Here is a 70,194-nt window from a genome sequence, read left to right on the forward strand (position 1 = left end):
CAATACAAAAAGGTCCTCTCCAAGGTACATTATAGTCACATTGTCAGAAGTCAAAGAGAAATAGAAACTTCTAGAAACAGCAAAAGTATTGAGTAATATATAAAGGAATGTCAATAAGACTAACAGTAGATTTTTCATCAGAAACTTTGCAGTCCGGGAGAGAATGGCATGATATGTTCAAAGTGCTGAAGGAAAAAAACCTGGCCAGCAAGAATATTATAGCCAGCAAATCTGTCCTTCAGAAATGAAGGAGAAATAGTCTTTTCTAGACAAGCAAACCTTGATCATCATACTAGCTCAGCCCTACAAGAAATGCTTAAGGGAGTCCTACATCTAGAAGTGAAAGGATCTTAACCACCATGATAAAATCTCACAAAAGAATAAAAATCACTAGGAAATCAGGGCTTGGTGATTTATTGAATGTGGGACGAGCAAAAGAAAGGGTGGAACAAAGGACTATGGCTGGACTACTGCCCTGGCCAAAGTGGCTGGTTCTGAGAAGGAGCACAGGGGAATGAGGAAGAAAGGACTGAGAGGGGAAGGATCATGTTGACATGTTAATATGAGCTGCCCATGGGGGGTGGAAATGTCCAGGAGGAAGTTAGATGGTGGATGCACACGTCTGAAGCTTTAAGGAGAGAAAACCTTCCTAGAATTCTCTTTACTTATCAGAAAAGACCCCAAAGCTAACAACACTTTGTAATCTCATGAGAAATGGCCAAAAGAATTAGAGCTTGACCCCAATTGTGGCTTTCCTCACAGGACTTCTCCCCGTTGGTTCCAGCAGTTTCCATGGTCCCAGGCCAGGGCTGGGACCCTGCACAGCCCCCTGGCGAAATAAGGCTGGGAAAGAACAATCACTTTGTGGGAAACTTGGAGGTTCAGGGGACTGCTGTTTGAAGGTGGTGGAGGGTGATAGAGTTAACTCAACACTGTGATCATGTGACTGGGTTGTAATGTGACTATGGGGAAACCACCCAACCTCTCTGGTCCATGGTTTCCCCATCTGTGCTGCAGGGCGGCTGGCTTGCAGGATAGTTCCTAAGAAGCATCCTCCTCATCAGCTCTCTAACTCTAAGCTTTAACTTTGATTAGACTTTTGCTGGAATTTCTCTGGCCCTGCCAGGGTGACAGAGTCAGGGGAGATTTTGAAGAACAAATCAGTCCAGACAACTGTGACATCTTTTATTTTCTAGATGGCATTGTTAGATATGGGGCTTTAATAAGTTGATCTGATATCTGGGGTCCACCAGGCCAGCTCTCTGAATGGCATTTTTCACTGTGTTACTTGATTTTTCTTTAATTGAATGTGGATCAGAATATAGATAAGGGAGCTGGATGCAGGAAGAAACCTTCAAAGGCAGGGGTTTTGCAGTCAGGGAACTATACTCTCCAAGAGATGGGAGGGTAGGGCATGTCGGGGAGGACCTGCATTCATGCCAAGCTGCAGTGTCACCTTTATTAATGATGACGGAGAGGGAGTCAGCAGGCAGCTAGTGTGGACTGCAGAGGATGGTAACCGGGAGGTGTTACTACTTTTCTAAAGGACAGGGAAGTGGGACAAATGGGAATTTTAAGAGGCGAGAGGTGAACAGAGGGAGGAGAGAAAGGCAAAAAAAAAAAATTGAGTATGATGTCATCTGGAAAATTGCAAACAAATGAATCAATGAAGTATCATTCCCAAAGCAGGGAGGCTTCCAGAGAAGGAGCCAGCCTGGCGGGGAGCTGGGGTCTGAAAGGAAGCACAAGCTGGGTTGGCTATGCAGTGCCCTAGCCAGAGATAAGCCACAGCCGGCACGTGAGCCCCAGGAATGGACTTCCACTTTCTTCTGTCTCTTTCTGCCCAGAGCCCCCCCTTTTTTTCCCTTGAAAGACATCAGACGGAATGCTGTATCCAAAAGGGCTTTACAAGAGCTCATTAATGTGAACCATTGGAGTTAGCTTTTTAAACAGTTATCTCTGATTTCAGCTTCATAGGATTTTTCTCATCATGGGGATCAGCTTCATAAAAGCCAGAGCATGATGATTCTGCCAATTTTTGCTGTTAACAGATGAAATAGTACTCCCTTTATAAAAATGAGGTGCAATGATTTCGGGTAGCTTTCTTTCCAGGCATTCACGGCCATCCTCATCATGATCATTTTCAGTGTTCCAAGCTGTCCTCCTGAGGCCAGCGTGGTGGTTCACTGCTGCTTCTACTGGGCCCAGTCCAGGTTTTCCCAGCTTCCCTCACTGGGACCAGCACAGGTGTTCACAGCTTTCTTCATTGGGCCCAGGCCATGGGTTCATAGCCATCTTCATCAGAGAAAGCCAAGGTGTTCACAGCCGTCCTTTCCATGTCCAGCTGAAGTTGCCCTCACTTGGGCCCAGCCCAGGTGTTAATAGTCATCCTCAGTGGGATTAGCCCAGTTGTTCACAGCATCTTTCTCGGGGTGAGTTTAGGTGTTTAGAGCCATTGATCTTGGGCCCCGCCAGCTGTTCGTAGGCATCCTCATGGGGGCAGGCCCAAGCGCTCACAGTGGCTCTCACTGAAACCAGGGCAGGTGTTTTTGGCTGTCTTCATTGGGCCCAGCCTAGACATTCACAGCTGTGCTCATGGTGACCAGCCAAAGTGTTTACAGCTTTCTTCATGGCAGTCATCCCTGGTGCCACAGCTGTCATTATTGGTTTAGCCCAAGTGTTCTCATCTGTTCTCTTTGGACCCAGGCCAGGTGTTCACAGCTGTCCTCACTGGCCCAGCCCAGGTTTTCATAGCTGGCCTCACTTGGCCCAGCTCAGGGGTTCACAGCTGTTTTCTTTGGGCTGAGCCCAAACACTCCAAGCTGTCCTTATAGGGCCCAGCCAAGTCGTTCACAGCTGTCCTCATTGGCTGCTAGCCCAGGTGTTAGTACTTGTCCTCACTGGGCCCAGGCTAGGTGTTCACAGCCATCCCCATCCAGGTCAGCCCAGGTGTTCACAGCCTCCCTTGTTTGTATGAGCTTAGCTCTTTATAGCAACAGTTTTTTATAGCTATCAATATCAAGGCAAGCCCAGGAATTCACGCTTCCTCTCAATGACACAAAGCCCAGGGTAAGAGCCGTTTTCATTGGCCCCAGGCCACTTGTGCATGGCCGTCTTCATTATGTCCAGCCCAGGGCTTCCCAGCTGTTTTCATCCAGGCCTGCGCCGGTGTTCACAGTGGTCCTCATCTAAGCCAGCCAAGGAGTTCTCTGTCATCCACGTGACAGCCAGCCCAGATGTCCACAACTGTCCTCATCGAGGCCGGCTAGTTTGTTCACACGTGTGCTAATTGGTTCCAGCCACCCTCATAGAGGCCATCCCAGGTAATGACAGCCATCCACACTGGACCCAGCCCAGGTGTCCACACCTGTCCCCATTGGGCCTAGCCCTGGTGTTCATGGCTTTTCTCACAGGACTTCTTCCCGTTGGTTCCAGCAGTTTCCATGGTCCCAGGCCAGGGCTTCCCAGATGTCCCCCACAGGGACAGCCCATCTGTTCACTGTTGTCTTAATTAGGCCGGTGCAGATGTTCATGGCTGTCCTCATTTGGCTCAGCCAAAACGAACAGAAAGGTCCTCCTGAGCGCACACCAGGTGTTTCTAGCTATCTACATTGGGGTCGGCCCAGGTGTTGATGGCCATACATTCTGGGCCCATCCCAGTTATTCCAGGCTGTCCCCTTGGCCCCAGCCCAGGTGTTCACAGCCATCCTCATTGGCCCCAGCCCAGGTGTTCACAGCCATCCTCATTGGTCCCGGCACAGGTATTCACAGCCATCCTCATTGGTCCCAGCACAGGTGTTCACAGCTATCCTCCTTGACCCCAGGCCAGATGTTCACATTCAGTCTCACTGGGCCCAGCCCAGGTATGCAATGCTTTAATTACTGGGAATAGCTCATGCTTTCACACCTTTCTTCACTGGTGACTACCAAATTTGTCAAAGCTGTCGTTGGCCAAGCCCCATTGTACACAGTCATCCGCATTGAGGAGAGCACAAGTGTTCACAGCTATCCTCATTGGACTGAGCCCAGTTGTTCGTTGCAGTCGTTACTTGGGGAAGTCCAGGTTTTCTCTCATGTCCTAATTGGGGACCAGCCCAGAAGTTAATAGCCCTTTTTATTTGGGCCAGCCCAAGCATTCACAGCTATTCTTGTCATGATCAGTCCATCTGTTCAAAGCTGTCCTCCTGGGCCCAGCCTAGCAGCAGTTTTCACTGGGCCCAGGCCATGTGTTCATAGCTGTCGTCTTCTGAGAACACCCAAGTTTTCACCGACATCCTCATTTGTGTCCAGCTGAAGTCGTCCCCGGGGCAGGGGTGGGGGGCCCAGCCCAGGTGTTAATCATCCTCAGTGGGATTAGCCCAGTTGTTGCCAGCGGTCTTCATTGGGGTGAGTCCAGGTGTCTGTCAAGAGCCATCCATACTGGGGTCAGTGAGGTGTTTGTTCATAGCCGTCCTCACGAGGGCAAGCCCAGACTTTCAAAGGGGCCTTCATTGGCCCCAGGCTAGCTGTTCACTGATGTCTTCATTGGGCCCAGCCTAGACATTGTTAGCTGTGCTCATGGAGGCAGCCAACATGTTTTCAGCAGTCTTCATTGCACTCAGCCGTGGTGACACAGCTGTCCTTATTGGCTCACCCCAAGTGTTCTCAGCTGTTCTCTTTGGACCCAGGCCAGGTGTTCACAGCTGTCCTCACTGGCCCAGCCTAGGTTTTCATAGCTGTCCTCACTAGGCTCAGCTAAGGTTTTCACAGCTGTTTACTTTGGGCCTAGCCCAAATACTCCAAGCTCTCCTCTTAGGGCTTAGCCAAGGCATTCACAGCTGTCCCAATTGGTAGCTAGCCCAGGTGTTAATACTTGTCCTCACTGGGCCCAGACCAGTGTTCACAGACATCCTCATTAAGCCAATCCAGGTGTTCAATGCTGAGCTCAATGGGCCCTGCCTAGCTCTTCATAGCTGTCCTCACTGGGCCCAGGCCAGATGTTCACAGCCGTCCTCATCAAGGTCAGGCCAGGGGTTCACAGCCGTCCTCATTCATATGAGCTGTTTTTCATAGCAGTCAATATCAGAGCAGCCCAGGTGTTCACCCATTTCCTTGATGGCATCAAGCTTAGGGATTAAGAGCCATTTTTATTGGCCCCAGACCACCTGTTCATAGCTGTCTTCATTGTGCCCAGCCCAGGCGTTCACAGCTGTCTTCATCCAGGCCTGCACAGGTTTTCACAGTCGTCCTCATCTAAGCCAGTCAAGGAGTTCTCTGTCATCCGCATGACAGCGAGCTCAGATGTCCATAGCAGTCCTCATCGAGGCCAGCAAATCTGTTTATACCCATGCTAATTGGGGCCAACCACCCTCAAGAGGCCATCCCAGGTACTGACAGCCATCCTCACTGGGGCCAGCCCATGTGTCCACAGCTGTCCTCAGTGGGCCTAGCCCAGGTGTTCAAAGCTTTCCTCATTGGACTTAATCCAGGTGTTCTCAGCAGTTCCCATGGTCCCAGGCCAGGTGTTAACCTGTGTCCTCAATGGGGATAGGCTAGGTGTTCACAGCTGTTTTAATGGGGCCAGGTGCAGATATCCACAGCTGTCCTCATTGGATGCAGCCAAAATGGCACAGCTGTCCTCCTGAGCCCAGCCCAGGTCTTTATAGCTGTCCACACTGGGGTCAGCCCAGGTGTTCGTAGCCATATGTTTTGGGCCCAGCACAGTTAATCCGAGCTGTTCTCCTAGGGCCCAGCCCGGGTATTCATAGGCATCCTCATTTGTCCCAGAACAGGTGTTTGCAGCAGTAGGCCAGATGTTCACATCCAATCTCACTGGGCCCAGCCCAGGTATGCAAAGCTGCCTTTACTGGGAGCAGCCTATGCTTTCACAGCCGTACTCGCTGGTGCCAGCCACATTTTTCAAAGCTGTCATTTGGCTGAACCATGGTATACATAGCCATCCCCATTGCCCACAGCTCAGGTATCCATAGTCATCCTCACTGGGGCCAGCTCAGGTGTTCCCAACTATCCTTATTTGTCTCAGCACAGGTGTTCACGGCCGTTCCCATTGGCTGAGCTCAGTTGTTCATTGCTGTCATTACGTGGGCATGACCAGGTATTCACGGCTGTTCTAACTGGGTGCGAGCTCAGGAGTTAATAGTGCTCCTCATCTGGGCCAGCCCAGGCATCCACAGCCGTCCTCATGATGATGGTCAGTGTCCGTGTTCAAAGCTGTCCTGTGGCCAGCCCGGGCGCTCACTGTGGCCAGCCTGGGCGCTCACTGTGGCCAGCCTGGGCGTTCACTGTGGCCAGCCTGGGTGTTCACTGCTGCTTTTACTGGACCCGGCCCAGGTTTTCCCAGCTTCCCTCACTGGGGCCAGTGCGGGTGTTCACAGCTTTCCTCATTGGGCCCAGGCCAGGGGTTCATAGCCATCTTTGTCAGAAGCAAAGGTGTTCATACCCAGGCCAGGGGTTCATAGCCATCTTCGTCAGAAGCCAAGGTGTTCACAGCCATCCTTTCCAGGTCCAGCTGAAGTCGCCCCCGCTTGGGCCCAGCCCAGGCGTTAATAGTGGTCCTCAGTGGGATTAGCCCAGCTGTTCACACCGTCTTTGTCGGGGTGAGTTTAGATGTTGACAGCCATTCATCTTGGGCCCAGCCAGGTGTTTATAGCCATCTTCATTGTGGCAAGCCCAAACGCTCACAATGGCTTTCGTTGACCCCACACCAGGTGTTCTTGGCTGTTTTCATTGGGCCCAGCCTAGCCATTCACAGCTGTGCTAGTGGAGACCAGCCAAGGTGTTTACATCTGTTTTCGTGGCAATCAGCCCCGATGCCACAGCTGTTCTTACTGGCTTAGCCCAAGTGTTCTCAACTGTTCTCATTGGACCCAGGCCAGGTGTTCACAGCTGCACTCACTGGGCCATGCCTACGTTTTCATAGCTGCCTTCACAGGACCCAGGTTAGGTGTTCACATCTGTCCACACTGTGTCCAGCCCAGGTATTTAAAGTTTTCCTCGTGGGGCCCAGCCAAGGCGTTCACAGTCAGTAGCAAGCTCAGGTGTTAACGCTTGTCCTTCTCAGCCTAGACCAGTGTTCACAGCCATCCTCATCGGGTCAATCCAGGTGTTCTAAGCTGTTCTCTCTGGGTGCAGGCCAGGTGTTCACAACCTTCCTCATTGGGGAAAACCCAGTTGTTAAATTTTTTTTAGTGGGTGCAGCTCAGTGCTCACAGCCGTTTGCATCTGACCCGTCTCAGGTGTTCATAGCTGTCTTCATTGGGACCAGCCCCGCTGCTAACAGCTTCCCTCATCTCAGCCTCCCCAGTTGTCCATAGCCATCTTCTTTGTTTCTAGCCAAGTTCTTCACAGCTGTCCTCACTAGGCACAGCCCACTTAATCACAGCCATCCTCCTGAGGGCCAGCCAGTGTGTTCACCCCATGCTCACTGGGCCAGCCAAGATACTATAGCTACCTTTATCCAAGCCAATCCCCGTGTTTATAGCTGTCCTCTTTCGGCCCCCTCAGGTTTTCACAGCTGTCAACATTGGGTCTGGCCCAGTTGTTCACAGCCATTCTCATTTGGGTGATCTAAGGTGTTCATAACAATCAATAAGGCAGCCAGCCCAGGTGTTCTGGCTGGTTGTTCATGGGGGACCTGCCCAGGGCTTAAGAGCTGTTTTCCTTGAGCTCAACCGACCTTTTCGTAGCTGTCTTCATTGTGCACAGCCCAGGTGTTCACAGCTGTCCTCATGGGTCCTGTACAGTTATTCCCTGTGGTTCTCATGTAAGTCAGCTAAGATGTTCTGTCACTCACATTAGAGCCAGGTCCAATGTTCATAGCAGTCCTCATGGAGGTCTGCCGATTTGTTCACATCCATGCTAATTGAGGCCAGCCATTTGGACTGAAAAGCTTTCCCAAAGCTTTGCACTAATTCAAATGTCAATCTCACCCAGAGCCCCCTCTTGCATACCCAGCATAATGTTTGGCCAAATGTCTGTCCTCTGTGGGCCCGTCAGACGGACATGTGAAATTAACCTCAATGCAGGCTCTGAGGTTCCAGGCCCAGGCGGCCGGCATCCTCCAGCTTCCACTGATGTGTCCTGGGGGTTGCTGGGGACATGCTCTGCCTGGCTGCCTTGAGCTGTGACCTTGGTCTTTTCCAGGCTTTGGACTTGAACCTAAGCACAGGCTCTGTGGGTCTTGAGTGCCCAGCCTTCAGACTGGGATGAACTCCATCAGCTCTTTCGGGGTTCCAGCTGGCCAGTTGCAGATCTGGGGACTGCTTCATCTCCAGGGGATGTCATGCCCTGATGCCTTACTGAGCATCCCTAGTAGAATAAAATCAACATTCAGGGGTAGGGGGTCAACCTCAACCATCAACCACATTTACTGCCAAACCTGTAGGTTTTAAAAAATTCATTTCTTAATTTGCATAGAATAAAACACTCTTTTAGCTTATACTGTGGGTTTTGATAAATGCATAATTTGAGAACAGTTTGGCAGCTTCTTAGAGAGTTATATACACTTTCTCTATACAACCTAGCGATCGCACCCCTAGGCATTGGAACCCAAGAGAAATGAAACGTATGTTTTGGGATTCTGGCTTAACAAGACCTTTTCAAGGGGCCCTGGATTATTCAACTGGGAAAGGAATCTGTAAGAGTCATCTAGTCCAGGTGATTCAAAGGGTACCTGTGGAGTCTCTTTCGGGGCCATGAAGTGGGGCTGGGGGAAGCCCGGAGCTCTGGGGATCCTACCGTAACCCACCTGTTAACTTGTGAAAGACGCCTTCTGACCAATGATCACAAGATAAAAAACTTGGAAAGGCTCAAGAGAGTCTACATTACCCAAATAGATGTCAGCTACCCAGGAAGTTTACATGGTCCTAATTAGACCCTCCAAGGGAGGACAGCACAAGAGTGTGGACCCGGCGGTGGGCGTGAAGCTCTCCCCTGCTCCCTGCCCCTCATTACATTTCTTCCTCGCTCACTCCCCATGCAGGCGGCTCCAGGACTTGGCTTGTTGTCTGTCTCCCCTAAGAAGAACACAGCTTCTTGAGGGCAGGGCATTCTCTGTTACTGCAGGCTGTGTCCCCACCACCTGTCCTGTGGCAGCATCGGCATAGCTCAGAGCAGGTGCTGAATAAATGCTCGTGAACTTTGGAAACTTGTCACCATGCAGGATGAGAAAGGGCCATCCTCTCCCAGAGACGTGCATTTTCCTGTGTCACGGGGCCATGCGGTGATACACAGAAGTCTGGCTTCTGCAGGAGCAGGGAATCAACTTAAATGCCCATAATAACTGACTGGATCAAGAAAATGTAGTTCGTATGCTCCATGGAATACTATGCGGCTATAAAAAAGAAGAACACATCTTATTCAGAAACATGGACAGACCTGGAGACCACTATCCTAAGTGAACTAACTCAGGAACAGAAAAGCAAATACTGCACATTGTCACCTGTAAGTGGGAGCTAAATGATGAGAACACATGGACACAAAGAAGGGAACACCAGACACTGGGGCCTACTTGAGGGTGGGGGGTGGGAGGGGGAGAGGAGCAGAAGAGAGAACTATTGGGGGCCGGGCTCAGTACCTGGGTGATGAAATAATCTCCGTAACAAACCCCCATGACATGAGTTTACCTATGTGATAAACCTCTACATGCACCCCTGAACCTAAGATAAAAGTTAAAAAAAAGGTTTTGTGCTAAGAAAAAGCTTATTTTTTCATTCCCCTCCAGCTGTTAACTCACGGGGAGGCCCTCTTTCAGGGAGGCACAGAGGAAAATTAAGGGCTTCCTAGTGACAAGGCAGTTTGTCAGAAAGTCATGAGTGAGCACGGCAGGGCTGTGCAGGAAGTGTGTGTTGGACAGTATGACACACTGGCTTCTCACTCTGCTGCCTCTGATCAATAACACGTTTCCAGAAAGCCTTGTTTTCATGTATACAATGGAGTATAATTACTGCAAAGGTCCACTGAGACTTTTTTTTTTTTTGAGCCGGAGTCTCGCTCTGTCGCCCAGGCTGGAGTGCGGTGGCGCGATCTCGGCTCACTGCAAGCTCCGCGTCCCGGGTTCGCGCCATTCTCCTGCCTCAGCCTCCCGAGTAGCTGGGACCACAGGCGCCCGCCACCGCGCCCGGCTAATTTTTTGTATTTTTAGTAGAGACAGGGTTTCACTGTGTTAGCCAGGATGGTCGCGATCTCCTGACCTCGTGATCCGCCCGCCTCGGCCTCCCACGGTGCTGGGATTACAGGCGTGAGCCACCACGCCCGGCCAAACCAACTTTTTTTTAAAAAGGAAGATTTCGTTTAAAAGAAACCACCCTGAAGGGTGGAGTGTGGAACTGAGCTTCCGTGACGGTCTTGAGTTTTCCAGGCCCTCTGTGGGTGTCGCCGTTGCCGTGATAGTCTCACACACGCGGGGGTGTGGATCTCGTTCGTTTTCATGTAGAAAACGAGAGCGAAACTGCAGAGAAAAGAAACGTCGGGTGCATCACGGCCTGACCACGGATTCCTGTTTCCTGCAACAAGGGGAGTCTCCACTGTGGCCGGTCTGGAAACCGGAAAGGAGAGCGAAGTCACGATGCTGCTTTTCCACGCTTCGCTGGAGGTTTCTGTGTCCCCGCAGAGCTCGGGAAACAGCCAACGTGGTCGCGCTTTCGGGGGCGGGAGACACGCGAGCAACAGGCCCCTTGCAGAGGGCGAAGGAGCGTGGAACCCGGAATCACGGTTCACTCGGCCCGAGTGTGACTCCCGTGTGGACGGGCCTGTCCGCCTCGCGCTCTGTTGCTCAACGCGGGGCCGTGTCGTCTGTGAACCACGTGGATGGAAAACGGACAATCACCCGCGTCTCGGCTCATTGCTCTCATTCCTTGGGAGGCGGAATTCGTCCGAATTGCTCCGGGATGAAGTGACCCGGGCCGGCGATCCGGAGGGCTGGTGAGCTGGTGGGCGCCCCGCAAGCAGACGCGGCTGTGGGCCGAGCTCTCGGCCTGCACCGGGCACCCCACGTTTTCCCGGAGTGCGAGGTCCCGCTGGCCCTGGAGGCGGAAGACCGCTTTCCTCTCTGCTTTCCTCTCTGCTTTCCTCTCTGTCTCTTGCTCCCTTTCTCCCTCTGTCTTTCCCTCCCTCCCTCCCTCCCTCCCCGCTCCCCACTTTCTCCTTTCCAATGTCCCTCTATCCATCCGTCCTTTTCTCGCTCCATTCCTCCCTTTCTCTCTGTCTCTGTTCCTCTCCCCATCTCTATTTTTCAACATTATATGATCCCATTGTGTGTATCTGTGTGTTAACATTTTTTTAGCAATAAAATTCACTTTCATTATGTACATTGTTATTTAGACACATTATTTATGTATGTGCATTTGTTTAATAGACATGATTTATTTCAGCGTTATTCTACAGCAGAGTGTAAGCATAACTCATAAGCAGGGTCAACCCAAAAATTGTGTGACTCGCGTTACTGTGATTCTTTTATACTGCAGTGCTCGAGAATAAAATCTCTGTATCTCCAATTCATATCTGTATATTACCATTGAATTGGCCCCATTTCCTGTAGTGATAGAACACTATTCCCGCACTATGACAAGAGCTGTGGGCTGTGGGGAGGTCAGGGATAGGATGACACGGAAGTGACAATAAGACATTCTCTTTTTCACATTTTTATTAAATACAAATTCCATATGAAAGAAATTTAAAATTCCAAACAACATTGTTTATTTCATTACATAAAATGAAAATTATAAAGCAACCAAACAATTAATACACTTAGATAATGAAATAGTGTATGATCTCAGTACAAAATACAAGTAGAATATACGTCAAATATAACAAAATACACTGTATTGTAGTACGTGATGAAATCTCCATATCCTGCAATATAGTACAATCAATTGAAATGTATAAAATATAATAAAATATAAATTTAGGATGTTTAAAATGAAATGAAACATGAGGCAGGTCAATAAATAAGTACAATCATTTACCATTTACTATATCTTGACTTAAATTTTATGTAGAAATATTAAAAGTAAACAGCTTGCATAGTAATTTTACTATAATTATATCAAACAAAATATATAGACATTTTCCCACAGGGAGTGCTATTAATGGTTTGTGGATATTAGTACTCCATGGGTTCAGGCTGGAAGAGTGAGAGCCTACAACCTTTTCTGGATTAAAAGAGAAGCAATTTCTTGGTAAGGCGGCTCATGCCTGTAATCCCAGCACGTTGGGAGGCGGAGGCTGGCAGATCACCTGAGTTCGAGGCCAACCTGGCCAAAGTGACAAAACTCTGTCTCTACTAACAATACAGGAAAAAAAAAATTAGCCAGGCATAGCAGTACATGCCTGTAGTCCCAGCTGCTTGGGAGGCTGAGGCATGAGAATTGTTTGAACCCAGGAAGCAGAGGTTGCAGTGAGCTAAGATTGTGCCACTGCACTCCAGCCTGGGTAACATAGCAAGACTGTCTCAAAAAAAAAAACAAAAAAGGAGCACATAATTTTATATTTACTTTTCTACAATCTAAAATATGCAAATTCACGATTACATTCTAATGTTTTTCTGATTATATAGAAATGCATGACTGTCATCAGACATCCAAAAGGCATCAAATGTCTAACATGAAATATAAAATTTGTCTATAGTCTTAGCGGTCTGCAAAATTCAGGGCTCTCACCATTCTGAGTATACCGCTCAAGTTTCTTTCCTATGACTTCTTCAGGTTCTGTCATTTATTAACACAGTGTGTCTAAAATTGTCACTGCTGGTCATCTGGAAGAATCTGAGAAGAAGCAGATCCTTGTTCTCATTCCCAGAGCTGCATCTCTGCTGAATAGGGTCAGGGTGCTCACAGCTTAGCCTCATCTGATCCACTGACAGTCTCAGTTATCTCCTGCCCAGGGAAGGGATGGGCTTCTCTATCCAGGGCTGATTCCCCAGGACCTGGCAGTGTGGCTGGGACAAGCCAGCTCTCAGCAGGGAAGACATAAGCTGCCTGGGTGGCCATGGAATACAAGGTCTGCACCTGGGCACACAGAGGCCCCCGGAGCCGAGTGAGCAGTGTCAGCTGCTCACAGGTAAGTGGAGAATGGATCTGCTGTGCCCACACCTGGGCTAGGTCTTGATAAACAGCCTCTGACATAGCTCGCACAGAGGTCACCAAGCTTTTTCGAATTGACGGTGTTTGGACTCCTAGGGCCCGAGACCTATGCCGCTTGCTGCGCCCAGTGCAAGCCCTGGAACGTCCCCTATGGTGGGCATCACAGGTCTCCTGGATTTCACTGTTGTGCACAGGAGTGGAGGATCTTGATTTTTTATTCAATGACAAGCTGCACTCCTTTTCTGGACAGTTCCCTGCAAAGAAAGCATGTGAGAGACTCACCAGAGCAGTCCCCACAGACCCTGATTTCCAGAACCCCCTGTACACCCAGGTGAACCCCACTTGTCTCTCCCACTCCTTCCTGACCATCTCAGCACTGGAATGAAGTGAGGCTGAACCCCTTGTGAGTCCCCAAATATTCTCAGAGTGCTAAGATCTCAAAAATTTACTCGTCAATAAGTAACTCCCTTTCCGCTCAAGCCTCGTATAAAAGTTTCCTGATTATTTGCCTTTTGGGGCAAACCAAAAACAAAAAAACCACCACCAACAACAACAAACACCAAGATTCTACCTGCTGTGTCTTGGCAGCTGTCCTTGGAACTCATTTTTCTTTTCCTGCAGTTTTCCCGATATGAGCTGGACTCTGGTTCTGTGAACACAATGAGAGTTTGAGAAAGTGCCTCCAACTGAACACCCTGAAATTCCTAGTCCATCCTGGACACACAGGAGCTGAGGTTACCACCAAACCCCAGCTCTCTTCTGTTCTCCAGTGTCCAGGATCTGTACGGCCCTGGCTGCCAAGGAGCTCCCAGTTTCCTTGCCAGGGGAGCCTGTGTTGCTTCCCTGTCCCTTCTCACCTTGAAAGAGTCAAATCTTACCTGATCCAGCAGTGCTGTTCCCGGCCTTGAGCTTGGTTTCCTCAGAATTCTCCTTGTTTGGATTGGGCTCCGATCCTGCTGCAAGAGAAGGTTTAGGTGACTCACCTCTCCCTAGGCAGAGTCCCACAGTCTATCTCTGATGCATTTTTGCGGATCAGTCTTTCATGTGAAGCTCTTCTGCCAGTGTCACGAGTGAACACATTTCTCAAGTCCCCTGAGGGCACTAAGCCATTTCCCATCCCCAAATCTCAAAATAAAACCCTGCTAAAGACACAGCTCAGTATCCCTGATTCCAACCCTCCTTCCAGACTCCATAGGAGCAGCCCAAGGCCTTACCTTGCCTTTGTATGTGCTTCTCACTGGAATGGGAGAAGGCGGTCTTGCCTTTTTCTTTGAATGGTTTCTTCTCATCTGAGCCCTTTTCTGTAAAGGAGATCTGTTGGAAAGGGGGCTGGTCAGTGGAGCACTGGATGGAGGAGCAGTGGAGATCGGGGTCTTCATTTCCCTTTCCCATGTTGAAGCTCAAGTGAAAGGTGCGCTCTCTCTCACGTCCAAAGGCAGAGTGTGGGTTAGTCTGCTAGACCTGCCTTTTATACGTCCCTCGGCTGGGCGTGGCTTACTCTTATTGGCTGAAGAGTTTTCTCATTCCTGCCGCTTCTTAGAGCCTCAATCAGAAGTTTCTTGCTGTAGTTCTACTGGGGACCTAGACACAGTTAAAGGGAGACATTTTCAGGATCCTGTCATGGTGTCCAGAAAACAAAGAACCGGGAGCACAGGGACCGGAAAATCGGGGAAGCATTTCTTCCTATTTCTGTCCCAGTTCCTACCTGGAAGGATTTATGATCCTGTTCACCTTTCAAGATGCACAATTAAACATGCCTATATTGTCATATGTTATATATTTTGCACAGAAAGAGAATTTATTATACATAGTGTTAACATTGTATGCATAGATATTATAATTTCTTAAATGCTTGGAAACAACAAATGTCAAATTATGGTTGATTGTATTAGATCCACACATATATGATGAAATAAAAATGCAGAGAAAAAATAAATACCAAATGAAATGGCCCTTCCTACCTTAAAAATGGGGAAGATAATTAGATCAAATGCAATAAAATTGAATTGATTAGGTTGAGTCAGTGCTAACCTAATTAGCCCCTGATTCCTGAGGTAGCAAAAAGTCTCGGTGGAAAAACTTTCCCCCATTCTCACCCTTCCTCAGTCATCCTGGGAGCGCCATTGTGTTCTGTGGGCTTTATTCAGCCCTCCCTAGTGAAAATGGACTTGGTCTCAAACAGGTAACCCAACTGATCACAAGACAAACAGCCTAGATTCTGAACATCAGCTCCTGTCTTCACACTGCGGACACCACCTGAATCCCGTCAAAGCCCACATTGTTTCTCAACATCCACCAGCAAGACGTATTCCAGGGCAGCCTCTCAAAACTGCCTCAGTGAGACGGGACAAGGTGTGGTGGAGCTCCAGGTTCAGAACAGCTGCCTCATCCCTTCCTACTGCGGCGGAGTCTGTCTCTGCTGGTCAGAGCCCTCCAACTAGCCTAGTCTATGTCCAAGCAAGTGTCCCCTAAAAGGACCTTCTTGTCTCCCCCTCTGCTGAGGAAAGCATGCAGGAACGAGACCTTCTATGTTAAGGAGTACTCAGCCTCCAGTCCCAGATGACTTGATTGACTGATGAACTGATTCCTTGAGGAGGAGAAAGACACAGGGAAGAGACTGTGTTGGGTGAGTCTGTGTTTTCCCAGCTGTGCTGCCTGTGCAAATAGTGGAACGAAAAAAGAATTAGTGGTAGACAGACACTGCCTAGTGAAATTGTCTGAAAGTAAATGGAACTTATCATAATATGATATCGTTATATATTATAATATTATGATATGAAATTTGACATCTAAATAAATTTTGATATATTATGAAATAATATATAAAATTTGGTCAGGTAATTTCATAAATTTTGTAACAACATTAACCTATAAACTCAATAGAAAGCTAGGAAAATTGTCTGCTCTTGTGTAAATGACTGCGTTTTGGATAACTCTGTAAAAGCTGTGAAGAGGGGTCTGCTACTTACGTGATAGTAAGTACTTGATAAGACATCGACTTGCACATCTTTGCTGTTTTTAACCAATGCTCTCTCAAGATATGAGAATATTTTACTCTAAGAAAGTATTTTCCTAGATATCGTAATAGGAATTTTGTTAATTTTAGTTAATAAATTATTATAACATTTAGTGATTATTAATAATTTATGTCATTGTTAAAATATATTCCTACAGAGAACATATTACCCATGTGTTTTTATTTGTCCTTTAATCTCAGGTAAATTTTTTAAATTTTTATTTATTAAATTCTATTTATTTTAGACAAAAGAGACCTTGTAACTGCCATATGATGTACTTTCTTAGAAAGAGAAATTCTCAGGCAAAACTTAGGACTGGCTGGGCATGGTGGCTTATGCCTGTAATCCCAGCACTTTGCGAGGCCAAGGCGGGTGGATCACCTTAGGTCAGGAGTTCAAGGCTAGCCTAGCCAACATAAGGAAGCCCCATCTGCACTAAAAATACAAAAAAAAAAATTAGCTGAATGTGGTGGCTCATGCCTGTAATCCCAGCTAGTTGGGAGGCAGGAGGATTGCTTGAACCCGGGAGGCAGAAGTTTTGGTGAGCCGAGATCAATCCACTGCACTCCAGCTGGGCGACAGAGCAAAACTCCATCTCAAAAAAAGAAAAAACTCAGCCTTATTTTTATCAAAATCTAGATTTTAAATGACATTTCTAGGTGTCCCCTTTCAATAAAAATCCAAACCAAAACAAACAAAAAGTTTCTAGGTAATTCATATGAATATTAATAACTGTTAAATTGGGTACTTTTATTTTTAAGAGAGGGATTGTTTATATGGATGTGTTGATGTATCAAACATGTACAGTTAAAATTGTACCTTTTTTTGACAGAGCCTCACTCTGTCCCTCTGGAAGGAGTGCAGTGGTGCAATCACAGCTCACTGCAGCCTTGACCTCCCAGACTCCAGTGATCCTCCCAAGTCAGCCTCTCAAATAGCTGTGACTAGAAGTGTGCACCACTATGCCCAACTAACTTTTAAAAAATTGTTGTAGAGATGAGGTCTCACTCTCTTGCCCCAGTGAGGCCTTGTTATGTTGCCTAGGCTGGTCTCAAACTCCTGAGCTCTGGCTTCCAAAGTGATGAGGTTACGAATGTGAGCCACCATGCCCAGCCAAGATTAGACCTTTCAATGAGTGCACATCTTACCTCAAAAAAAAAAAAAAAAAAAGAAAAGAAACTTATTAAAAGATAAAGTCTGAGTTAAAAATGGGTTCACACTAATGATTTTTAATTTGGTACTTCTATTGTTAAAAGAGGGATTGCTTATATGGGTGTGTTTATGTGTAAAAAGCTAGTTAAGGTCGAACCTTTATTTATTTTTTTTTTGAGACAGAGTCTCACTCTGTCACCCAGGCTGATGTGCAGTGGCACAATCACAACTCACTGTAGCCTCAAACTCGTAGAATCAAGGGATCCTGCTATGTCAACATCCCAAGTAGCTGGAACTACAGGCATGCACCACCGCGCCTGATTAATTAAAAAAAAAATTTAATAAAGATGTGGTCTCACTATGCTGCCCAGGCTGCTCTCAAACTCCTGACCTCAAATGATCCTCCTGCCTTGTCATTCCAAAGTGATGGGATTACACAGGCTTAAGCCATTGTGCTCAGCCAAGATTTTACCTTCAATGAGCACACATTTTATACCACAAAAAATAATAATAAATAACAAAGTCTGTGTGAGAAATGAGTTGAAGTATAGATAACACAAAATTGGCATGTTATTAGTTGTTGTTGAGCCTGGGTAACAGGCCTATTGTACTGTTTCTTTTATTTTGTGTATGTTTTAAATTTTCTGTAATAAAACATGTATAATAATACAAAGTTGATCTACACTGTTAGCTCTTAAGATCTTAGTGACTTTGGGGGAGCAAAAGAGAGAAAGTGGTTACCAGGACATCTGTGAAGCTGGTTCTATTTCTAGGTTACACACGTGTGTTCACTTTGTAATAATTCATTGAACTTTACATGATTTCTTTGTATATGTCTTTCTGCATGAATGTTATACATATATAAAAATTTAAATATTACCTATTTGCACAAAATTTTAACTTCATATCTCAGAATAATAGCACTGTTTTGTACTGTTTTAAAGTGGGACATGTTTTCTCGGGGCATCATCAGATGGATATTAATATTCCAAGGTATTTACTTATGTTGTAACACTTCGGTGACCTTCTAGGTCTTCCCATGTTTACATCAATTTAGTAAGTAAGATAGTTTTAATTTTTTAGGGTATAGGCCAAGCACGGTGGCTCATGCCTACAGTCTCAGCTCTTGGGAGGCCAAGGCAGGAGGATCATTTGAGTCCAGTATTTTGAGTTTTTTTAGGATGCAATTATTATTCAGCAAAGTCCTCTCCCCACGGTGAGGTTCAGCAATGCAAGGGCACCTAGTGCATACTATGCATTTGGTATGAGTAGAACTGGATTGAATCAGGAATAAAATACGTAGCAGAGGTCAGTTCGGCAAGGAAAAGTAGGTAATGCAGGTAAGATCAGAAGAGCACAACCCAGCAGCAAATCTTTCCATTTATTTCAGGAACCCATTTGCCACTAGTTCACCGGAAGAGGCTGATTTAAACCATTCATTTCAGGAAACCATTTGCCACTAGTTCACCAGAAAAGGCTGATTTAAACCATTCATTTCAGGAAACCATTTGCCACTAGTTCACCCAAAGAGGCTGATTTAAAGCAGCAGTTTGGGGGCTTGGTTGTACCCCATAGTCACCCAGAGAGCTTTAAACAGCACTATGGCTCAGGTCCCACTGCAGGGATTCTGAGTTCACTTTTCTATTGCCTTTTGAGTTTAGGTAATTTTAAAAGCCTCCCTGGTGATTCCTGTGTGCACCCAGGGGGAACAACCCCTGGTTCGGGATGAGAAATGCATTTGCTGTGCATGCATTCCATGTGTGCAGCGGTGATTTGCCCCATGGCCACTCCTGAGTTTGGGGTCTTAGAAAATACACTTGTCCTGTTAAAAATCAAAAAACTACTTCAAGACACACTCAGCTGTTTGACTAAAATGCAGCAGGAGAAAATATCTTCTCAAAAGATGTATCTGGATGGCACTTGCTTTCAGAGTAAAAGGTGGTTTCAAGCACAATATAGCACTTTTTTCCTACAGGCTTTCAAGGCCTTTTACTATCATATCCTTATGAATCACAGGAATAAAAAAATCATAGTTATATAACTGTCAAATATTGTATTAGGAAAAAAATTAAGGGCATGTCTTCCATGCTCATGTATCCTGATTAAAATCAGTTAAGACCCATCTGCCCGGCGTGGTGGCTCACACCTGTAATTCCAGCACTTTGAAAGGCAGAGGCTGGAGGATCACTTGAGCTCAGGAGTTCAAGACCAGCATGCTCAACATAGAAAAACCTCATCTCTGCCAAAAATACAAATATTATCTGGTTGTGGTAGTGTGCACGTGTGGTCCCAGCTACTTTGGAGGCTGAGGTGGGAGAATCGCTGGAGCACAGAATGTCAAAGCTGCAGTGAACCACTGCACCCCAGCCAGAATGACAGGGAAAGAGACCCTGTCTCAGAAATAAAAATAAATAAAGAGACCCATTCTTTCAGACACCCTCATTCTTCTACATAAAACACAGTGCTTTTGACTGAAATGTTTTAAGATGAACTGAAGATTCTCCCATAATCAGGAGCAGTAGATGGAGGTTGCTCCCTTCCTGTTCTTTGAGTTGAAGCAAGGCAGAGGTCTGGAGACTCAAACTGGTAAGTACTCAAACTGGTAAATATATCAATTGCTTTCTTTTCATATGAGGTATTAAGCTATTCTTGCATTGCTATTTAAAAAACCTGAGACTGGGTAATTTATAAGAAAAGAGTTTGATTGGCTCATGGTTCTGCAGGCTGTACAGGAAGCATAGCACCAGCGTCTGCTTCTGGGAAGGCCTCGGGAAGCTTACAATCATGGTGAAAGAGAAGCAGGCATCTCACATGGTAGAAGCAGAAACAAGAAAGATGGGGGAGGGATGGGCCACACTTCTAAACAACCAGATCTCACGAGTACTCACTATCACAAGGACGGCACAGATCCATGAGGGACTCACCCAGTGATTCAACCACCTCCTCCCCAGGTCCCACCTGCCACATTGGGGATTAAAATTCAATATGAGATTTGGAGGGGACATCTAAACTATATCACATGACCATCAGAAAAACAGATGAAGAATTCATGGTTTCTACTGTCCAGAAACTTTTCATCTAGAGCAAACAGATTAATGGCTGAATTCAGCATCCTGTGGTCGGAAGGGAAATGGATTAATGGCTGAATTCAGCATCCTGTAGTCGGAAGGGAGAAGGGAGCTGCACAGGGGGCCTTGGCTGCATTTGCTCCATTTCCCTTATGCTGTTCCTTGAGTTCCGATGTCACTACCTGAAGGGCTATTCATGGACAGAAGAATTATTGTTATTGTTGTGATTATTTCTATTTCTTTTATCTTGGTAAAAATAAGTTTTTAGCTTCTCATATAATTGTCCTAAAAAACCCTAAGAGTTTCGCTTAAGTTTCTTGTTATCATGTGTTATAAAAATTGACAGGGAAGTGGCTAAAACAGATTAAAATTACACAAGCTCCAAGAGTCAAGTCTCTGTTGGGGAGGCTTAGGAAAGACAGAACTGGAAATACTCCACCAGCATGAACATCAGAAACATGGGGTCCACTTTCTGTTCCAGCCCTGCCCAGATCCACCCTCTTCTAAGGCCTCATCCAGGTCTGGCCTCACCCTAGAATCTTCTCTCACAGAACTCATTAAAGGAGACCAGAGATTCGGGCGCGGGCTCCTGCTGCCTCTCCTGAGCTGGTGCCCACAATTTCCTAAAATGGAAAAGCAGATAAGTGGAAGCAAATAATTCTGTATTTGGGGGTTATAATTTCTTTTTCATTGAAGCCAGTGCTTCTAGAGACACCCCACCTAGCAACTTGTTTTCCATTCCTGCAAATTCAGTAGCTGCTCCACAAGGCACAAGAAGGTAAATATAAATATAAAACATCTCTCTGAACAGTTCATCCTTTTTTCTTTATCCCTTCATCTGTCGATATAGCTTTTATTCTGCACATTTTATTTTCCAGGTAAATAATTTTTAAAATGGAAGAAAAAATAGAAACGCTAGGCCCTTCATTTAAATCCTGAAAATTACAGAAAACTTAGCACCCAACTCCCAGGGTGCTATGAGGATTAACTCACATCATGTAATGTTTCCTGAACAGTGCTCTGTAACAGACTTCTGAACACATAGTACGTGCTCAATAAACATTGTATTAACTCATGTGTACATGTTTTCCAAATGCAGACTTACTCAAACATTGATGCCTTCTCTAGGCTTTCTAAACTGCAAAGAGCCAGCAGAAAATGACATGTTTGAAAATGGCGATTGGTGGCTTCCACTTTGAGCCAAAAGTATTTGTGTTGTGGTAACAGTGTTGGGTGTCAGGAGCTCTGTGCTGTGCCTACTTTCTCTAGCTGAGTGCTACTCTATTGGATGTAGTGGAAGAAACATCAGCATTAAGAGGAGACTTTTTAAAGAAGCCAATTCATGGACCCCTTCCAAACCTGCAGAATCACATTACTAAGAGAGAGCCTGGAATCGGAAATAATTCATATGCACATTGAAACTTGAGAGGCAGCCGGGTGCGGTGACTTATGCCTGTAATCCCAACACTTTGGGAGGCGGAAGTGGGCAGATAACCTGAGGTCAGGAGTTCAAGACTAGCCTGGGCAAAATGACCAAACCATGTCTCTACTAAAACATACAAAAATTAGCCAGGTGTGGTGGCTGGTGCCTGTAATCCTAGCTACTCGGGTGGCTGAGACTGCAGAATCCCTTGAACCTGGGAGGTGGAGGTTGCAGTGGGCCAAGATGGTGCCACTGCACTCCTGCTGGACAATGAGTGAAAACTCTGTCAAAAGAAAAGAAAGACAAGAAAGAAAGAAAGAAAGAAAGAAAGAAAGAAGAAAGAAAGAAAGAAAGAAAGAAAGAAAGAAAGAAAGAAAAGAAAGACTTGAGAGTGATGCTTAGCTAAGTGGCTCTCGGCCCATGCTTCCAGCCGTAATCACATGGCCAGCTTAAAGAAATACCATCACCTGTGCCCTCCCCAGAGACTCTGTCTATTGATCTTGGTGGGAGCATCTATGTGGTTGTAATTAGAAAGTCAAATTGTCCCTCTTTGATGATAATATAATATCATATATACAAAAATTCTAAAGACCACCAAAAAACTCTTAGATTTGATAAATAAATTTAATAATGTTTCAGGATGCAAAAATCAACGTACAAAAATTGATAGCATTTTTATACACTAATGATGATCAAGCTGAGAACTGAATTAAAAAGTCACTTCCTTTTACAATAGCTACAAAAAAAGGTAAAATGCTTAGAAATACAATTGGTCAAAGAGATGAACGATGCCTTCAAGGAAAACTACAAAACACTGATGAAAGAAATTGTACATGACACAAATGAGAAAAACATCCCATGCTTATGGATTGGAAGAATTATGATCAATAAAATGACTCTACTGCCCAAAACAATCTACATATTAAATGCAATTCCTACCAAAATGCCAATGTAATTTTTTATAAAATTAGAAAAAAAAACCACTAAAATTCTTATGGAACCACAAAAAGAGCCTGAATAGTCAAAGCAAATCTAAGCAAAGAGAATAAAGCTGGAGATATTACATTATCTGAATTAAAATTATGCTAGAAGGCTGTAGTAACCAAAACAACATGGTACTGATATAAATCGACACATAGATCAATGGTACAGAATAGAGAACCTAGAAATAAAGCCACATACCTACAAACGACTGATCTTTTACAAAGTCAACATAAACACACACTGGAGAAATGACATCCTATTCAACAAATTGTGCTGGAAAAATTATATTTCCGTATGCAGAAGAATGGAATGGGACCCCTATGTCCCACCATATACAAAAATCAACTCAATATGGATTAAAAGACTAAAATGTAAGACCTGAAACTATAAAAATGCTAGAAGAAACTCTAGGATAAACTCTTCTAGACATTGACTTGGACAAAGAATTTATGACTAAGATCTCAAAAGCAGATGTAACAATAACAAAAATAGACAACAAGAACTCAATTAAACTAAAAAGCTCCTGAAAATGAGCTTTCTAATTAACACAGTGAACAGAAAACCTATGGAATGAGATAAATGTTTATGAGTTTTGCATGTGACAAAGATCTAATGTCCAGAATATGCAAGGAACTCAAACAGCTCAACAAAAATAAAACAAGTAACCTCATTAAAAAGCAAGCAAAGAACATGAACATTAAAAAAAAAAAGACACTGATGGTCAATGGTCAACAAGCACGTAAAAGATGCTCAACCTTGTCAATGATCAGAGAAATGCCAATTAAAAACCACAACGAGATACCAACTTACACCATGCAGAATGGCTATTACTAAAAAGCAGAAAAATGAGCTATCAGCAAGGATACAGAGAAAAGAGAACATTTATACATTGTTTGTGGGAAAGTAACTTTCTACAACCTCTGTAAAACAGTATGGAGATTTCAAAATAGACTAAAAATAGAACTTCCATTTGATTCAGCACTCCCACTACTTGGTATCTACCCAAAGGAAAATAATTTGTTACATAAAGAAAATACCCATGCTGACATGTTTATCACAGCACTATTCATAATAGCCGATATATGAAATCAATTTAAATTTATCAGTCAATAATCGAATAAAGAAAATGTGCTATACGAGTATACCATGGAATGCTACTCAGCCATGAAGAAGAATAAAATCATGTCTTTTGCAACAACATGAATAAAACCGGAGGCCATTATTGTAAGTGAAAAAACTCAGAAACAGAAAATCAAATTCAGTATTTTCTCACTTGTAAGTGGGAACTCAATTAAGCATACACTTGGATATAGAGACTGGAAAAATAGACACTGGAGACTCAGAAAGATGGGAGGTTGGAGAGGGTTTAGGAATGAGAAAATAACTAATTGGGACAATAAACAACATTCAGATGATTGTCACACCAAAAGCCCATACTTCATCACTATGCAACATGCTTCTGTAAGGGAGCTGCATTTGTACTCTTTAACGTATTAATAAAGAGATTAAAAAAAAAAAGGCCTGGTGCGGTGGCTCAAGCCTATAATCCCAGCACTTTGGGAGGCTGAGGAGGGCGGATCACGTGGTCAGGAGTTCAAGACCAGCCTGGCCAATATAGTGAAACTCCATCTCTACTAAAAATACAAAAATTAGTCAGGTGTGGTGGCACATGCCTGTAGTCCTAGCTACTTGGGAGGCTGAGGCAAGAGAATCACTTGAACCCGGGAAGTGGAGGTTGTGGTGAGCCGAGATCGTGTCACTGCACTCCAGCCTGGGGAACAGAGGGAGACTCCGTCTCAAAAAAAAAAAAAGAGAGAAAAAAAAAAACTTTGGCTTTTATCAAGAGGACAAACTGAATAGACCTCATAATTTTCATAAATAATTAGATTAGGCAAAAAATTTTAATAAAAATAAATAGAAAATAATATTGTATTTTAAGAATGGTATAGAAAGATAATTTGATGAATTAGAGTAGTTAGTACTTAGCACATACAATATGTTAGGCAAGATTCTAAGCCACTTAGACCTTTATAGACAGAATATGTAACAGAGTAAAATAAATAACACAAAGATTCATTGGCAATGACAAATTGACATATTTTCAATAATATTAGATGATATTAAAACCATTGACAAATTTACTGTTTTGTTTCATAATAAAAAAGAATGTTAAATAACTTCATTAAAAAGTTGGCTAATTAGGCATATAGATAAATGGGCAGCATTTTGACCAGTACACAGGGGATACACATTTTCAAAGACCAGACAAAATTATTTATTTATTTTTTGGGGGAGAGGACAGTTTTATTATCTGGGGATACAGTGGGGTCCTCTCCCTGGGAGGTGGGGTCTTCCACTGGTTTTCCCCGCCAGGGCTCCAGGGGGCGCCATGCGATTCAGCGCTGGGCTCCGCTGGGGGCCGGGCCTTGGAGGAGGCGAACCGTGCAGGGAAGCGGCAGCCGTGGGGTCCTCACCGCCCGCTCCGCCGGGCTGCACCCGGCCCCCTGGTGCTCCTCAGGCTCCCGCCGAGTCTGCGTCTCTGGAGGGCAGCGAACCATCCTGCCCAGAACCTTATCCTCACAGTCCATTTTGACGCAGGTCAGGCATTTCTGCTTCCTCCTCTCGGGCTGGGCTTTGCACTTGGGTTTCTTCCAGGCCTTCCTCCAGCCGCTTCCCTGTCTGCCGGAGCTTAAATTCCAGCCTCACAGATGTTCCAGCTGGGAAGGGCGTGTCCAGGGCGCTGTCCACACTGGTCTCCCGGAAGGCCCGCTGCACGGGCGGGTGCTTGCAGATTCCTCCAGGGCCACCTGCAGGCCCCGGCGCTGGCCCCGTGAGCTCGGCCCCTCCCGCGTCCCCCGCGCCCACCCACGGGGCCAGCGAGATCCGCAGCCGTCTCAGGCTTCCCCTGTCACCCCGGCCCTGCGAAGCGGGTGTGCGCCCCTTAGTTCTCCGAGCCCGCCGGGAGCCACCTCCTCCCCTGCCCCTGGAGGGGGCCACGCCCGCAGAACGCTGGGCAGAGGCGAAGGAACCGGGAAACGTCCCTTTTCTCCACACTGACCTTCGGGTCTGCTGGGTCCTCTCCACTCCCTCCCACCCTGCCCGCGCTGTTCCCTGGGGCCCGCAGTTTCAGCAAAGTTCCCTGCCGCGCCGGGAAGCCGTCCTGTTGCCCACTCTCACCCTTCCTCCTTTCCCGGCCCATTCTCTCTCCCCACTGGGTCTCCGACACGACCCTCTCTCCTCCCGGCTGTCCCCGAGCCCCTCTCTGCTTCCCCAGCTCAGCCCCCTCTCTGACGGCTTCTCCCTCCCACCCCCAGGCGAATCTCCGGGCTCCCACGGGGTGCCCCCGATCCCCGGGGTCTAGGTCAACCGACAAAATTATTTTAAATGGGAAGATTTGAATTCCATTGAATTCATGGAAGCAGGAATCCATCTGGTCATATTTTAAATAATTTTGAAATGATAATAGCAATTATCAATTTAAAGTTTAACCAGAATTCAGAATAACCACCATTTTACCAGAAAAAAAAAAAACCTGTTATAACTAACCAACTAAGTCAGTAAATTCTCAGGATACAATATTAACATATGAACATCAGTTGCATTTTTTTACAGTAACAACAAAATATCTGAAACAGGAATAAAGATAGTTCCATTTACAATATTATCAAAAGAATGAAATACTTAGGAATGAGTTAACAAAGAATATGAAAGATCTGCATACTGAAAACTATAAAATGTTGAGGAAAGAAAATGAAGAATACAAAATGGGAAATATGTGTTCATGGATTCTAAAAATTAATATTGTTAAAATATCCATACTACACAAAGTGATCTACAGAGTTAAATTTTTATCAAAATTTTAATGCCATTTTATTAAAATGTAGAACGACAATTTTAAAATTAGTATGGAACCACAAAAGACCTCAAATAGCCAAATACTGAGAAGAACAAAAAGGCTGAAAGCCTCACACTTCCTGATTTCAAACTATATTACAAAGCTGTAGTCATTAATACAGTATAGTACCTACATAAAAACCAATAGAACAGAATAGAGGACCCAGAAATAAACTCACAAATATACAGTCGACCAATCCCACAGAATGGAGAAAGGATAAACACATCAAGGAGTGGTGTAGGAAAAACTCGATATGCACAGACAAAAAGTAAACCTTTCTCTCATGTCATCACAAAATGAATTTGAAATGAAATAAAGACTTAAACATAAGAACTGAAATCATGAATCCTCTAAAAAAAAAATGGGGAAAAGCCTCCTTGACACTGGTCATGGCAATGATGTTTCGGATTTGACACCAGGAGCGCAGTCAACAAAAGCAAAAATAAACAAGTGGAACTATGTCAAAGTAAAAATTTTCTGCACAATAAAGGAAACAATCAGCAAAATATAAAGGCATTATATGGAATGGGAGAAAATATTTGTAAACCATATGTAGGATAATATGTTACTATCCAAAATATATGTCATAGTAATCAATACAAAAAACCCACAGCAGAATTAAAAGCAATTTCTTGATTAATAATTGGGCAAAATATATAAATAGCAATTTTTCCAAAGATATACAAATGGCCAGCAGGTATATAAAAAATGCTCAACATCACTAATTATCACAGTAATTAAAATCAAAATCACAATGAGGTATCACCTTATCGTGGTGTTTGGATACCTATTATCAAAAAGTCAAAAGACAAAAAGCGTTAGGGTGTGGAAAAAGAGAACACTTGTGCACTGTTGCTGAGGATGTCAATTGGTGCAGCTATTATGAAAAACAGTATGGAGGTTCCTTAAAATTGTTAAACTAGAACTACCATTAATCCCAATTAGGAGTATATAGCCAAAGGACATAAAATCAGGATCATCAAGGGTATCTGCACTCCTCTGATACAGATAAACTGAGAGACATAATTTCAGCTTTAATAAAAATGAAACTCATCCACTACAATATTGATAAATCTTGACGACATTATGCTAAGCGAAATAAGCTGAATACAGAAAGACAACTACTGCATGATCTCGTTTGTATGTAAAATCTAAAAAAGTAAATAAAAATTTAAAAAAAGCCATGGAAACAGTAGAACGCTGGTTCCCATGGGCTAGGAAGTGGGGAAAGTGGGGAGATTTCCATGGAAGGGGCGCACCTTCAGTTACAAGGTGAGTAACTGCTGGGGACCTAATGTACAGAATAGTGACTATAGTTAACAATACTGTGTACTTGAAATTTGCTGCAAGAGTAGATCTCAGGTGCTCTCACCACACACAGAGGCGTATTCACTATGTGAGGGGATAGACAGGCTAACTAGCTTAACTGAGGTGATTTAAAGACCACTGACATCTCAAAACACTCTATTGTACACCCTAAAAATACACACTTTTCAATTTGTCAATCATAGCTCAACGAATGGAGAAAAAAAATAAGAGTAACCAGCAGGTCATAGCTCGCCACACGGAAGCTCGATTTAAAACACGCTTGGCCGCTGTTCGCAGCTCAACTCGGGAAGGGCCGGAGCGCTTCTGGCCCCTGGACTTCGACGCTCCTCCCGCGCCCCCGGGGCTGGGGAAGGCGCAGTCGTTCCCCGGATTCCAGGCACGCAGATCCGGCAGGGCCATCGCCGTCCCCTGCTCTTGCCGCAGCCCCGTCAGGCTCCGCGTTTCGGGGCCTCCTGGCCGGGGAGGCTGCCTGTGGCTGCCCGCGCGCCCCCGGGGCTGTGGCTCCGCCGGCCCCCGCTCCGGCCCCGCGCAGCCCCTCCGAGAACGCAGCCGTCTGGTCCCGAACTCGCGGCCTCTGCCCGTAGCCGCCGCCAGCGCCTTCGCTGTGGCCGCTCCTCCCCCTCCCCGAGCCCGAGCTGGCCCAGCGGAGAAGGAGGGCGGAGAAGCTGGAACCCGAACGCGGAGCTGCAGGCGGCAGGTGCGGGAACGGGAGAAGCTATGGCCTCGCCCAGGACGGCTGCTCAGAGCGACACGAGCAACCGCCAGGAGCTCCGCACGCAGCTGGAAGAACTCAGTAACGTACTCCGCTGTGGGAGACATGGAGGTAATAAAAGTCTGATGTAGAAGTACTCGCAGAGAACCATGCTCTTGGTCAATCTCAGATTATTATTATCAGACCTACCCTAATGACGTTAGTCTTCCAAATAAAGTGAGTGACTGAACTGTCAAATCAGCAAGATCAGGATATTGAAAGTCCTGCTTTGAATTCTAACGACCAGTTATAAGTAGAAAATGACACTCACCCTGGTACTGATAGGACAGCAAATGTTAAGTGTAGACAAGAGGGTCATCTGCCTCCAATTCACAGGAGCCAGCATCTGCATTAGCAGCACAAGATACGTCCTTAGAAGGTTCGTCATTAGCTGGAAGTTTGAGAGCTGCAGCGGAAGCGGCTTTGTCACAGACTGGATTTAGTGATGATGAAAATACTGGACTGTATTTTGACCACAGCACTGGTTTCTATTAAGATTCTGAGAATCAAATATATTATGATTTAATTTATTACTACTGTGATGTGGAAAGTGGTCGCTATCGATTTCATTCTCGAGTAGATTTGCAACCTTATCAGACTTATAGCACGAAACAAAAACGAAAAATTGAGAAAAGAAAGGATTCTTCTACAAAAAAACGATGAGGAAAAGGATTTGAATTCAGAGGATCAAGAAGCCTTCAGTGTTGAACATACAAGCTGCAACGGGAAAGACAATTTCACAAATGTGAAAAAAAAAGCCAAAATAGGCATTCATCACAAAAATAATCCCCAAAATTCACTGTTCCAGTTAGTGGAAATCCTATGGAATCTCCTTTTAATGAAAACATCTCAATTCATCTTTAAGGATGAGAAAATCACAGAGACTGATGGTGAACCAGAAGAAGGTGAAATTACAGACTCTCATACCGAGGGTAGTTACGATGAAGGCATTACCAGTAAAGGCAATGCAACTGCAAAAGATACTGAGGAGGAAGATGAGGAAAAAGTGTGGCCTCATATATGAGAGTGATTGTCATTAGATCACCTGTGCTACAGACAGGATCATTCTTCATCATTACTGCTGCAAAACCTGCTACAATTGGAAGAGAAAATGATATGGAGAATACTCTTCAAATCCCTGAAGTTGGTGTAAGTTTCATGCAGAAATCTATTTTGACCTTGACTTACAAAGTTATGTCCTTTTGGATCAGACAGTCAAAATGGAACAATTGTTAATGTAAAATGGATTGTTCAGCTGAAAACTAAATGTGACCCTTATGAACCTGAGCATGGAGATAAAGTGAAAGTTGGAGACACTGTGTTATCTTATTACATTCACCCTGGCAGTAATAGCTGTGTTGGATGTGAACCAGGGCAGGTTAGAGCTCACCTTTTCCTTGACAAGAAAGATGAATCATTTGTTGGTCCATCATTAACTAAGAAGGAAACGAGTTGGAAAGAAGAAAAGGATTTTAAAAATATACGAGTAAAATATGGTTTACAGAATACAGACTACAAAGATGATAAGATACTGGAGAATCAAAAATATAAAGATAGAGCTGGAAAACATAGGGAGCAGATTGGAAGTGAAGGAAATTTCCAAAGAGATGATGCTCCTGCATCTGTTCATTCTGAAATTACTGATAGCGACAAAGGTCAGAAGATGTTGAAAAAGATGTGTTGAAAACAGGAGAAGGCCTGGGGAAGGATGGTGGGAGAATAAAAACTCCAGTACAGCTTCAGCCTTGGCAAACACATGCAGGATTGGAGACAGACAAACCATCCTCAATTAAAGAGACTCACCTTCTCCAAAACAAGAACAACAACAACTGGGACAAAGCTCAGGAGAGGTTTGCCGAAAACTTTCCAGAAACTAAACTTCCAAAAGATGACCTAGGAACCATTCCTTGGGTAAAAGGGACTGAGGAGTGAAGGTTAATCACAGAAGAAAACTCAAGCTTTTTTATAAATAGAGTTTGGAAACTCTTATTTTATTGCAGAATGTTTCTCCCCAAAAAAGTCAGTGGCATGAGAAAGCTGTGTCACAGTTTACCCCTTCCTGATTCAGAAATGTGTAATAAAATGTGGTTTGCAGCTTTTAAAAAACACTTTTTAAATTAATTATTAGTGACTGAATTAAGTTATACAGTAAGTGAACTAAAGTTCACAGGGCACAGATAAGTTTATCAAACTTACTATTTTATCTTGTCATTTACAACATCCATATAAGCAATTAGCCATATAAGCAAAATTCATATAACCACTTAAATGCTCATTTGTCCTTGTCTCCATATATTCATAGTAGTATGCACAGAAAATACAGCAAAAGAAACATCTAAAATCTATAAAAATAAATCTGACAATATACATTCTTTTTTATGTCCTTCAGGACCTAGATAAAAAATGTTGAGACAACATAAATAGTGATGCATACATTTTCTTATATTTGGAATAGCCTAAATCATATTAAAGAACTAATGAACAGGTGACATGTCACAGAAAATTCGTCTTTTATTGTTTTCTTAGGTGAAGAATCTGTATTTGTTGATATATACTGTACATTCAGCATTTGTATTTGGTTTGTTTCATAGCTAATGAAATGTTTATACATGAAAAAATGAGTACAGTATTGAAATAGTCCATGTGCTGGCATTCATACTTTTTATAAATACCATTGCAGGCAATGAAGTTGTGCCAGAAAAATCTGATTTTGAGTACAAAAGGAATACTTAGCCAGGGCCTCGAGCTCAATATATTTATTGAAAATGTCCTAAATTGCCATAAAACATTATAACATTAAATTACTCATTTCAATAAATTATGAATTAAACAAAAAATACGAATGATGTCTTTTATGGATCAGGGAAGTGCTAATGAGACAGAATGGCCATTGAAGCCAAAAGGTCTGAATTCAGGTAGATAATTTTACTCATATTAGTTTTAGGTTAGAGAAAACAATACTTCTGACCATATACTATTTATTGCAGTGGAGTATTTCAAAAATATGTACATAATATATAATTAATTTTCTAATGGTATAAAAGTAATCACATTCTACAAATTATTACAATATGGTCTATTGATGAGAGGGGTGTTTCAAATGAAAAAAACTTGGAATTTCTCATGGTGATAGATGCCATAGAAAATCTATGTAAAATATTTCACTCATATATGCAATTATTGATATTTCTGCTTTTCAGAAAAATAATATACTTTAAACACTTAATGCAGACAATTAAAATCACCAAGAAGTTACAAGAATTCACAGAATGCCTAATATAGTTGAAAGGAAATTAAGAAAACCTCCCAGGACTGGAAGTAAATAAAGGTAATGATCCAGAGAAGTAATCAACCTAAGAGGCCAGGGCTCCACTCAGATGTGTCTGATTACAAGAATGTCAGGTCCATGTGGGTTGTTCCCTTCTGACAAGGCAAATGGAATAAACAAAGAGAAACTGCCTGCAGGCATTGGAATGCGGTGTCTCCCATATGTGAGGATTAAATTATAAATTATGTCGCACACAAGGAGATGAGCTACTGGGGTGAAGCATCAGAAGAAATTATATGGCACATAAATCTCAGATATTGAATTTATATTTAAATGTTTAAGTCAATATAATGGAAAAACAAGAAACCAAAATAATGTGGAAAGAAACTATGAGCTTGTCAAGCTATCTTTGGAAAAGAGGCAAATGAAAAGTAAAGTATTGAAAGGGTTGTAAAACAATTTAATGTACAACATACAAATTACATATTAAAATAGGCTGAGCCAAAAAGAGGGCTAGTAAAGTGAAATGCTGATCACAATTAATGTAGTCATATATGTTATAGAAGGCAAATTAATAGAAAATATAAATATATTTATATATGAAGATTAGATTGAGAAGAAATAAAAAGCATTTAATTGTTTTACCAGACTCTAAATAGGAAGGCAACAAAGAATCAGTGACTTGTAAGTTTCAGAAATTGGAAACCAGACATGAAACCTTTAAAAGTTTAGGGTGTAATATATGAAAAAAAGGTAAATTTAGAAATACTTAGAAGAAATAGTGGTTTGGGTTATTTTGAATACTGCTTAATAAACATGAGAGTGCAGTTGTCTTTTTTGACATGCTTATTTTGTTTCCTTTTGATATAAACCCAGCAATGAGATTGCTGCATCATATGGTAGTTCTATTTATAATTTCCCCACATTTCTGTATCCCGAGATCATGGTCATTTTCTTGACTATCTATTCTGATCTATTCTGCCTCAGTTTCCCCCTAAGAGATCTTAGGGTCATAATCATATTGGAGGTTGATGGGCTAGGTCACTTTTTCTGGAGCTGTTTCCTGCTGAGTGGGTGTTATTTCTGCCTAGTCTGGGCCCTAAAGTTTCTTCCTGTGTGATCTAACTGGGTGTAAACCATGTAATTCGTGGAACCAGTGGGCAAGATGTTGGCAGCCAAATGTTGAAAGCCTTGCAAAACCATCATGCAAACATGGAGTTGCCGTAAGCAAGAGAGCAAGAAATCAGTTAACATTTTAAACAAAATTGGAACAAAAGTAAAAGCTGAAAGTATAGTAATGGCTGTTACTATTAAAGAGAGTAAGGCAGGTAATAGACATTGCTTTCATGGTCCCATGGAAGTTCATAGAGATTCAATTTTGTCTGCCTGGGTGATGATATTTTTAATATTTTCTTGGACTAAACCAGGCTGATTGATCTCAAAAACAGCATTCTTCTTTTAGATATAAACATGTTCCTCTTTGCCCGGCTGGGAGAAGATCCCAGGCTTTTTGCTTTTGTCGGACTACAGTGGCCATGGAGTCCAGACATTGTTGAAGTCTATTGAGGCCCTCTGCTGCTTGTTGCAGACCCATTGAGGTTTTCTGAGATAGTTTATACTGGATTCCCAAGGCTCCACCTTATGGTGACATTTATGCTGCAAAAGTATTTTGCATTAAAATGGTGAAAGCAACAAACGTTTTAAGTATTTTCTATTTTTTGCTAATAAGCAAAATTTTGTGCAGCTAAGTTGGCAGCAGTCATTCGGTCCATTTATGGACGGTGCAGTTGAATGGTGGTCAAAGTTAGAGCCTGGAAGCCTTTAGTAAATGCGCTGAAGTTGTCTGAGGGCCATCAGAGTTGTTGCTTATATTGGATTAGATTATTTATTGAGAGTAGAACAAGCACTCTGATGGTCCTCTCTCCATTTGGGACTTTCTGTAAGGGGAGAAATTTCTCTGGCCCTGGATGGTGTGAAGTCCCACTTTGAGTAACTGCAGCTGGGCTGGTCTCTATTGTACCTGGCAAAGGCCGATAGAAAGGAGCATAAGGAGGAGGTGAAACAAGCTTAGATTCTACAGAAGACTCTGATAGTGTGGGGATGCTGGGGATTCTAAAGGAGGTGTGGACCCCTGAGTGCCCCTGTCTGGAGCTGGTGTTGGGCTGTGGGGTCTGGGGTCCCTTCCCCTTAATAAGAGATGATCTTCCAATTGTTCTGAGGGGCTTTCTGGCTTACTAGGCTTTAGCCCACAGGTGCTGCATAGAGCTGGATTTTGTTGTCAGGCCAGAACGGCTTGCACATAGGGTACTTCAGACCATTTTCCCTGATTGCTACAGAAAAGATCTAGCTGTAGGATGGAGTTAAAGCTCACAGTCTCATTCTCCAGCCATGTTTTGTCAGCTAATCTGTAGGCAGGCTAAATAGTATTACAAAAGAAGATAAGGTTTTCTTTTTTCTAAGTTCATTTAGCCAAAAGCTGTTCTAATTTTTAGATATACATCCCAGGTGTGTTTCAGTGACAGTAGAGGAAGCGGCTCCCATGGTGCCGAGAGAATCCTGCAATGACAGAACATTTACTGAAGTCCAGGAGGCTGCGGGCGTCCTCATGAGCCAAGTGAAAACACCAAGGGGTCCAGCGCATCCCCTCGAAACCCCATTAACTGAAGCTCTAGGAGGTCATAGGCATTTGCTATACGCCGTCCTAGCTCCCCCAGCGGTGGACATCTCCAGCCCTACGGAGATGACCCCCACTGCGGGCTGGGGGGCAGATGTTTGGCTGACAAGCCTTGCTCTAATTCACTGGTTTGCCATTTGTGATGCCCAGTTACAACACCTGGAATGCTCAGATGCAATCCCTACGACTTGGCATCTGCTTGACTGTGCATCTTTTGTTCAGCAAAGAAAGCCGGTTGAAGAACAATTTCAAGGAGCTGGGAAATGCATAAAGCCTGAAGGGACAGGGTTCTCTTAATGCGCTGCTCAAAACAAGACAAAAATTTTGTAAACAGAAAACCTGACCAGAAAATAAATTACAATAGCCACTAGGTGGCGATCGAGTATTGCTGAACGGACAGCAAACGACAAGCTGAGTCTAAACTGTGGCCAGAAAGATGTGAAACTGAGCGGCAAATAGCCCAAATATGAAATGTTGAGGGCAACCCATGTGGTTAGCGTATTTATCGATACTACAGAAGCCGCAGAGAAAAGGAGAGCGGACATATATTCTCTCTCTAAAGAATGCGGGTGACTTAAAAACGTTTCCCCCAGAACTTTACTGGAACAGCGCTGGAACCAGCAGCGATAGTTAACCAGGTAGTCTGAAACTGCCATAGTATTCACTGCAAGTAAAGGGAAACTGAAATTAATGAAGCAGACAAACGTCTCCGCAGGTCATGGCACCAGAAATGTTGATGGCTGATGTAATACCTTGGTTCTTATCTTCTTAGTTTAAAAGAATTTAAACAAGAGACACACAGCAAAAGAAGTACAGCATAATTTATTGCAAAAAAAAAGAATATTTTGAAAATTAAGTGCAGAATAGACGGTACAGTCTGAGAAAGAGATTCCAGGGCAGCCTGCTCATAAAAGTGAGACAGCATTAATTATTGCTGGAGAAACCCTCTTTATGGGAGTTTTGCATGATTATTTCATAAGAAGGTGGAAAGAAGTGTTACGGTAAGCATGTTCTGACTGGTCTTCTGGTTATACATGTGCAGTAGCTGTACATATTTGTGCATACATTGCATGCCTCACTAGCATCTTAAATCTCCACCCAGGAATGTGTTTTTTACTATAAAAATGAACAAAGGGTCAGCTTGAGGACAGATAAAATCAAAATGCACATGCTCTGTAGAATTAAAAGTCCCTACTGAAGATAGCGGGTTTCAAATGACCCCAAGTGCTCCACGTCTTAAAAGTTCCTCCGGTAAAGCTGGAACACTATCTGTTCCTGAGGTATCAGGTCCCATTTGTGGCTCTGAGCCACTGGCAAGCCAGGCCTGACTTGAGATGAGACCAATGATTTCAAGTGTAAAATGCCTAAATACTCAGTAGCTTCAGGTTGCATTTTGGAGCTTGTCCACTTAAGTGGGTTGATGAAAATGGCTCCCAAGACTCACGCCTCAGAAATGGGGTTTTTTCCTTTGCTCTTAGCAGATTTTATGCAACCCAATAATTAACCTTTCTGATGCCTAGACTTTCACATTCGTGAAAAAGGCGCCATTGAAAGTGACCTTTCCAAGAAGCCACAGCCCTTGTCACCCCTGCAGAGCTCTGAAGCTGCTCACAAGCAGGCCAGGTGGAAGATTTCTCTCAAAAACGGTTGAGTGCGTGCTCTGGCTAGAGAAAAAAGAGGGCTGCGGCACAATGGACAGTGTCTTGGACATCAGGAAAGTTCTCACGCAGTTTAGGAAAGAAGGCAGCACCCTGGGCTGCAGAAGACGTACTCCTCTGGAAAGAACCCTGGGTGCAACTGAAAGAGGAACCTGAGAAGGATAGGGCCAAGCGGGTGAGGACAACCCGCCCGATTTGGGAAAAGGTAAGGTATCTTTGTAGGGTAATACCCTCCTCAATGCTCAGCCCAGACCTGCCCTCCAGGTGCACCTCTGTACTCACTCTCCTTGCAAAGAGTCGGCATAGCATCAGAACTCAGCAGTGCTTTGGACACCGGGAAGTCCACACCGCTCTGCCCCTCCCTCCAGGGCTATGGACCCCGGATCCCGGTACATGCTGGGATTATAGCTCTGAAGCTTACCGACAAACAGGCTGAGAGTAGGTAACGGACTACAGCTCCCAGCATATTAGGTGGGGCGGGTACCACTCTGCCCCTTCTTCCAGGGCTGCGCCTCGCGCTGGAGCCTGGTGCATGCTGGGATTGTAGTCCTGTAGCCCTTTGACCAAAGGGTTGGGAGTGTTTATGAGAATGCATCTTCCAACAATCCTAGGGAGGCGCGCACAGCCCTGCCTCTTCCTCCGGTGACGCGCACTTTCCCGGAGCCCGGTGCATGCTAGGATTGTAGTGCTGCAGCCCTGTGACCAAAGGGCTGGGAGTGTTTATGAGACTGCATCTCCCAGCAAGACCAGCGAGAGGCGCGGAGCCTCGTCCCTTCCTCCAGTGATTAGCGCACTCTCCCTGAGCCTGGTGCATGCTGGGATTGCAGTGCTGCAGCCCTGTGACCAAAGAGCTTTGTTATAGTTATCTGTGAAGTGTTCAACAAACTACTTTACTTCATTATTACTGGAAGCCAGAAGCTCAGTTGTGTTCACTTTTTGGATTTTATATCAGTGAGATTGTGTAATATGTATACTTTTACATCTACTTTCTTCTATGCAACATTATATTTATGATATTCATGATATTGCAGATAGCTATAGTTTATTTAAAAATTATTTTTTACATTGTGGTAAAGTATACATAAAATTAGCCATTTTAGCTATTTTAAGTGTGCAGCTCAGAAAAATTAACTACTTTCACATTGTTTTGCAACTGTCATTACCACTCATAGGGACCTTCTTTCAACTTGCAGAAACAAAACTCTATACCCATTAAATAAGCTCCTTGTTACTCCCCCTCTAGCTCCTAGGAACCACTCTTCTATTTGGGTTTCTAGAATTTAACTACTCTAAGTATCTCATAAGTGGAATGATTCAGTATTTGTCCTTTTATGACTGGCTCATGTCACTTTGCACAATGTCCTTAAGGTTCATGCATGACGTACCATGTGTCAGAATTTCCTTATTTTACATAACTGAATAACATTCCACTCTATGTATAAATCACATTTTATCTATTAATCATTGATGGTAATTCAAACAACAGTTGAGTAATTCAAACACCTTTTTGGTGATGTGAGTAATGCTGCTATGAACCTAGGTGTATGTATATTATTTTGTGTCTTTGCTTTCATATCTTTTGCTGCATACCCAGATGTGAAATTGCTGGATCGTATGGTGATTTTATGTGTAAATTTTTTAGTTACTGTGTTGTTATTTTATAGCAGCTGCAGCATTTTACATTTCCACCAACAGTGTACAAGGATTCTAATTGCTCCACATCCTCACCAACACTTCGGATTTTCTGTTTTTTTTTTTTTTTCTTTTGGTAGTAGCTATGCTGATGGGTATTAAGTGATATGTCATTTGGGGTTAGATTTGCATTTCACTAATGATGAGTTTTGTTGAGTGTCTTTTCATGTGCTTATTAGCTACTTTACATAATTTTTAGAGAAATGTCTGCTTAAGTTTTTGCCAATATTTTAAACAAGTAGTTTGTTTTATTGTTGCTGAATTGTTCTTTGCATATTCTGGATAGATTCCTATTCGTCTATTTTTCTTTTGTTTCTTGTGTTGTGGGTGTCCTGTTTTAAAAAAAAAACTGCCAAATCCAGTGTTATGACGTGTTTCCCCTATATTTTATTCTAAGAATTTTGTAGTTTTAGCTCTTACATTTAGGTATTTGATCCAGTTAGTTAATTTTTTCTTACAGTATAAGTGAAGGGCCCAGGTTCATTCTTTTACATGTGGGTACCTAATTTCCCCAGCACCAGTTGTTGTGAAGACAGTTCTTGGCTGGGCACGATGGCTCACACCTGTAATCCCAGCACTTTGGGAGGCCGAGGCGGGCGGATCACAAGGTCAGGAGATCAAGACCATCCTGGCTAGCAAGGTGTCCGCTCTGCTCCTGATCCAGCGAGGCATCCATTGCCACTCCCGATCGGGCTAAAGGCTTGCCATTGTTCCTGCACAGCTAAGCGCCTGGGTTCATCCTAATCAAGCTGAACACTAGTCACTGGGTTCCACGGTTCTCTTCCGTGACCCACAGCTTCTAATAGAGCTATAACACTCACCGCATGGCTCAAGATTCCATTCCTTGGAATCCGTGAGGCCAAGAGCCCCAGGTCAGAGAACAGGAGGCTTGCCACCATCTTGGAAGTGGTCTGCCAAAATTATGGAAGTGGCCCGCCACCATCTTGGGCGCTCTGGGAGCAAAGACCGCCCCATGGTAACAGCACCTTAACTGTGTGTCCCCAAGGACCTACAGATCACAGGGCAACAGGGGCTGTGAGGGAGTTGTCTGGATTTCCCAAGGTGGAGGAGGCGAAAGAGGAGATGGATCCCAAGCTCCTGCACCAGCACCAGCGAGAGACAAAGGCCCCGCCAAACGCCGGAAGCCACGCCCTCCTCTCTTCTCAAACTGTGCGCCCGATTGGGTGGTTCCCACACCAGCGCCACTGATTGAATAAAACGCCAGGACCCACCCATCCGCACCCCACCCCGGCCCCTGCCCCACTCACCCTGAGCGTTAGTGTATTTTTGTTTGTTTCTTTGTTTTACTTTAAGTTTTGGGATACATGTGCAGAACGTGCAGGTTTGTTACAGAGGTTTACATGTGCCATGGTGGTTTTCTGCACCTGTCAACCTGCCGTTTAGGTTTTAAGCCCCACATGCATTAGATATTTGTCCTAATGCTCTCCCTCCCCTTGACCCCAACCCCCTAACAGGCCCCAGCATGTGATGTTTCCTTCCGGTGTACATCTGTTCTCATTGTTCAACTCCCACATATGAGTGAGAACATATGGTGTTTGGTTTCCTGTTCCCTGTGTTAGTTTGCTGAGGATAATGGTTTCCAGCTTCACTCACGTCCCTGCAAAGGACATGAACTTATTCTTTTTTATGGCTGCATAGTATTCCATGGTGTATATGTGCCACATTTTCTTTTTCCAGTCTATCATTGATGGGCATTTGGGTTGGTTCCAAGTCTTTGCTATTGTAAACAGTGCTGCAATAAACGTAAATGTGCATGTGTCTTTATAGTAGAATGATTTATATTCCTTTGGATATATACCCAGTAATGGGATTGCTGGGTCAAATGGTATTTCTGCTTGTAGATCCTTGAGGAATCACCACACTGTCTTCCACAATGGTTGAACTAATTTACACTCCCTCCAGCAGTGTAAAAACGTTTCTGTTTCTCCACAGCCTCACCAGCATCTGTTGTTTCCTGACTTTTTAATAATTGCCATTCCAACTGGCGTGAGATGGTATCTCATTGTGGTTTTGATTTGCCTTTCTCTAATAACCAGTGATGATGAGATTTTTTTAAAATATTTTTTGGCCACATAAATGTCTTCTTCTTCTCCTTCTTCTCCTTCTTCTTCTTCTTCTTTGAGACAAAGTCTTGCTCTGTCACCCAGGCTGGAATGCAGTGGCAGGATCTTGGCTCACTGCAACATCTGTTTCCCAGGTTCAAGTGATTCTTCTGCTTCAGCCTCCCGAGAAGCTGGGATTACAGGCACCTGCCAATATGTCTGGCTAATTTTTTGTATTTTCAGTAGAGACAAGATTTCAGCATGTTGGCCAGGCCGGTCTCAAACTCCTGACCTCATGATCCACCTGCCTCCACGTTCCAAAGTGCTGGGATTACAGGTGTGAGCCACCACACTCAGTCAAATATCTTCTTTTGAGAAGAGTCTGTTCATATCCTCTGCCCACTTTTTGATGGTTTTTTTTTTCTTGTGAATTCGTTTGAGTTCCTTGTAGATTCCAGATGTTAGACCTTTGTCAGATGGATAGATTGCAAAAATTTTCTCATTCTGTAGGTTGCCTTTCACTCTGATGATAGCTTCTTTTGCTGTGCAGAAGCTCTTTAATTAGATCTCATTTGTCAATTTTGGTTTTTGTTGCAATTGCTTTTGGTATTTTAGTTATGAAGTCTTTGCTCATACCTATGTCCTGAATGGTATTGCCTAGGTTTTCTTCTAGGGTTTTTATGGTTTGGGGTTTTACATTTAAGACTTTAATCCATCTTGAGATAATGTTTAAGGTGTAAGGAAGGGGTGCAGTTTCTGTTTTCTGCATATGGCTAGCCAGTTTTTTCAGCACCATTTGTTAAATAGAAAATCTTTCCCCATTGCTTGTTTTTGTCAGGCTTGTCGAAGATCAGATGGTTGTAGATGTGTGGTGTTATTTCTGAGGTCTTTGTTCTGTTCCATTGGTCTATATATCTGTTTTGGTACCAGTATCGTGGTGTTTTGGTTACTGTAGCCTTGAAGTATAGTTTGAAGTCTGGTAGCATGATGCCTCCAGCTACCAGTTGTTTTTGCTTAGGATTGTCTTGGGTGGACAGGCAAACAGGCTCGAATAGTTGGGGTCACATGCGCAGAGTATCACAGCTAATTAAGAAGTGAGCTGAGACTTGAAATGCGCATGCTCTTTCCCTTACCAGGATCTGTTGAGTCATGCATCTTAGCAGCTATTTAAGGGTAGGAAGTAGAATATTTGGACATCTTTTCAACAACTTATTAGGCATTTTCATAATGCAGGAAAGACCCTCATCCCATCCCTGAGCCCCTCTCTCACCACGCTGCACCTCACTGCTGACCACATCGTGGGGTGGCCATTATCAGGCGGGCCAGAATCAGGCCAGAATAAGGCGGGCAGCGGGGGCTGGGAATAAATAAGCCAGAATGATGTTGCCCATATTTGCTCATCTTAGAAAGGCTCCACAACCATTCTGTGTGAAGTGATTATTCCAGGGTAATTGTGCCCTGACTGTGCTGCATGTCAGTCTGACTTGTCTTTCTGAAAATCACTGGATTACTCTCATTAATGGGGGTATTTCTGTTTCTATTTGAAAATGGCCAACTGTCCTCTGCAGGTGTCCTGATTTTGTCTGCTAGTTTAGACCCTGAAGGTAGCAGTGAGAAAATGTTTTGGCCACATCAGAATACCTATTCTCAGCTGGAGTAGATATAGAAATTTCTTAATAATATCTAACCGTTTTCTCAATAACCATTATATTTAACGGTGATAACTGGAGGGCAGAGAGGGACACAGATGACACAATCTTCGAAGTTTAATTTGGTTATAAGGTTTTTTGTTCTTGTTTTGTTTTGCTTTCTTTTTGGATACAAGGTCTTGCTCTGGTGCCCAGGCTGGAGGGCAGTGGCACAATCATAACTCATAATTTGGTTGTAACTGTTCTTTAAAAAATATTTTTGGCTGAGTTTGGTAGCTCACACCTGTAATGTAAACAATTTGGGAGGCCAAGGTGGGATGATCGCTGGATCCTATGAGTTCAAGACCAGTTTGGGCAACATAAGTAGGCTCAGTTTCTACAAAAAAATTTTTTTAATTGGCTGGGTGTAGCATTGCATGCCTGTAGTGTAGTCCTCGCTATTTGAGAAGCTGATGTGAAAGGATCACTTGAGCCTAAGAGTTTGAGGCTGCACTGACCCATGATTCAGCCACTGCACTGACAGACAGATGTGTGTGTGTGTGTGTGTGTGTGTGTGTGTGTGTGTGTATAAACAATATGGATGTGAAAAAAATTCAAGCCCGGGAGAAAAGTGAAAGCCCATGGTGGGGGATGTGGAGAAAGGTGAGTGCGGCTCCAGCAACTCAGTGAAACTTGGTTTTCCATCTTGAAGAATTGCCCATACACACTGAAACCATAGCCTAGCACATGCCAGTTATCACACTACACCTGCTGGGATACGACTATGTACCCTTTTTTAAAAAATAAAATCTTTCACCTAAGAGAAGCAGAAGAGAAAAGGAGTGTTTCACATCTAAAGCCTTCATTTTCTTTATGAAACAACAGCCACTTGTCATTTGAGTTGTCCAAAGGCGACTGACAGCACTAATACACTTAATGAATAAAGCAGGAAAAATGGGCCTCTCGGGTGAGGAGGAGGCACAATAGTAACTAAACCAATCCATTCTCAGCTTTACGTGGTGCCCGTATCTCAAGAAGTGGTGTTAGCCATGTGAACCGTTTTCACTGGACAAGGCCAGAAGAAAGAACATTTAGTACAACACAACCATGAGGCTGCAAATCAAACTGGTAGTGGGAGCATGCACAAGGCTTCAGTGGCTGAGACACTGGTGGCTACCCTTGGGTGTCACTTAAAACTTCAAGGTGAAGGACATTTTTTTTCCAGTTGGCTCAGGGAAACTAATAAACATTAGAATTGAAATTTGTTTTTCTTTTCAAAATTTCTAAGACATAGAGGACTCTCTAAACACTCCAAAAGACATTCAGATATACATGCAGCTGAGGACCTGCCTGCTCTGCAGAGGGATGGCTGAGCAGCAGCCACCAGCTGTAATAACTTTAAACTTCTCCTCTCACAGGGACAGGCCACTCCCACACACACTGCTTACTTCATAGGCTGTGGCCCTCAGATGCACCTGGGGGACTGCTTTCCTCCCATTTCATTAGCTCTCCAAGACAGTCCATCTCACTCTAAAACCTACACTAGGATGGTGAGTTGTAGACTCTCCTCCATTCTCCCAGTGCAGTGTGACTTCCAGAGAGTGCTCCCCCATCCTCTTACCTCAACTGATGTGAAAAGGGCCAGTGCCTGGGCAGTTAGATGTTCAGTGACCTCACAGGTCCAGCATGCCCAGGGCCTGGCCCCACAGCCTGGCACCTCTCCCCTACCTGGCCTTCATGCCAGCCTTTTCTCTTCTGTCACCAATGTCAAGTGACATTCACCTGTGCCACACTCTTATGAGTGTGGTAAGTGATGGGTGGGTAAACCCCAGCTGAGTGCCTGTGACTCTACCCTCTTACCTTTCACTCAAGTGACATTATAAGCATAATTTTACATTTGATTTAATTTATGCATAATCTTTTCTTATAACATTTCTGACAATAGCCCTCACAACCAAAGGAGACTGGGTTACAGAACACATGGGCAAGGCTGGGGTAGCAGGTTTCACTTACTTTATTCCAATGTGAAATGAAGATGTGATGGTTTAAAACCAAGACAAAGTTGTTTATCAGCTGTGGGGTTGCTACACTTGCTAGCTCATGCTCACTTCCTTTGAAACAAGGAATCTGGAGAGACTATATTCATAAGTAGCTCTTTGCAAACCCCCAGGCAGAAGCCCCAGTCAGACACAGCTCCCTCAGGCTCTCAGGGCGGCAACTTCCTCCTCCATGTTGGGCTCTGCCAGCAGGCAAGGGAAGAGCTCCCTCAGGCTCCCAGGGCTGCAACCTCCTCCTCCATGTTGGGCTCTGCCAGCAGGCAAGGGAAGCAGCACAGGCAGCGGGGGACAGGAAGCCACCCGGGGCCATAGGGATCCCCAAACGCCCCAGAGCTATTCTCTGTAGAAAGGGCGGTGTGGCAAGGACCAGGTATGGAGCTGGGTTCCACAGAGAGGTGACAGCCACTTCTGTATCTCTAAATTTCCCCCAGGATCCATGATCCAGCCCTGCTTTCCCCCAGGCCCTTCACCCACCCTGCCCCCACTGTGTGTTAGGCAGCTCGGGTTAAAATGGGAGAAAAATATATTCAGATCGTAGCCTCCAAGTTTTCCCATCTGGGCTGCAGAGAGTAGAGAAGGAAGTCGGGGCCTGTGGCGGTGCCTTTTGCTGTGCCTGAGGGCAGGAAGGCCAGGGCTGGGCACATGGATGTCTCCGGGACCACCACTGCTGACTCCCTCCCCTCACCTGAAGCTACAACCAGCCCAGGCTATCACGATTAATAAAACCACTGCAGCTCTCATCCTGTCACAAAACTAATGTGCACCCAACTGCAGCCCTACACAGATCCCTGGCTTCCTATCCCAGAACACAGAAAATCCTCTTATCTTTTTTACTTAAAACCTGGACTTTAAGCCAGATTGGGCCTGGGGATAGTGGCAGCAAAAGCAACAGCCAGATGTATACACTCCAGATGTATACACTCAAGGGCATGGGCACATTCCACACTTGCTGAAGAATGAGAGGCCTGAGAGACACCTGTTTCCCAGCTGCTAGCTGATGTCCACACACCCCATTCATGTGTCTTCATTTAGGCCTCTGCATCATGTATTTGTTCAGCCAGTGCAAACACATCTTCTGGGGGGCATCATTGATTGCAGCACCAGCCCCACTTGTTTCGGGAGGGAGTCAGGAGGAATCTGGTCAGCTCCTAATCCCCCAGGACAAAGGTGCTGCCCCCTTTTCAGCACTCACATCCAGCAGCACCATCTTGGGATGGTTTTTCAAACACAAGTAGCATGAGGTAGCAAGCATGGTGTGACAGGCTCAGGGCCATAGGCAGCCGGCTGCTGGAGAAGCAGCACAGGGCAGGCACATCTGTGGGTGGCACCCTGACAAGCCAAGGCAGCCACAGCCCCTACCCCCAACAGCCCCAGCCCAGATGGCATTCAGATCTTCCCGGATAGTATTGGGGTTCCCGATGCCCATCACTCCCCTGCTTATTAGCACTGCCTTGTGTTGGTTACTCAGGGACTAAGGAGAGGGGGTGGGGGATGTAGATCCAGGGTGGGCACTGCCTCACAGCCAGAGTCCACCTGACTACAGGCCAGCAAGCAAGCCCAGCAGCTCAGCTCTAGACACTTAGCCTCACCACCTCTGGCTACACTTTCTACGTATACTTTATGCAAAGGTAGAAAAAGAGGTCAGTATTAGCTGTTGTGACATAAAAGTCTATGCCCCATTAAGACCTTCTTAAAATGCTGTTGCCTTAAGCCCTCTTTCTTCTAATAAAATTTATACAAATACACACATACAAGCTGAAACTACTATAAATGAAATATTAGGATTTTTTAAACCCATAAACAAACACTAAAACAGTCACTGTTTGAATGCAGAGAAAGTGGGAGTCTAAAGCAGCTGACCCCAAAACAGCCTTACCGAGCCCAAAGCCAGGCCAGGCAGTCTGAACACTACAAGGTCACGTGATGGTCACAGAGGATGACAGCTCCCATGAGTATTCTCAGGCACTGTGTTAGCTTCTCACTCACAGAGTCTCAGAATGCCTCCTCACCAATACCCTGTGAGGGAAGGCCCCACCTCACTACAGCACGAGAGGTTCCTGAGCTCTTCCCAGAAAATGGTTATCAAAGGGTGGAGCTGGGGGAAGCCCAGACAGAACAAGTGAGTCCCCAGGGTCTCCTTAACCTCCCTCAGCTCCTCCACATGGGGCCCTGAGGGAAAGTGAGCGGCCTCCTAACCCCTTTGATAGGGTTCCAGTACTGCAGGTCTGGACCTCCTCATTTTCTGGAACCACAGGAGGCGACAATGCAAACCCAGGCCCCTTATTTGCCATCCCTCAATGCCAGGCCAGGCCCAGAGCCCTGTGCTGACACAGCCCAGGGGATGCTCAAGGCCCACCTCAGCACAGTCACCAATAGCGTAGTGAGATGAGCAAGGAGGTGCAAGTAGACACAAATCCCCATGGGCTTGGCCTCAGGCATGTTCCACAGGCTCAGGGTCTCCCTGATGAGCTCACAGCCCTCCTTCAGGGATCCTGCAGAGCACACACCCAGGGAGCAGTGCTCAGATGAGCAGGCAGGCCCCAGATTCCGCACCCCAGGATGATCTGTTCCACTTTGCAGGGCTGCTGCATTGGCCAGTCCCCACTGCTTTCTGGTGGGATGTTTGAGTTGAAGTGAATGTTGAAGGGCATAGAGCTGATGGGGCTGACTGCCTTGCAGATGTTGTAAATCACCTCCTGGCTCCACGGGTCAGCTGTGGAGACACAGCTTGATGGGAGGTAGCCCCACTCCACCATCAGTGGTGCTGGGCTGCCCTGATCTGCACCTTCCAGCTCCTTGCTGAGATGTCTGCATGTTTCTCTAAGGGACTGGGTCACGAGACACCCCTGGCAAGGCCCAGCTGGCAGAATAGGCTGGACACTCTCCCTCAGCCTCCCCAGCAGCCCGGCCTGTGCTGTCACCTGTGCTGATGATCTCACTTCTCTATCTTAATAACAGCACTGATAACTTTTAAGCCCTAGCAAGCTGAAACTGCAAGACAAATGATCTTCTGCCTTAGAAGGGTTATGGCTGGGCAGTGTGTGCCCAGGTGAGAGCCCTGTGGTTGTTAGTGGAAGTAGGGAGTTGGATGGGCCTGGCCCCATAGCCTAGTGAAAACTAGGGCCCTCTCCTTCCAGAGCATCAAAGTCTTAGAGGCTGGAAAAAGGTGCTTGTGTGGGCTGCCAAGAAGCAGAAGGCTAGAAGGCTTTGCAAGGAACCCCAACAGACTTCAAGGTGCCTGAGAGGGCTGGGCTTATTCCAGCTTTCTTTGCTTTCATTCTGTTAGCAAGAAAACCTGCTCACAGATGGCAGGTGGGCCTGAGGCTGCCAGTCACTCACCAGAGGCTATAGGTGCCTTGATTGTGGCTGTTTCTTGAAGCAGCTGCTCAGGCCGGTTATTGCAGAGCAGTTCCCTCATTATCCACAGGTCCTTGTTCCAGCCCCGGCTCTGCAAAGGGACTAGGGAGGGACTAGGCAAGGGCTCAGCCTGTGCCCCACAACCTGCTCTGAGATATCTCTTTTGTTACTTCCTCATGGACAGCCTTAAACTTCCAAATGAACAGACCAGCATGGAGCCTCCAGGAAAGTGCATAGAATTCTATCTGGTACCCAGAGGGAAGGGGGTTCCCAGTGAGGGCAGGACCAGGCTTCATGCACCTCTTCAGGAATGTTCTCCTCATAGTCCAGCCTCAAGGTGTGCATCCTCTGTGTGCATGGAGTCCATGGCAGGCTCTGCCTGGGGAGCCGTCCAGCTGCACACCTGCAATGTGGTGGTGACCCTCATGAATGGGTGGTTCTGGGCCCCATGGCTGGCAGCAGAGAGGGAGATGTTCAGCCACCAAGCCCAGAGCCCTGCCACAGGCTTCTGTGAGGCCTCCATCTGCTCTGGGTTCTTGCCCTGAGAGGCTGCCCTGAAGTCAAACAGAAGCAGGTGGGCCTCTCTTCCAGGGCTGCTCTCTCCCCCACTGACAGCTCCCTAGAGGGGGACTCAGACAGTGGGGACAGATTCCTCAGGCATAAGCACTGGAGTTTAGGCTGGCCAGTTCATTCCATACGCCCACATGACATGACACAAGGCAGAGGCTGTGGGACAAAGGTATTGCCTTTTCTTCTGGCATGAGGAATGGCTTAGGAAGCAGGGGATGGTGGGGCTGGGGTTGAGTGATGGGCTGTGGGCCACAAGGAGTGGGTGGGCACTGAGCAAGTGACCTGGTTGTCTGTCCATAGACGCAGAATGAGTGGCATCCCAGGAGCCTGTGAGGGGCTGGCAGAGACTTACTGGTTCCAGTAAAAGCCCCATGTGGATGCAGTAATGCTGCCTGCTGGTCCTTGGCTGTAATTACAAACAGGTACATGAGGTACCCATGCATCTTGAAGCTCTCAGGGAGTGGGTTCCAGCTGCTCATGGTAGGCACTTTTAGTCACTGAACATGCTTCAGGCATGTCCAAGCTTGATTAAGCCAGGCATCTTGCTGTGAGGCCCTCCACTTCACTAAGAACACTCTTCCTTGCTTCCCCTGGAAGTTGGACCTTCCAGTTCTGGTTCTGGAGACACGATGGCCCCTCCTGGACCCCTGGGAGAATGTGCTCAGGTGACACACAGTTGATGGGGCCCATTTCCAAGCCATTCTTCCATTTCCCACTGTTTGAGGGACCCGAGGCCGGTGACAAGCACAGAGCCACCCAAGGCCAGCTGTCTGCACCTAAATGTGATGCTTGTCTGGATGTCTCAGGGCCAGAACCCTCCAGGTGAGATGGCCTGGTCCTCACCACCTGGCGTCCGTGCTCCCTTTTCCTCTGTTCAATCCTGGCGCCAATGCCTCCCTCAACTCTCAGGTCACCATTGGAGAAGATGCTCAGGAAGAACAAGCAGCTGCAGTTAACCCTGCTGAAAGTGGCAGATGGTTCCAGGCTCTTGAGCTCGTCTTGGACATGGAACATGTGGATACAGGCTTTGAGCAGTGTGTGTAGCTCTTTCAGGAAGGAAGGGAAAAGGGTGTTACCCGGGTCCTACACCCTGGAACGACCCTTCTCAGACAGTAAATAGTTGGCAGGGTGCGGTCATGTGTGATTTTAGTTTTCAACTTTAGGCTTTCATTTTCAAATTCCACAATAAACACATAAGGTGGAGTTCTGGTTTCAGCACACACACACACACACAAACACACACACACACACATTCTCTCTCTCTGTATGTCTCTTTCTGTCTCTCTCTCTCTCTCCTTCCTGCTAGTGGGCAAGGATCCTTGTTAACAAGAAACCTTCTGCCAAATGCCTCTGAAGCACAGGCAGGTCTTGGGGAGCCACAAGGCCACTTCCTCTTTGTGCACTAGTGTCTTGGGTAGGCATAGCTTTCAGAGCTCTGGGGCCTCCACAACCTTGCCCTGCTGTCCAGGGGCAGCCCTCATGCAGGGGTGTCCTAAGAACTTTTCAGGACGCACAAGTTCAGCACTGTCTTCCAATGTGTGTTTCACGATATTTTAATGGTGGTTCTTTTGGGAAAAAGGAAAGGTTCTGTGATCAATTATGGGACACATTGAGCTACAGATCTTTTTCACAATTGCTCTTAACAAGCAGGTAGACCCTGAGAACATGAGTAGCTTCCCTGCAGGTAACTTGAGTGCATGAGAACTTTTGCTTTACAACCATGCCAATCTCACCTCAGCAGTTGGCAGTGCTACACTGGGCAGACTTCCCTACTCAAAGGCTGTGAAGCTTTTCTTTCTTTTTTTTTTAAACATTATTTTTCTTTATAGAATTTTGTTGGGCTGATATCAAGCCTGGCTTGGTACTGCCTCATTTTTTTTGGAATCAGAACGCTGTTCTTTAACTCACGGGTTGTGAAGTTAGAAGGTGCTGGTGTGACAGCCTGACAAGCAGAGCGCAGCTCCAATCCCACCTTCATGCGCTCATCTGACGCAGAGCCCTCAGAGAAGTGGGGAAGTGCTTCCTGGCCCTGCTTCTGGGGGCCGTCCCCAAGGCAGTCCACCGAACTTCCAAAACAGCCTTCCCTCACACACAGCCCTGAGCCCTCCTGCCGCTCCTCAATGTTGCACATCTCTGAGAAGTGGTCCAGCATGTTGCTGTCCAGGAGCAGTGAGAAGCAGGTGCGGTGACACATGTCTTCACGGACCATGAGCACCGGGTAAATCTCCTGCACAATCTCCTTGGGGGACACCTTGAGGGAGAAAGCCCCAACAACTGATGGCATGCCACATGGCAGAAAGCAAAGACTTACCCTTTCCCCAGCCCAAAGTCCTGAGAATCATGCCAAAAATCCTTGGTTTCCCACTTTTTAAAAATTTTAAAATTAAAATCCCAGGTTCCGCGTATACATGCCATGCCCACCTGCACCTGTGTGTGTGTGTGTGTGTTTGTGCACGCAGGACAGAGCCTGGCCCATTGACTATTCCTGCAGACCAAGAAAAATCCCTATGCAGAGTAAGGGGAGATGGAAGAAACGAGGGAGAGAAAATGGCAGCCTTGCCTCCTCCCTTGACCAGTGCTAAGGTCCCCAGGGCAAATGGCTTTTGCCTTCAACTTCACCTTAACAACATACAAAATATATTCATTTTTACTTCCGTCACTTTCTTAACATTACAAATTGTATCTTTATATATGATTTGTATTTTCACAGAGATTTAAGAATTTAATGCACCATTATAGTAGAAAATTGTATATCTGTGTATATATTTACATTGAACAGAGAGCTTTATATTTTCATGTGGTTTTATGATGCTGTCCAGCATCATTTAATTTTTCAACATAATTCTCTTTAGCATTTTTTTCCCTAGGGTTATTCTAGTAGTTAACAACCTCAGCTTTTTTATTTTAATCTTTGAAAGTCTTTATTTTTTTCTAATTTTTGAAATACAGTATTTCCCAGATCAATTATTATTGGTTGCTAGTATTTTTTCTTTCATCGCTTTGAAATCTGGAAAGTTCTTAGCATCCCCGCTTTTTCTCTGAAATAATGTTTATGCCATTTTCTCCCTCTATTCTTTTTAAAAGACTCTATCTCTGAATGTATTGGTCTACCTGATGGTGTCCAGTAAGTCTTATATTTCACCCGTAATTTTCCCATTCTTTAAAATATTAGTTTCCAGGACTCAATATTTGTGAATAATATATGTTCAACTTTCTTTTTTCTGCTCCATTGTTTGCTGTTGTGTCTCTGTAGTGAATTTATAAAACTCAGTTATTATATTCTTCAACTCTATGATTTCTGTTGGGTTTTTAAAAATAGTTTTTATCTCTTTGTTGATATTTTGCTCATTCGTTATTTTTAAATTTCACTCAGTTGTCTCTTTCTGTTATAGTTTTGCTCACTGAGTATGCATAAGATGATTATTTTAAGTTCTCCATCAGATATGCAAAAATCTTTATTTGTTAAAATTCAGTTTCTGAATATTTATGTTTTTCTTCCAATGGGGAATATTTTCTGCCTTCTCTGTGTGCCTTGTGATTTTTTTTTTTAAAAGAGATCTGGGGATCTATACAGCACTCATCAAATCTAGCATTTAAAGACTGGCTCAGTAAAGGGGGATACCGACAGCAATAGTCCAGGCTATAGATTCTAGGTGCTTCACAAACACATTCCCAAATATATTTTCTCTGGACTTGGGTGTGTTTCCAAGTTAAAGAGAATTTTTTCTCAATGTATTTTAGATTCTATTGTCTATTTTCTTCCCCAGTTGGCTGTCTGTGGTATTGCAGTTTCACTAGTGCTGTAGCAAACACTCATCTTTCTTCTCAGCAGGCACAAACTCTCATCTATATGACTCCATCATGTCCTTCAGCACTCCACATCAGGAGAGAAAGAATCTAGTCATTAGACAATTTATCAAAAAGCCAAACATTTCAACACATATTCTACTGTTTTAATTCTCTCCTGAAGGAGATACTGGGAGTTGGGCATTTTCTGATTAGCCCAGTTACTGTTCTGGGTGAAAAAAGAAACTGCAGTGGACAGGCTGTAAGCCAGACTTCATCAAATTTCTGCAGCAATGAAAAAAAAATTTACAAGAGAAAAACAAAAAACCCTATTAAACGTCACGGACAAGGCCAGAGTTTGAATATACTGTGGTCATCTCCGCTCCAGTGCAAACTGTTTTCAGAAAGCCTGCTTTTATTTTCCTTGCTGTAACAGAGGAACATTTCCTGTCTTATGCTTATTCTACTCTGCAGTCCCCTAAGGCTTTTTCTCTCCCTCCCAGAATCTTAAAGTGCATTCGAACGCACAGGCAAAATCCTCCCAGAAACTTGTGAAAACATAAATGATCTGACTAGTTTGGCATTGCTTTTGGGGATCTGGGAAAATCTGTGCACACTTCTGGAGACCCTTGTCAGGCCATTTTTTATAAATCTATTGTGCCTCAAGTCAGCAGTGTGTGAGGGGAGATGGGGAGACATTGGGATGCGCGCGCCTGGGGCTCTCCCACAGGGGGCTTTCGTGAGCCAGGCAGCGAGGGCCGCCCCCGCGCTGCAGCCCAGCCAGGCCGCGCCGGCAGAGGGGATCTCCCAACCTGCCCCGGCGCGCGGGGATTTCGCCTACGCCGCCCCGGCTCCTCCGGACGGGGCGCTCTCCCACCCTCAGGCTCCTCGGTGGCCTCCGCACCCGGGCAAAAGCCGGGAGGACCGGGACCCGCAGCGCGACGGCCTGCCGGGCCCCTGCGCGGTGGCACAGCCTGGGCCCGCTCAAGCGGGGCCGCAGGGCCAAGGGGTGCTTGCGCCACCCACGTCCCAGGGGAGTCCGTGGTGGGGCTGGGGCCGGGGTCCCCAGGTCGCCGGGGCGGCGTGGGAACCCCAAGCCGGGGCAGCTCCACCTCCCCAGCCCGCGCCCCCGGACGCCTCCGCGCGGCAGGGGCAGATGCAAGGCATCCCGGCGCCCTCCCAGGCGCTCCAGGAGCCGGCGCCCTGGTCTGCACTCCCCTGCGGCCTGCTGCTGGATGAGCTCCTGGCGAGCCCGGAGTTTCTGCAGCAGGCGCAACCTCTCCTAGAAACGGAGGCCCCGGGGGAGCTGGAGGCCTCGGAAGAGGCCGCCTCGCTGGAAGCACCCCTCAGCGAGGAAGAATACCGGGCTCTGCTGGAGGAGCTTTAGGACGCGGGGTTGGGACGGGGTCGGGTGGTTCGGGGCAGGGCGGTGGCCTCTCTTTCGCGGGGAACGCCTGGCTGGCTACGGAGGGGCGTGTCTCCGCCCCGCCCCCTCCACCGGGCTGACCGGCCTGGGATTCCTGCCTTCTAGGCCTAGGCCCGGTGAGAGACTCCACACAGCGGAGAACTGCCATTCTTTCCTGGGCATCCCGGGGATCCCAGAGCCGGCCCAGGTACCAGCAGGTGGGCCGCCTACTGCGCACGCGCGGGTTTGCGGGCAGCCGCCTGGGCTGTGGGAGCAGCCCGGGCAGAGCTCTCCTGCCTCTCCACCAGCCCACCCCACCGCCTGACCGCCCCCTCCCCACCCCCACCCCCCGCCCCCGGAAAACGCGTCGTCCCCTGGGCTGGGTGGAGACCCCCGTCCCGCGAAACACCGGGCCCCGCGCAGCGTCCGGGCCTGACACCGCTCCGGCGGCTCGCCTCCTCTGCGCCCCCGCGCCACCGTGGCCCGCCCGCCCGGGCCCCTGCAGCCGCCCAGGTGCCAGCACGGAGCGCCTGGAGGCGGAACGCAGACCCCAGGCCCGGCGCACACCGGGGACGCTGAGCGTTCCAGGCGGGAGGGAAGGCGGGCAGAGATGGAGAGAGGAACGGGAGACCTAGAGGGGCGGAAGGATGGGCGGAGGGACGTTAGGAGGGAGGGAGGGAGGCAGGGAGGCAGGGAGGCAGGGAGGAACGGAGGGAAAGACAGAGCGACGCAGGGACTGGGGGCGGGCGGGAGGGAGCCGGGGACGGGGGGAGGAAGGCAGGGAGGAAAAGCGGTCTTCGGCCTCCGGGAGTAGCGGGACCCCCGCCCTCCGGGAAAACGGTCAGCGTCCGGCGCGGGCTGAGGGCTGGGCCCACAGCCGCCGCGCCGGCCGGCGGGGCACCACCCATTCGCCCCGGTTCCGGGGCCCAGGGAGTGGGCGGTTTCCTCCGGGACAAAAGACCGGGACTCGGGTTGCCGTCGGGTTTTCACCCGCGCGGTTCACAGACCGCACATCCCCAGGCTGAGCCCTGCAACGCGGCGCGAGGCCGACAGCCCCGGCCACGGAGGAGCCACACGCAGGACGACGGAGGCGTGATTTTGGTTTCCGCGTGGCTTTGCCCTCTGCAAGGCGGCCTGTTGCTCACGTCTCTCCGGCCCCCGAAAGGCTGGCCATGCCGACTGTTTGCTCCCGGAGCTCTGCGGGCACCCGGAAACATGCAGGGGAGGGTGCAAGCCCGGCACGGTGCCTTCGCTCTCCTTGCCAGGTTCCAAACCGGCCACACTGCAGACTCCCCACGTTGCCGCACGCGGGAATCCATCGTCAGGCCATCACGCCGGGGAGGCATCTCCTCTCTGGGGTCTCGCTCTGGTCTTCTACGTGGAAATGAACGAGAGCCACACGCCTGCGTGTGCGAGACCGTCCCGGCAACGGCGACGCCCACAGGCATTGCCTCCTTCACGGAGAGAGGGCCTGGCACACTCAAGACTCCCACGGAGGTTCAGTTCCACACTCCCCTCCACCCTCCCAGGCTGGTTTCTCCCTGCTGCCGACGCGTGGGAGCCCAGAGAGCGGCTTCCCGTTCCCGCGGGATCCCTGGAGAGGTCCGGAGAGCCGGCCCCCGAAACGCGCCCCCCTCCCCCCTCCCCCCTCTCCCCCTTCCTCTTCGTCTCTCCGGCCCCACCACCACCACCGCCACCACGCCCTCCCCCACCACCCCCCCCACCCCACACCACCACCACCACCACCACCACCACCACCCCGCCGGCCGGCCCCAGGCCTCGACGCCCTGGGTCCCTTCCGGGGTGGGGCGGGCTGTCCCAGGGGGGCTCACCGCCATTCATGAAGGGGTGGAGCCTGCCTGCCCGTGGGCCTTTACAAGGGCGGCTGGCTGGCTGGCTGGCTGTCCGGGCAGGCCTCCTGGCTGCACCTGCCGCAGTGCACAGTCCGGCTGAGGTGCACGGGAGCCCGCCGGCCTCTCTCTGCCCGCGTCCGTCCGTGAAATTGCGGCCGGGGCTCACCGCGATGGCCCTCCCGACACCTTCGGACAGCACCCTCCCCGCGGAAGCCCGGGGACGAGGACGGCGACGGAGACTCGTTTGGACCCCGAGCCAAAGCGAGGCCCTGCGAGCCTGCTTTGAGCGGAACCCGTACCCGGGCATCGCCACCAGAGAACGGCTGGCCCAGGCCATCGGCATTCCGGAGCCCAGGGTCCAGATTTGGTTTCAGAATGAGAGGTCACGCCAGCTGAGGCAGCACCGGCGGGAATCTCGGCCCTGGCCCGGGAGACGCGGCCCGCCAGAAGGCCGGCGAAAGCGGACCGCCGTCACCGGATCCCAGACCGCCCTGCTCCTCCGAGCCTTTGAGAAGGATCGCTTTCCAGGCATCGCCGCCCGGGAGGAGCTGGCCAGAGAGACGGGCCTCCCGGAGTCCAGGATTCAGATCTGGTTTCAGAATCGAAGGGCCAGGCACCCGGGACAGGGTGGCAGGGCGCCCGCGCAGGCAGGCGGCCTGTGCAACGCGGCCCCCGGCGGGGGTCACCCTGCTCCCTCGTGGGTCGCCTTCGCCCACACCGGCGCGTGGGGAACGGGGCTTCCCGCACCCCACGTGCCCTGCGCGCCTGGGGCTCTCCCACAGGGGGCTTTCGTGAGCCAGGCAGCGAGGGCCGCCCCCGCGCTGCAGCCCAGCCAGGCCGCGCCGGCAGAGGGGATCTCCCAACCTGCCCCGGCGCGCGGGGATTTCGCCTACGCCGCCCCGGCTCCTCCGGACGGGGCGCTCTCCCACCCTCAGGCTCCTCGGTGGCCTCCGCACCCGGGCAAAAGCCGGGAGGACCGGGACCCGCAGCGCGACGGCCTGCCGGGCCCCTGCGCGGTGGCACAGCCTGGGCCCGCTCAAGCGGGGCCGCAGGGCCAAGGGGTGCTTGCGCCACCCACGTCCCAGGGGAGTCCGTGGTGGGGCTGGGGCCGGGGTCCCCAGGTCGCCGGGGCGGCGTGGGAACCCCAAGCCGGGGCAGCTCCACCTCCCCAGCCCGCGCCCCCGGACGCCTCCGCGCGGCAGGGGCAGATGCAAGGCATCCCGGCGCCCTCCCAGGCGCTCCAGGAGCCGGCGCCCTGGTCTGCACTCCCCTGCGGCCTGCTGCTGGATGAGCTCCTGGCGAGCCCGGAGTTTCTGCAGCAGGCGCAACCTCTCCTAGAAACGGAGGCCCCGGGGGAGCTGGAGGCCTCGGAAGAGGCCGCCTCGCTGGAAGCACCCCTCAGCGAGGAAGAATACCGGGCTCTGCTGGAGGAGCTTTAGGACGCGGGGTTGGGACGGGGTCGGGTGGTTCGGGGCAGGGCGGTGGCCTCTCTTTCGCGGGGAACGCCTGGCTGGCTACGGAGGGGCGTGTCTCCGCCCCGCCCCCTCCACCGGGCTGACCGGCCTGGGATTCCTGCCTTCTAGGCCTAGGCCCGGTGAGAGACTCCACACAGCGGAGAACTGCCATTCTTTCCTGGGCATCCCGGGGATCCCAGAGCCGGCCCAGGTACCAGCAGGTGGGCCGCCTACTGCGCACGCGCGGGTTTGCGGGCAGCCGCCTGGGCTGTGGGAGCAGCCCGGGCAGAGCTCTCCTGCCTCTCCACCAGCCCACCCCGCCGCCTGACCGCCCCCTCCCCACCCCCACCCCCCGCCCCCGGAAAACGCGTCGTCCCCTGGGCTGGGTGGAGACCCCCGTCCCGCGAAACACCGGGCCCCGCGCAGCGTCCGGGCCTGACACCGCTCCGGCGGCTCGCCTCCTCTGCGCCCCCGCGCCACCGTCGCCCGCCCGCCCGGGCCCCTGCAGCCGCCCAGGTGCCAGCACGGAGCGCCTGGCGGCGGAACGCAGACCCCAGGCCCGGCGCACACCGGGGACGCTGAGCGTTCCAGGCGGGAGGGAAGGCGGGCAGAGATGGAGAGAGGAACGGGAGACCTAGAGGGGCGGAAGGATGGGCGGAGGGACGTTAGGAGGGAGGGAGGGAGGCAGGGAGGCAGGGAGGCAGGGAGGAACGGAGGGAAAGACAGAGCGACGCAGGGACTGGGGGCGGGCGGGAGGGAGCCGGGGACGGGGGGAGGAAGGCAGGGAGGAAAAGCGGTCTTCGGCCTCCGGGAGTAGCGGGACCCCCGCCCTCCGGGAAAACGGTCAGCGTCCGGCGCGGGCTGAGGGCTGGGCCCACAGCCGCCGCGCCGGCCGGCGGGGCACCACCCATTCGCCCCGGTTCCGGGGCCCAGGGAGTGGGCGGTTTCCTCCGGGACAAAAGACCGGGACTCGGGTTGCCGTCGGGTTTTCACCCGCGCGGTTCACAGACCGCACATCCCCAGGCTGAGCCCTGCAACGCGGCGCGAGGCCGACAGCCCCGGCCACGGAGGAGCCACACGCAGGACGACGGAGGCGTGATTTTGGTTTCCGCGTGGCTTTGCCCTCTGCAAGGCGGCCTGTTGCTCACGTCTCTCCGGCCCCCGAAAGGCTGGCCATGCCGACTGTTTGCTCCCGGAGCTCTGCGGGCACCCGGAAACATGCAGGGGAGGGTGCAAGCCCGGCACGGTGCCTTCGCTCTCCTTGCCAGGTTCCAAACCGGCCACACTGCAGACTCCCCACGTTGCCGCACGCGGGAATCCATCGTCAGGCCATCACGCCGGGGAGGCATCTCCTCTCTGGGGTCTCGCTCTGGTCTTCTACGTGGAAATGAACGAGAGCCACACGCCTGCGTGTGCGAGACCGTCCCGGCAACGGCGACGCCCACAGGCATTGCCTCCTTCACGGAGAGAGGGCCTGGCACACTCAAGACTCCCACGGAGGTTCAGTTCCACACTCCCCTCCACCCTCCCAGGCTGGTTTCTCCCTGCTGCCGACGCGTGGGAGCCCAGAGAGCGGCTTCCCGTTCCCGCGGGATCCCTGGAGAGGTCCGGAGAGCCGGCCCCCGAAACGCGCCCCCCTCCCCCCTCCCCCCTCTCCACCTTCCTCTTCGTCTCTCCGGCCCCACCACCACCACCGCCACCACGCCCTCCCCCACCACCACCCCCCCCCCACCACCACCACCACCACCACCCCGCCGGCCGGCCCCAGGCCTCGACGCCCTGGGTCCCTTCCGGGGTGGGGCGGGCTGTCCCAGGGGGGCTCACCGCCATTCATGAAGGGGTGGAGCCTGCCTGCCCGTGGGCCTTTACAAGGGCGGCTGGCTGGCTGGCTGGCTGTCCGGGCAGGCCTCCTGGCTGCACCTGCCGCAGTGCACAGTCCGGCTGAGGTGCACGGGAGCCCGCCGGCCTCTCTCTGCCCGCGTCCGTCCGTGAAATTGCGGCCGGGGCTCACCGCGATGGCCCTCCCGACACCTTCGGACAGCACCCTCCCCGCGGAAGCCCGGGGACGAGGACGGCGACGGAGACTCGTTTGGACCCCGAGCCAAAGCGAGGCCCTGCGAGCCTGCTTTGAGCGGAACCCGTACCCGGGCATCGCCACCAGAGAACGGCTGGCCCAGGCCATCGGCATTCCGGAGCCCAGGGTCCAGATTTGGTTTCAGAATGAGAGGTCACGCCAGCTGAGGCAGCACCGGCGGGAATCTCGGCCCTGGCCCGGGAGACGCGGCCCGCCAGAAGGCCGGCGAAAGCGGACCGCCGTCACCGGATCCCAGACCGCCCTGCTCCTCCGAGCCTTTGAGAAGGATCGCTTTCCAGGCATCGCCGCCCGGGAGGAGCTGGCCAGAGAGACGGGCCTCCCGGAGTCCAGGATTCAGATCTGGTTTCAGAATCGAAGGGCCAGGCACCCGGGACAGGGTGGCAGGGCGCCCGCGCAGGCAGGCGGCCTGTGCAGCGCGGCCCCCGGCGGGGGTCACCCTGCTCCCTCGTGGGTCGCCTTCGCCCACACCGGCGCGTGGGGAACGGGGCTTCCCGCACCCCACGTGCCCTGCGCGCCTGGGGCTCTCCCACAGGGGGCTTTCGTGAGCCAGGCAGCGAGGGCCGCCCCCGCGCTGCAGCCCAGCCAGGCCGCGCCGGCAGAGGGGATCTCCCAACCTGCCCCGGCGCGCGGGGATTTCGCCTACGCCGCCCCGGCTCCTCCGGACGGGGCGCTCTCCCACCCTCAGGCTCCTCGGTGGCCTCCGCACCCGGGCAAAAGCCGGGAGGACCGGGACCCGCAGCGCGACGGCCTGCCGGGCCCCTGCGCGGTGGCACAGCCTGGGCCCGCTCAAGCGGGGCCGCAGGGCCAAGGGGTGCTTGCGCCACCCACGTCCCAGGGGAGTCCGTGGTGGGGCTGGGGCCGGGGTCCCCAGGTCGCCGGGGCGGCGTGGGAACCCCAAGCCGGGGCAGCTCCACCTCCCCAGCCCGCGCCCCCGGACGCCTCCGCGCGGCAGGGGCAGATGCAAGGCATCCCGGCGCCCTCCCAGGCGCTCCAGGAGCCGGCGCCCTGGTCTGCACTCCCCTGCGGCCTGCTGCTGGATGAGCTCCTGGCGAGCCCGGAGTTTCTGCAGCAGGCGCAACCTCTCCTAGAAACGGAGGCCCCGGGGGAGCTGGAGGCCTCGGAAGAGGCCGCCTCGCTGGAAGCACCCCTCAGCGAGGAAGAATACCGGGCTCTGCTGGAGGAGCTTTAGGACGCGGGGTTGGGACGGGGTCGGGTGGTTCGGGGCAGGGCGGTGGCCTCTCTTTCGCGGGGAACGCCTGGCTGGCTACGGAGGGGCGTGTCTCCGCCCCGCCCCCTCCACCGGGCTGACCGGCCTGGGATTCCTGCCTTCTAGGCCTAGGCCCGGTGAGAGACTCCACACAGCGGAGAACTGCCATTCTTTCCTGGGCATCCCGGGGATCCCAGAGCCGGCCCAGGTACCAGCAGGTGGGCCGCCTACTGCGCACGCGCGGGTTTGCGGGCAGCCGCCTGGGCTGTGGGAGCAGCCCGGGCAGAGCTCTCCTGCCTCTCCACCAGCCCACCCCGCCGCCTGACCGCCCCCTCCCCACCCCCACCCCCCGCCCCCGGAAAACGCGTCGTCCCCTGGGCTGGGTGGAGACCCCCGTCCCGCGAAACACCGGGCCCCGCGCAGCGTCCGGGCCTGACACCGCTCCGGCGGCTCGCCTCCTCTGCGCCCCCGCGCCACCGTCGCCCGCCCGCCCGGGCCCCTGCAGCCGCCCAGGTGCCAGCACGGAGCGCCTGGCGGCGGAACGCAGACCCCAGGCCCGGCGCACACCGGGGACGCTGAGCGTTCCAGGCGGGAGGGAAGGCGGGCAGAGATGGAGAGAGGAACGGGAGACCTAGAGGGGCGGAAGGATGGGCGGAGGGACGTTAGGAGGGAGGGAGGGAGGCAGGGAGGCAGGGAGGCAGGGAGGAACGGAGGGAAAGACAGAGCGACGCAGGGACTGGGGGCGGGCGGGAGGGAGCCGGGGACGGGGGGAGGAAGGCAGGGAGGAAAAGCGGTCTTCGGCCTCCGGGAGTAGCGGGACCCCCGCCCTCCGGGAAAACGGTCAGCGTCCGGCGCGGGCTGAGGGCTGGGCCCACAGCCGCCGCGCCGGCCGGCGGGGCACCACCCATTCGCCCCGGTTCCGGGGCCCAGGGAGTGGGCGGTTTCCTCCGGGACAAAAGACCGGGACTCGGGTTGCCGTCGGGTTTTCACCCGCGCGGTTCACAGACCGCACATCCCCAGGCTGAGCCCTGCAACGCGGCGCGAGGCCGACAGCCCCGGCCACGGAGGAGCCACACGCAGGACGACGGAGGCGTGATTTTGGTTTCCGCGTGGCTTTGCCCTCTGCAAGGCGGCCTGTTGCTCACGTCTCTCCGGCCCCCGAAAGGCTGGCCATGCCGACTGTTTGCTCCCGGAGCTCTGCGGGCACCCGGAAACATGCAGGGGAGGGTGCAAGCCCGGCACGGTGCCTTCGCTCTCCTTGCCAGGTTCCAAACCGGCCACACTGCAGACTCCCCACGTTGCCGCACGCGGGAATCCATCGTCAGGCCATCACGCCGGGGAGGCATCTCCTCTCTGGGGTCTCGCTCTGGTCTTCTACGTGGAAATGAACGAGAGCCACACGCCTGCGTGTGCGAGACCGTCCCGGCAACGGCGACGCCCACAGGCATTGCCTCCTTCACGGAGAGAGGGCCTGGCACACTCAAGACTCCCACGGAGGTTCAGTTCCACACTCCCCTCCACCCTCCCAGGCTGGTTTCTCCCTGCTGCCGACGCGTGGGAGCCCAGAGAGCGGCTTCCCGTTCCCGCGGGATCCCTGGAGAGGTCCGGAGAGCCGGCCCCCGAAACGCGCCCCCCTCCCCCCTCCCCCCTCTCCACCTTCCTCTTCGTCTCTCCGGCCCCACCACCACCACCGCCACCACGCCCTCCCCCACCACCACCCCCCCCCCACCACCACCACCACCACCACCCCGCCGGCCGGCCCCAGGCCTCGACGCCCTGGGTCCCTTCCGGGGTGGGGCGGGCTGTCCCAGGGGGGCTCACCGCCATTCATGAAGGGGTGGAGCCTGCCTGCCCGTGGGCCTTTACAAGGGCGGCTGGCTGGCTGGCTGGCTGTCCGGGCAGGCCTCCTGGCTGCACCTGCCGCAGTGCACAGTCCGGCTGAGGTGCACGGGAGCCCGCCGGCCTCTCTCTGCCCGCGTCCGTCCGTGAAATTGCGGCCGGGGCTCACCGCGATGGCCCTCCCGACACCTTCGGACAGCACCCTCCCCGCGGAAGCCCGGGGACGAGGACGGCGACGGAGACTCGTTTGGACCCCGAGCCAAAGCGAGGCCCTGCGAGCCTGCTTTGAGCGGAACCCGTACCCGGGCATCGCCACCAGAGAACGGCTGGCCCAGGCCATCGGCATTCCGGAGCCCAGGGTCCAGATTTGGTTTCAGAATGAGAGGTCACGCCAGCTGAGGCAGCACCGGCGGGAATCTCGGCCCTGGCCCGGGAGACGCGGCCCGCCAGAAGGCCGGCGAAAGCGGACCGCCGTCACCGGATCCCAGACCGCCCTGCTCCTCCGAGCCTTTGAGAAGGATCGCTTTCCAGGCATCGCCGCCCGGGAGGAGCTGGCCAGAGAGACGGGCCTCCCGGAGTCCAGGATTCAGATCTGGTTTCAGAATCGAAGGGCCAGGCACCCGGGACAGGGTGGCAGGGCGCCCGCGCAGGCAGGCGGCCTGTGCAGCGCGGCCCCCGGCGGGGGTCACCCTGCTCCCTCGTGGGTCGCCTTCGCCCACACCGGCGCGTGGGGAACGGGGCTTCCCGCACCCCACGTGCCCTGCGCGCCTGGGGCTCTCCCACAGGGGGCTTTCGTGAGCCAGGCAGCGAGGGCCGCCCCCGCGCTGCAGCCCAGCCAGGCCGCGCCGGCAGAGGGGATCTCCCAACCTGCCCCGGCGCGCGGGGATTTCGCCTACGCCGCCCCGGCTCCTCCGGACGGGGCGCTCTCCCACCCTCAGGCTCCTCGGTGGCCTCCGCACCCGGGCAAAAGCCGGGAGGACCGGGACCCGCAGCGCGACGGCCTGCCGGGCCCCTGCGCGGTGGCACAGCCTGGGCCCGCTCAAGCGGGGCCGCAGGGCCAAGGGGTGCTTGCGCCACCCACGTCCCAGGGGAGTCCGTGGTGGGGCTGGGGCCGGGGTCCCCAGGTCGCCGGGGCGGCGTGGGAACCCCAAGCCGGGGCAGCTCCACCTCCCCAGCCCGCGCCCCCGGACGCCTCCGCGCGGCAGGGGCAGATGCAAGGCATCCCGGCGCCCTCCCAGGCGCTCCAGGAGCCGGCGCCCTGGTCTGCACTCCCCTGCGGCCTGCTGCTGGATGAGCTCCTGGCGAGCCCGGAGTTTCTGCAGCAGGCGCAACCTCTCCTAGAAACGGAGGCCCCGGGGGAGCTGGAGGCCTCGGAAGAGGCCGCCTCGCTGGAAGCACCCCTCAGCGAGGAAGAATACCGGGCTCTGCTGGAGGAGCTTTAGGACGCGGGGTTGGGACGGGGTCGGGTGGTTCGGGGCAGGGCGGTGGCCTCTCTTTCGCGGGGAACGCCTGGCTGGCTACGGAGGGGCGTGTCTCCGCCCCGCCCCCTCCACCGGGCTGACCGGCCTGGGATTCCTGCCTTCTAGGCCTAGGCCCGGTGAGAGACTCCACACAGCGGAGAACTGCCATTCTTTCCTGGGCATCCCGGGGATCCCAGAGCCGGCCCAGGTACCAGCAGGTGGGCCGCCTACTGCGCACGCGCGGGTTTGCGGGCAGCCGCCTGGGCTGTGGGAGCAGCCCGGGCAGAGCTCTCCTGCCTCTCCACCAGCCCACCCCGCCGCCTGACCGCCCCCTCCCCACCCCCACCCCCCGCCCCCGGAAAACGCGTCGTCCCCTGGGCTGGGTGGAGACCCCCGTCCCGCGAAACACCGGGCCCCGCGCAGCGTCCGGGCCTGACACCGCTCCGGCGGCTCGCCTCCTCTGCGCCCCCGCGCCACCGTGGCCCGCCCGCCCGGGCCCCTGCAGCCGCCCAGGTGCCAGCACGGAGCGCCTGGAGGCGGAACGCAGACCCCAGGCCCGGCGCACACCGGGGACGCTGAGCGTTCCAGGCGGGAGGGAAGGCGGGCAGAGATGGAGAGAGGAACGGGAGACCTAGAGGGGCGGAAGGATGGGCGGAGGGACGTTAGGAGGGAGGGAGGGAGGCAGGGAGGCAGGGAGGCAGGGAGGAACGGAGGGAAAGACAGAGCGACGCAGGGACTGGGGGCGGGCGGGAGGGAGCCGGGGACGGGGGGAGGAAGGCAGGGAGGAAAAGCGGTCTTCGGCCTCCGGGAGTAGCGGGACCCCCGCCCTCCGGGAAAACGGTCAGCGTCCGGCGCGGGCTGAGGGCTGGGCCCACAGCCGCCGCGCCGGCCGGCGGGGCACCACCCATTCGCCCCGGTTCCGGGGCCCAGGGAGTGGGCGGTTTCCTCCGGGACAAAAGACCGGGACTCGGGTTGCCGTCGGGTTTTCACCCGCGCGGTTCACAGACCGCACATCCCCAGGCTGAGCCCTGCAACGCGGCGCGAGGCCGACAGCCCCGGCCACGGAGGAGCCACACGCAGGACGACGGAGGCGTGATTTTGGTTTCCGCGTGGCTTTGCCCTCTGCAAGGCGGCCTGTTGCTCACGTCTCTCCGGCCCCCGAAAGGCTGGCCATGCCGACTGTTTGCTCCCGGAGCTCTGCGGGCACCCGGAAACATGCAGGGGAGGGTGCAAGCCCGGCACGGTGCCTTCGCTCTCCTTGCCAGGTTCCAAACCGGCCACACTGCAGACTCCCCACGTTGCCGCACGCGGGAATCCATCGTCAGGCCATCACGCCGGGGAGGCATCTCCTCTCTGGGGTCTCGCTCTGGTCTTCTACGTGGAAATGAACGAGAGCCACACGCCTGCGTGTGCGAGACCGTCCCGGCAACGGCGACGCCCACAGGCATTGCCTCCTTCACGGAGAGAGGGCCTGGCACACTCAAGACTCCCACGGAGGTTCAGTTCCACACTCCCCTCCACCCTCCCAGGCTGGTTTCTCCCTGCTGCCGACGCGTGGGAGCCCAGAGAGCGGCTTCCCGTTCCCGCGGGATCCCTGGAGAGGTCCGGAGAGCCGGCCCCCGAAACGCGCCCCCCTCCCCCCTCCCCCCTCTCCCCCTTCCTCTTCGTCTCTCCGGCCCCACCACCACCACCGCCACCACGCCCTCCCCCACCACCCCCCCCACCCCACACCACCACCACCACCACCACCACCACCACCCCGCCGGCCGGCCCCAGGCCTCGACGCCCTGGGTCCCTTCCGGGGTGGGGCGGGCTGTCCCAGGGGGGCTCACCGCCATTCATGAAGGGGTGGAGCCTGCCTGCCCGTGGGCCTTTACAAGGGCGGCTGGCTGGCTGGCTGGCTGTCCGGGCAGGCCTCCTGGCTGCACCTGCCGCAGTGCACAGTCCGGCTGAGGTGCACGGGAGCCCGCCGGCCTCTCTCTGCCCGCGTCCGTCCGTGAAATTGCGGCCGGGGCTCACCGCGATGGCCCTCCCGACACCTTCGGACAGCACCCTCCCCGCGGAAGCCCGGGGACGAGGACGGCGACGGAGACTCGTTTGGACCCCGAGCCAAAGCGAGGCCCTGCGAGCCTGCTTTGAGCGGAACCCGTACCCGGGCATCGCCACCAGAGAACGGCTGGCCCAGGCCATCGGCATTCCGGAGCCCAGGGTCCAGATTTGGTTTCAGAATGAGAGGTCACGCCAGCTGAGGCAGCACCGGCGGGAATCTCGGCCCTGGCCCGGGAGACGCGGCCCGCCAGAAGGCCGGCGAAAGCGGACCGCCGTCACCGGATCCCAGACCGCCCTGCTCCTCCGAGCCTTTGAGAAGGATCGCTTTCCAGGCATCGCCGCCCGGGAGGAGCTGGCCAGAGAGACGGGCCTCCCGGAGTCCAGGATTCAGATCTGGTTTCAGAATCGAAGGGCCAGGCACCCGGGACAGGGTGGCAGGGCGCCCGCGCAGGCAGGCGGCCTGTGCAGCGCGGCCCCCGGCGGGGGTCACCCTGCTCCCTCGTGGGTCGCCTTCGCCCACACCGGCGCGTGGGGAACGGGGCTTCCCGCACCCCACGTGCCCTGCGCGCCTGGGGCTCTCCCACAGGGGGCTTTCGTGAGCCAGGCAGCGAGGGCCGCCCCCGCGCTGCAGCCCAGCCAGGCCGCGCCGGCAGAGGGGATCTCCCAACCTGCCCCGGCGCGCGGGGATTTCGCCTACGCCGCCCCGGCTCCTCCGGACGGGGCGCTCTCCCACCCTCAGGCTCCTCGGTGGCCTCCGCACCCGGGCAAAAGCCGGGAGGACCGGGACCCGCAGCGCGACGGCCTGCCGGGCCCCTGCGCGGTGGCACAGCCTGGGCCCGCTCAAGCGGGGCCGCAGGGCCAAGGGGTGCTTGCGCCACCCACGTCCCAGGGGAGTCCGTGGTGGGGCTGGGGCCGGGGTCCCCAGGTCGCCGGGGCGGCGTGGGAACCCCAAGCCGGGGCAGCTCCACCTCCCCAGCCCGCGCCCCCGGACGCCTCCGCGCGGCAGGGGCAGATGCAAGGCATCCCGGCGCCCTCCCAGGCGCTCCAGGAGCCGGCGCCCTGGTCTGCACTCCCCTGCGGCCTGCTGCTGGATGAGCTCCTGGCGAGCCCGGAGTTTCTGCAGCAGGCGCAACCTCTCCTAGAAACGGAGGCCCCGGGGGAGCTGGAGGCCTCGGAAGAGGCCGCCTCGCTGGAAGCACCCCTCAGCGAGGAAGAATACCGGGCTCTGCTGGAGGAGCTTTAGGACGCGGGGTTGGGACGGGGTCGGGTGGTTCGGGGCAGGGCGGTGGCCTCTCTTTCGCGGGGAACGCCTGGCTGGCTACGGAGGGGCGTGTCTCCGCCCCGCCCCCTCCACCGGGCTGACCGGCCTGGGATTCCTGCCTTCTAGGCCTAGGCCCGGTGAGAGACTCCACACAGCGGAGAACTGCCATTCTTTCCTGGGCATCCCGGGGATCCCAGAGCCGGCCCAGGTACCAGCAGGTGGGCCGCCTACTGCGCACGCGCGGGTTTGCGGGCAGCCGCCTGGGCTGTGGGAGCAGCCCGGGCAGAGCTCTCCTGCCTCTCCACCAGCCCACCCCACCGCCTGACCGCCCCCTCCCCACCCCCACCCCCCGCCCCCGGAAAACGCGTCGTCCCCTGGGCTGGGTGGAGACCCCCGTCCCGCGAAACACCGGGCCCCGCGCAGCGTCCGGGCCTGACACCGCTCCGGCGGCTCGCCTCCTCTGCGCCCCCGCGCCACCGTGGCCCGCCCGCCCGGGCCCCTGCAGCCGCCCAGGTGCCAGCACGGAGCGCCTGGAGGCGGAACGCAGACCCCAGGCCCGGCGCACACCGGGGACGCTGAGCGTTCCAGGCGGGAGGGAAGGCGGGCAGAGATGGAGAGAGGAACGGGAGACCTAGAGGGGCGGAAGGATGGGCGGAGGGACGTTAGGAGGGAGGGAGGGAGGCAGGGAGGCAGGGAGGCAGGGAGGAACGGAGGGAAAGACAGAGCGACGCAGGGACTGGGGGCGGGCGGGAGGGAGCCGGGGACGGGGGGAGGAAGGCAGGGAGGAAAAGCGGTCTTCGGCCTCCGGGAGTAGCGGGACCCCCGCCCTCCGGGAAAACGGTCAGCGTCCGGCGCGGGCTGAGGGCTGGGCCCACAGCCGCCGCGCCGGCCGGCGGGGCACCACCCATTCGCCCCGGTTCCGGGGCCCAGGGAGTGGGCGGTTTCCTCCGGGACAAAAGACCGGGACTCGGGTTGCCGTCGGGTTTTCACCCGCGCGGTTCACAGACCGCACATCCCCAGGCTGAGCCCTGCAACGCGGCGCGAGGCCGACAGCCCCGGCCACGGAGGAGCCACACGCAGGACGACGGAGGCGTGATTTTGGTTTCCGCGTGGCTTTGCCCTCTGCAAGGCGGCCTGTTGCTCACGTCTCTCCGGCCCCCGAAAGGCTGGCCATGCCGACTGTTTGCTCCCGGAGCTCTGCGGGCACCCGGAAACATGCAGGGGAGGGTGCAAGCCCGGCACGGTGCCTTCGCTCTCCTTGCCAGGTTCCAAACCGGCCACACTGCAGACTCCCCACGTTGCCGCACGCGGGAATCCATCGTCAGGCCATCACGCCGGGGAGGCATCTCCTCTCTGGGGTCTCGCTCTGGTCTTCTACGTGGAAATGAACGAGAGCCACACGCCTGCGTGTGCGAGACCGTCCCGGCAACGGCGACGCCCACAGGCATTGCCTCCTTCACGGAGAGAGGGCCTGGCACACTCAAGACTCCCACGGAGGTTCAGTTCCACACTCCCCTCCACCCTCCCAGGCTGGTTTCTCCCTGCTGCCGACGCGTGGGAGCCCAGAGAGCGGCTTCCCGTTCCCGCGGGATCCCTGGAGAGGTCCGGAGAGCCGGCCCCCGAAACGCGCCCCCCTCCCCCCTCCCCCCTCTCCCCCTTCCTCTTCGTCTCTCCGGCCCCACCACCACCACCGCCACCACGCCCTCCCCCACCACCCCCCCCACCCCACACCACCACCACCACCACCACCACCACCACCCCGCCGGCCGGCCCCAGGCCTCGACGCCCTGGGTCCCTTCCGGGGTGGGGCGGGCTGTCCCAGGGGGGCTCACCGCCATTCATGAAGGGGTGGAGCCTGCCTGCCCGTGGGCCTTTACAAGGGCGGCTGGCTGGCTGGCTGGCTGTCCGGGCAGGCCTCCTGGCTGCACCTGCCGCAGTGCACAGTCCGGCTGAGGTGCACGGGAGCCCGCCGGCCTCTCTCTGCCCGCGTCCGTCCGTGAAATTGCGGCCGGGGCTCACCGCGATGGCCCTCCCGACACCTTCGGACAGCACCCTCCCCGCGGAAGCCCGGGGACGAGGACGGCGACGGAGACTCGTTTGGACCCCGAGCCAAAGCGAGGCCCTGCGAGCCTGCTTTGAGCGGAACCCGTACCCGGGCATCGCCACCAGAGAACGGCTGGCCCAGGCCATCGGCATTCCGGAGCCCAGGGTCCAGATTTGGTTTCAGAATGAGAGGTCACGCCAGCTGAGGCAGCACCGGCGGGAATCTCGGCCCTGGCCCGGGAGACGCGGCCCGCCAGAAGGCCGGCGAAAGCGGACCGCCGTCACCGGATTCCAGACCGCCCTGCTCCTCCGAGCCTTTGAGAAGGATCGCTTTCCAGGCATCGCCGCCCGGGAGGAGCTGGCCAGAGAGACGGGCCTCCCGGAGTCCAGGATTCAGATCTGGTTTCAGAATCGAAGGGCCAGGCACCCGGGACAGGGTGGCAGGGCGCCCGCGCAGGCAGGCGGCCTGTGCAGCGCGGCCCCCGGCGGGGGTCACCCTGCTCCCTCGTGGGTCGCCTTCGCCCACACCGGCGCGTGGGGAACGGGGCTTCCCGCACCCCACGTGCCCTGCGCGCCTGGGGCTCTCCCACAGGGGGCTTTCGTGAGCCAGGCAGCGAGGGCCGCCCCCGCGCTGCAGCCCAGCCAGGCCGCGCCGGCAGAGGGGATCTCCCAACCTGCCCCGGCGCGCGGGGATTTCGCCTACGCCGCCCCGGCTCCTCCGGACGGGGCGCTCTCCCACCCTCAGGCTCCTCGGTGGCCTCCGCACCCGGGCAAAAGCCGGGAGGACCGGGACCCGCAGCGCGACGGCCTGCCGGGCCCCTGCGCGGTGGCACAGCCTGGGCCCGCTCAAGCGGGGCCGCAGGGCCAAGGGGTGCTTGCGCCACCCACGTCCCAGGGGAGTCCGTGGTGGGGCTGGGGCCGGGGTCCCCAGGTCGCCGGGGCGGCGTGGGAACCCCAAGCCGGGGCAGCTCCACCTCCCCAGCCCGCGCCCCCGGACGCCTCCGCGCGGCAGGGGCAGATGCAAGGCATCCCGGCGCCCTCCCAGGCGCTCCAGGAGCCGGCGCCCTGGTCTGCACTCCCCTGCGGCCTGCTGCTGGATGAGCTCCTGGCGAGCCCGGAGTTTCTGCAGCAGGCGCAACCTCTCCTAGAAACGGAGGCCCCGGGGGAGCTGGAGGCCTCGGAAGAGGCCGCCTCGCTGGAAGCACCCCTCAGCGAGGAAGAATACCGGGCTCTGCTGGAGGAGCTTTAGGACGCGGGGTTGGGACGGGGTCGGGTGGTTCGGGGCAGGGCGGTGGCCTCTCTTTCGCGGGGAACGCCTGGCTGGCTACGGAGGGGCGTGTCTCCGCCCCGCCCCCTCCACCGGGCTGACCGGCCTGGGATTCCTGCCTTCTAGGCCTAGGCCCGGTGAGAGACTCCACACAGCGGAGAACTGCCATTCTTTCCTGGGCATCCCGGGGATCCCAGAGCCGGCCCAGGTACCAGCAGGTGGGCCGCCTACTGCGCACGCGCGGGTTTGCGGGCAGCCGCCTGGGCTGTGGGAGCAGCCCGGGCAGAGCTCTCCTGCCTCTCCACCAGCCCACCCCGCCGCCTGACCGCCCCCTCCCCACCCCCACCCCCCGCCCCCGGAAAACGCGTCGTCCCCTGGGCTGGGTGGAGACCCCCGTCCCGCGAAACACCGGGCCCCGCGCAGCGTCCGGGCCTGACACCGCTCCGGCGGCTCGCCTCCTCTGCGCCCCCGCGCCACCGTCGCCCGCCCGCCCGGGCCCCTGCAGCCGCCCAGGTGCCAGCACGGAGCGCCTGGCGGCGGAACGCAGACCCCAGGCCCGGCGCACACCGGGGACGCTGAGCGTTCCAGGCGGGAGGGAAGGCGGGCAGAGATGGAGAGAGGAACGGGAGACCTAGAGGGGCGGAAGGATGGGCGGAGGGACGTTAGGAGGGAGGGAGGGAGGCAGGGAGGCAGGGAGGCAGGGAGGAACGGAGGGAAAGACAGAGCGACGCAGGGACTGGGGGCGGGCGGGAGGGAGCCGGGGACGGGGGGAGGAAGGCAGGGAGGAAAAGCGGTCTTCGGCCTCCGGGA

The 70,194-nt window shown here is 52.0% G+C and overlaps 1 protein-coding gene and 9 pseudogenes across 1 annotated transcript, besides 1 other annotated feature; 7 read left to right on the forward strand and 3 right to left on the reverse strand.

The window, feature by feature from the left end:
• Positions 1 to 11,623: 11,623 nt before the first annotated feature.
• On the reverse strand, positions 11,624 to 14,524 carry FRG2B (FSHD region gene 2 family member B). Its single transcript, NM_001080998.2, has 4 exons — positions 14,294 to 14,524; positions 13,958 to 14,032; positions 13,651 to 13,728; positions 11,624 to 13,333 (listed from the first exon to the last, which is right to left on the reverse strand). Exons 1-4 carry the CDS (start codon positions 14,469 to 14,471, stop codon positions 12,828 to 12,830), a joined length of 837 nt encoding a protein of 278 aa, NP_001074467.1. The 5' UTR covers positions 14,472 to 14,524; the 3' UTR covers positions 11,624 to 12,827.
• On the reverse strand, positions 25,014 to 25,642 carry RARRES2P2 (retinoic acid receptor responder 2 pseudogene 2; annotated as a pseudogene).
• AGGF1P2 (angiogenic factor with G-patch and FHA domains 1 pseudogene 2) lies at positions 29,618 to 30,820 on the forward strand (annotated as a pseudogene).
• Positions 37,400 to 37,600: a silencer, noted in NCBI's record as "peak1139 fragment used in MPRA reporter construct". NCBI's record gives its function as "represses an SCP1 promoter by STARR-seq MPRAs in K562 erythroleukemia cells {active_cell/tissue: K562}" and the evidence as "EXISTENCE:reporter gene assay evidence [ECO:0000049][PMID:32103011]".
• Positions 48,008 to 49,928, reverse strand: CLUHP5 (clustered mitochondria homolog pseudogene 5; annotated as a pseudogene).
• Positions 52,158 to 52,835, forward strand: DUX4L28 (double homeobox 4 like 28 (pseudogene); annotated as a pseudogene).
• On the forward strand, positions 54,880 to 56,404 carry DUX4L25 (double homeobox 4 like 25 (pseudogene); annotated as a pseudogene).
• On the forward strand, positions 58,179 to 59,703 carry DUX4L24 (double homeobox 4 like 24 (pseudogene); annotated as a pseudogene).
• On the forward strand, positions 61,478 to 63,002 carry DUX4L23 (double homeobox 4 like 23 (pseudogene); annotated as a pseudogene).
• On the forward strand, positions 64,788 to 66,312 carry DUX4L22 (double homeobox 4 like 22 (pseudogene); annotated as a pseudogene).
• Positions 68,098 to 69,622, forward strand: DUX4L21 (double homeobox 4 like 21 (pseudogene); annotated as a pseudogene).

The sequence above is a fragment of the Homo sapiens genome, chromosome 10 (genome assembly GCF_000001405.40).
Source record: "Homo sapiens chromosome 10, GRCh38.p14 Primary Assembly".
Lineage (NCBI taxonomy): Eukaryota > Metazoa > Chordata > Mammalia > Primates > Hominidae > Homo > Homo sapiens.

Excerpts from the sequence above, each read along its gene's own strand:
- FRG2B (NM_001080998.2), bottom strand. The coding sequence starts at position 14,471 with ATGGGAAAGGGAAATGAAGACCCCGATCTCCACTGCTCCTCCATCCAG. Across the intron at positions 13,729-13,957 it reads GAACAGCACTGCTGGATCAG|AACCAGAGTCCAGCTCATAT; the intron begins GTAAGATTTGAC and ends TTGTGTTCACAG. Across the intron at positions 13,334-13,650 it reads CAGCTGCCAAGACACAGCAG|GGAACTGTCCAGAAAAGGAG; the intron begins GTAGAATCTTGG and ends CTTTCTTTGCAG.